Source organism: Silene latifolia, unplaced genomic scaffold (genome assembly GCF_048544455.1).
Source record: "Silene latifolia isolate original U9 population unplaced genomic scaffold, ASM4854445v1 scaffold_73, whole genome shotgun sequence".
Taxonomy (NCBI): domain Eukaryota; kingdom Viridiplantae; phylum Streptophyta; class Magnoliopsida; order Caryophyllales; family Caryophyllaceae; genus Silene; species Silene latifolia.
In genome coordinates this window covers 1,099,201-1,171,289 of record NW_027413640.1, presented here as the reverse complement: position 1 = coordinate 1,171,289, position 72,089 = coordinate 1,099,201, and the positions used below count along the sequence as shown (strand labels likewise).

The following is a 72,089-nucleotide window of genomic DNA, read 5'->3' as shown; positions in this document are numbered from 1 at the left end:
AAATAAGAGGATTTTTAATCCTCATTTTTGGGATTTCGGTCAAACCGAATTAGAAGAAAAAAAAAGGAAGAAAATAATCTCCCCTTATTCCTCTCATACACGGTTTTAAGAGGGAGGAGATTATTATTTTTCCCTCACTTGTTTTCTAACCTAATTCACATTTTTTAGACCTAGCCTCCTCTCATCAAAGAAAACACAAAAACCCTAAATAATTTTACAGAAAATTTGGGGATCGATTCTAGCAAGAAGCAAAGGGCATATCTCATATCGTCTTGGGTGCAACTGATAGGAGAATATCATTGCGATATTGTTCTTAGGCCATATTTGCTAGGACCAAAGGTTATTTCTTAATTCTCTAATTTTATTTATGTAATTTCTTTTATGACTAGTTTCATCTTAATGAATTCGTTATAATCCTTAAAGTTAAGGGGATGCAGACAGATAAATCCCACAGGGCGATGGTGTGTACCGAGGGATGAGGAATTTAAAAAGGTGATCATGACAGAGGCTCATTGCACACCGTATTCAGTGCATCCGGGTGGTGACAAGCTTTATAGAGATTTGAAGAAGACTTTCTGGTGGCCTGGGATGAAAAGGGAGACAGCTGAGTTCGTGGCTATATGTTTGACATGTCAGAGGGTTAAGGGGGAGCAGCGACGACCAAAAGGTAAGATTCAATCTCTTGAGGTACCTGAGTGGAAATGGGAGTCTATCTCCATGGATTTTATAGCGGGTTTACCGAGTAGCCAGCAAGGTAATAACATGATATGGGTGGTAGTGGACCGTTTGACTAAGTCAGCTCACTTTATTCCAATGAAAGATACATGGAGTAAGGTGCAGTTGGCTAATGGCTATAGGAAACATGTGGTGAGGTTACATGGGGTACCAAAGGACATTGTGTCAAATAGGGATGCGAGGTTCATTTCTCGGTTTTGGCAAGAGTTGCAGGAGATGATGGAAACTACCTTAAAGATGAGTACTGCGTTTCATCCTGCAACAGATGGTCAGACAAAGAGAACTATAAAGACGTTGGAAGATATGTTGAGAGCTTGTGTGATGGAGTTTGGTGGTAGTTGGGAAAATAGGTTGGACTTGATCGAGTTTTCTTACAACAACAGCTACAATACGAGTATTCGGATGGCTCCGTTTGAGGCTTTTTATGGGAGAAGGTGTAGAAGTCCGATTTGCTGGGATGATAGGGCTGAGGCAGTGGTTTCAGGACCACAGATGGTTCAGGAGATGATAGAACAGGTGAAAGTGATTCGGCAAAAGATGAAAGCGGCCCAGGATTGACAAAAGAGATATACAGACTTACACCATCGGGACATCGAGTTTCAGGTTGGGGATAAGGTTCTTTTGAAAGTATCACCCATGCGTGGGGTTATGCGGTTTGGTAAGAAAGGGAAGTTAAGCGAAAAGTTCGTTGGACCGTATGAGATTTTGGATCCAGTGGGAGAGGTTGCTTATCGGTTAGCTTTGCCACCAGCTTTGGATCGTGTACATAATAGTGTTCAATGTATCTCAGTTACGGAAGTATGTGAGGGATCCTTCCCATGTGTTATAGGTGGAGAACATTGAGTTGGATGAATCCTTGTCTTATCTTGAGGTGCCTAAACAGATTCTTGATCGCAAGGTTCGCAAAACTAGGTACGGGGAAACAGTGTTGCTTAAGGTTCTATGGTCTAATCACGAGGTTGAGGAAGCTACTTTGGAGGCAGAAGAGGTTATGAAGGAGCAGTATCCGTCTATTTTTTATCAGGTATGTGTGGTTACGGGGACGTAACCATGTTTCTTTTAGGGGGCAGGAGATGATCGCATAAGGTTTTGGTATGGTTTTATGTTGGTTTTAGTACAGTTAGTGGTTGTTTTGAGTCGGTATGAGTTGTGGTTGGGTTTTGTTTTTGAGTTTTTGGTTTTGTTTTTGAGTTTTTGTTGCGTTGTTGTGTCGTAGTGAAGTTGGTAAGTTTGTTTTAGAGTATGGGTTTAAACTTCGGGGACGAAGTTCATTTTTAAGGAAGGAAGACTGTAATACTACGGTTTTATGTGTTGTTGTTTACTCTATTGAGTAAGGCTTACTCTGTCAAGTAAGTGAGTTTTACGTACGAAACAGTGTTCTGTCTGATGGGTACTCGATCGAGTAAGTCACTCGATTGAGTGGGGGCCACTCGATTGAGTAAGTCACTTACTCGATCGAGTAAGTGGGTTTTTACGGGTTATTTGCCGGGTTTTGATAGCAATGTGAGAATGATATAAAAACACCTTTCGTCAGTTTCTTTTCACTTTTACCCTATTCTAAGTTTCACAAAAGATAAAAACAAAGTTATGTTGCTCTTCTCTCTCTCATTGCTATCAAATCCCAAGGCTTGTGTCATCGGAATCCAGAGTTCTTTACGCCGTTGAGACCGTCACATTGTGGGTAAGATCCTAGTACAATTTTTGTATTGTTTCGTTGATTTTGGTTTAAACCCTAATTGGGTAAATTGAAGGTTTGGGTGTATTGTTGGTTTAGATGGTGATTGTATGATTGTATGTTTGATAGGAGATGATTTCGTAGAGGAACGTTTCTGATTCACTGTTGTGACGATCGTGGTAATTGCATTTCCAGGTAGGGTTTCCTACTCAGTTATTGTTTACATGATCATGAGATAGTTGTTGGTTGTTGATTTTTGGCTGTTGATTATTGGCATTTGTCTATATAGTATTTGGATTGGTAATTGTTGGTGTTGTAGTTGGTTGTTGTGTTTGTCTGTGGTTCGCGAGGTGCGCCCTCGGCTGAGTGGAGTCACTTGCGAGAGTGGCTTCACACCCTTGATTCGCACCTTGTGGAACCCGCCACAAGAGGGGATGTGCACATTAAGGAACATGGGTTCGCGCTCGGAATAGATGAGCGGGGCTTAGGTGGGAACGGCTGCGGTCCCCCACTGGCAGTGTGGATTACTGGTTGCGACCGTAATATGGCAGGACTAGACCTTCAGGCTAGTCAGTTGATTGGTGATGTGACAGTATTGGAGGATTGTATGTATTGTTGTTATTGCTTTATCTTATATTGTGTAATCTGATACCATCGTTTCAGTACCAAAAATAAATACCTAAGTACTACCAACAGAAGTCAGTGGTAAGTAGGGTCGATCTTCACATGGAGGCGGTCACTATCTACTTGTCAATTCAGTCTGCCTAAGGTCACCAGATGGGGGTTTGAGTTGTTTAAACTAAACTAAATGAGATTAAAGCAAGAGAAAAGAATAAGAGGGATTTAAGAAAAGAGAGAGAGAACTAGGATTGTCGGGTCATCAATGAATGTTAGATAATTGCAGCTAAGGTCACAGATCCGTCGCTTGTATTAGTCTAAGGGGCAACGAATATCTCCTTCCGGTCTCAATTCGCCCTAAAACACTATTAGATTGGCTTCCGCCCTCACTAAAGCATCCAAATGTTCACTGCAGGTCTCACCCCTTCCAACCTTCCGGTCTATGTCAAGGCTTACCAATTCAATTAGCTAAATGCGTCGACTCAAGCAGCTAATTACAGTTAATTGCAGTGATTAACAACAAAGACATGATTTAAGCAACAGATCTGCAAACCTAATTAGCAACTACCATCAACTCATTGAATCCCCTAAATCCTAGCAGGAGAATTACCTAAACATAATATCTAATAATGCAATGACAAAGGATGTAATAGTAGACATGATAAAAAGATATAAGCAAAAGAAAATTAGATTAAATAGAGAGAGAGTAAAGAAATTACAGAAGTTTAGAATCCGACAATAGAAGAGCAAAAGCACCGTTTAACAGAGAAAAAGGGAAAAGGGAGAAAAGAAGAGAGAGAGTTTTAAACCTAATTAAGTCTCTCCTATTTATAGGGGAGACAATTATTAAACATTACCTAATAAGATAAATAGTTCTCGCAGAATAAAATCTCGAATCATATAGAAATCCACTCGATCGAAGACTTTAGAACTCCTCGATCGAGTAACTCCTAGCAAAAACCTCTCGATCAAGGACTTTAGGTACTCGATCGAACACTATCAAAAAGAGGGCATTCAATCAAAGACAATAACTACTCGATCGAACAAGATAGTACTCGATCGAGTACTTTCCAGCGCACAATTCCTGCTTCGCGTACTGAACTTCAAACGGCTGCCATTTCTTCGTTACTTAGGCAAACAGAGCGTTTCCAGTGGCGTTGGAAAGCTAAGAGGACAGCTTTCATATCCAATTGAAATCACCTGAAAATCAGTTGTAGAACTCGGGATATGGCTCTTCAAATTAGGCACTAATAATTTGAAGTTCTTCCTTTGCTCGCCTAGCTATCTTACTTCTTTGCGCATCACAATTAGTAGTTTCCAAACTCCGACTCAACTCCTCTCCTAAATGCATGCATAGAGACATGTTTTAGGCTTGATTACACTCCTTTCCGGTTCATGCCTGCAAATAATACAAGATAAACCAAAGTAGACTATTCGGGGGACATTTGTAGCTTAATACTACGTAATATGCATAGAAATGCGTGCAAATGAAGTACAAAATGCCTATATAAAATGCACGCATCAAACTTCCCCAAACCAAACCTTTGCTTGTCCCCAAGCAAACTATATGCAAAACTAATGGAACAGAAAGGAAAACTCAGAGCTAGCTACAAATTGTCCACTTAAACCAATTTAATGCTGCAAACTAACACTTATAGCAAAAACTTTCAAATGCAAACGAGTTGTAAGATGTTTATAATAAAGCTGAACCGTCGACCTTGAAAGACCTTTGATGATGGACTCTTACGGGTCACTCTTCTTTCATGAAGCAAAGAGTAAGCATATGAATGTAAGAGAAGAAGAAAATAGTCGCTCACCTAAACTACGACCCACATAAACATGCATGCAACTAATGTGATAGACAATTCTAACTACCGTACATACATTCCAACCAAACAAGGTCTGTCACAGCTGAGGGCTTACAAAAGTATGGTAAAGTGAGGTAATGGGTAAGAAAAGGCAAAACATTTATGGGATTGTGAGGTAATAGTCAAGCTAGCCACCTAACGAAACCATACTAACCAACATCCGATTCTTACTCAATTATAGAATTAAGCACATGCGCCCTTCATTTGGCACAAAAACTCACTAACCAAAACAACTCCTCCTCATAAGATAGTGATAAAGCATAGGAGTGAAACCGTCTCATCAAACAAACTTCTTTTTTCATTTTTCTCTTCTTCTTTTTTTCGGTTTTCATTCTTTTTTTTTCGTTTTTTTTTCTTTTTCAAGTTTTTTTTTTCCATCCTCCTTCCTTTTTTTGAAAAATTACCAACTCCAAATCATCATATACAAGCCAAACTTGGCACAATAAATTATATACCGCAAAAACATACACTAAACTAGCTTGACAAGGCAGACTAAATTTGGGATGTAGTTAAGGGTCAACAGGCAAATTTGGCTAAATGTGGAGTTTAATGGGTAAAAATGAAAGAAAAGGGAATGTAAGCACCTCCCTGCATGTGACACCAACACTAACCCGAATGTATGTAGGCAAAAAGCAATTGAATTTCATATATGTGCAAATTAATGAACATGTTATGCAAGGAGTAACTACTCACAATCCTACATGAAACTGGTCATAAATGACACCAGTTTATACGGCTCTAAAACTTAGAATATATGAGTAGGTTGCCAAAATTTCAGGTCAAGTCTATTCGTTCAGCTAAATTTTAACATAAACTCGTAGATATGCAATAAGACAAGGCTAAAACATATTAATTAGTTTATGCACGGCTTAAGCAAAAAGACAAATAATAGTGCAATTTCATCATTGAAATCCACCGTTCTCAACCTATATGCAAAAACAAACGTGAAATTTAAATTTTTTTGATTTTTTTTGAAATTTTTCTATTTTTATGAGATTTTTGAATTTTATTAAAAATAAACAACAATGCATACAGAAATTATACGTGATAACAGAAATGCAATAAAAACATAAATGCAGACACAGATATGGATGCATAACCTCCCCAAACCGAACCGTACAATGCCCTCATTGTATTCAAAAATAGGGAAAGAAAATACAAATTAAAAAAGAGGGAGCAAAGCTGCGGAAAACTTAGAAGATAATGCGAAGTAGGGACCTCCCCAAACCAGCCAGCAACATGGGAGGTCGCTAAAAGCTCCATAACAGCGTCATAGGAAGCGAATCCAAGCAAACCTATTTGATGGCACTCGATCGAGAAGATAAATTACTCGATCGAGTAAAAAGAGTGCTCGATCGAGAGGTACCTACAGACAAATGTCGACCAAAAACCAAGCCTAAATCCTTCACAGTCTATGGTTTGAAAACCATTTATTACACACACAACAAAACTATAATGTTCAAAAATCAACTAAAAATTAAACTCCGGGTTGCCTCCCAGACAACGCTAGTTTCAGACCGGTCCCAGCTCGACCATCTTTTCTTCAACAGCCAGTCCAATTGCCCAGTCAAAACAGCTCAAAGCACGCAGCAGCCGATCAAATAACTGTGCATGTGCTACACAAAACTGTAAGTAGCACCATAATATAACAATAACATAGGAAATTGAAATGTACAACCGTTTAAGCCTAACGAATTTCCTATGACAGCTCCCAAATTTATCCACAACATAATTCTGCCCTCCAGTTACGGGCGGAATATAAAAGCTCAAATTAACCATAGGTGGAAAATAGGGAGCTCAAGAGCACTTAAAAGCAATCTAAGGTACCGTCTTAGATAAAAACGAATTTCTGATGACAAATATGGTGAAAAATTATCAACTTATTCGTCCAACCGGGAGGGGGTCGAGCATCAAAATAAAAAGCAGGAGTCATATGAGATAGTGTACAATCAATACCAATAATAATGAAATTATCAATAACTACCTCAGGTCGGCCGCTCTTAACGTCGGAATCATTGGCAAAAGAGTATATTACCGCTACCGCGCCAGGAACAGTCATTGACTCAGCTACCTTCTCATTCCCTTCCTCGGTGGGTTCTGTCCCATATATCGCAGCTTCAAGAGCATCCAGCTCCGCTTTCCAAATGGGGGATTCACCATAATCATTGTCTTCATCAAAATCGTCATCCAAAACGAACCAAGATAACATATCATTGCTCTCTATGGCCAAAGTGTTCGATCGAGCAAAGATAGAACTCGATCGAGAGCTTTCCTCCTGAATTGTACTCGATCGAACAAAGAGATCTACTCGATCGAGGTCTTCCTCATACAAACCGTTCGATCGAGTGGTAGGTTCTGCTCGATCGAATTCCTCCTCATAGAATTCACTCGACCGAACATAATGGGTTGTTCGATCGAGTGTTTGATGCTGAACCGTAGTGAGATGCTTGAGAATTGCTTCATTTTCAATAGCCTCTTCAATTTCTGAGTTGTACAACTCTTCATCATCAATAGGCAACTCAGGTCCTTCATAGGGAGGACTGTTATCGGTGTAGGTAGCGTGTACCTTCTCTGAGTGCCTAAAGTTCGACTCAGCAGCTAACCGAGCTATTTGAGACTCCAGGTCATTGAATTAAGCTTCCTTATATATATCATCTTCTTGCAGTTTAAGTGCAAGTGTCTTAATCAAAGACTTTACTTCAGCAATCGCTTCTTTCTGCTTATCAGGAGGAGGAGCTTGTTGTTGCGGTGGCCAAACAAATGGAGGCTTTTGATAGCCTTGTTGTTGAAACGGATGTGGCGGCACATATGCAATGGAATGACTAGCTTGTCTATTCTGCCTAAACGCATAGACTTCGTCGTTCCCCGCCAAGCAAATAACGGCATTATGCCCAGCAGTACCACATATCTCACAGTAAGCCACCTGCTGCGCCATAGGATGGAACATAGGTGGAAGATCAAAAGTACTCAAGCCTTTCCTTTGATGATCTTTTATCTAGAACTGTCTAGGTAGGGCCTGTAGGGCCTATCAAAACAACACTAGAGAAAAAGATGAGAACATCCGCAAGGAATTAATCCCTTGAGGCTAAAGACAGACAAAAATAAACAAGTAAATAAAATAGTTGCCTCCCCGGCAACGGCGCCAAAATTTGATACCGTCGTTTCAGTACCAAAAATAAATACCTAAGTACTACTAACAGAAGTCAGTGGTGAGTAGGGTCAATCTCCACAGGGAGGCGGTCACTATCTACTTGTCAATTCAGTCTGCCGAAGGTCACCAGATGGGGGTTTGAGTTGTTTAAACTAAACTAAATGAGATTAAAGCAAGATAAAAGAATAAGAGGGATTTAACAAAAGAGAGAGAGAACTAGGATTGTCGGGTCATCAATGAATGTCAGATAATTGCAGCTAAGGTCACAGATTCGTCGCTTGTATCAGTCTAAGGGGCAACGAATATCTCCTTCCGGTCTCAATTCGCCCTAAAACACTATTAGCTTAGCTTCCGCCCTCACTAAAGCATCATAATGTTCATTGCAGGTCTCACCCCTTCCAACCTTCTGGTCTAGGTCAAGGCTTACCAATTCAATTAGCTAAATGCGTCGACTCAAGCAGCTAATTACAGTTAATTGCAGTGATTAACAACAAAGACATGATTTAAGCAACAGATCTGCAAACCTAATTAGCAACTACCATCAACTCATTGAATCCCCTAAATCCTAGCAAGAGAATTAGCTAAACATAATATCTAATAATGCAATGACAAAGGATGTAATAGTAGACATGATAAAAAGATATAAGCAAAAGAAAATTAGATTAAATAGAGAGAGAGTAAAGAAATTACAAAAGTTTAAAATCCGGCAATAGAAGAGCAAATGCACCGTTCAACAGAGAAAAAGGGAAAAGGGAGAAAAGAAGAGAGAGAGTTTTAAACCTAATTACGTCTCTCCTATTTATAGGGGAGACAATTATTAAACATAACCTAATAAGATAAATAGTTCTCGCAGAATAAAATCTCGAATCATATAGAAATCCACTCGATCGAGGACTTTAGAACTCCTCGATCGAGTAACTCCTAGCAAAAACCTCTCGATCGACGACTTTAGGTACTCGATCGAACACTATCAAAAAGAGGGCATTCGATCGAAGACAATAACTACTCGATCGAACAAGATAGTACTCGATCGAGTACTTTCCAGCGCACAATTCCTACTTCGCGCACTGAACTTCAAACGGCTGCCATTTCTTCGTTACTTGGGAAAACAGAGCGTTTCCGGTGGCCTTGGAAAGCTAAGAGGACAAGATTTCATCTTCAGTTAAAATCACCGGAAAATCAGTTTTAGAACTTGAGATATGGCTCTTCAAATTAGGCACTAGTAATTTGAAGTTCTTCCTTTGCTCGCCTAGCTATCTCAAGCTCCGACTCAACGCATCTCCTAAATTCATGCATAGGGACATGTTTTAGGCTTGATTACGCTCCTTTCCGGTTCATACCTGCAAATAATACAAGACAAACCAAAGTAGACTATTCGGGGGACATTTGTAGCTTAATACTACGTAATATGCATAGAAATGCGTGCAAATGAAGTACAAAATGTCTATATAAAATGCACGCATCATAATCAGTAACTGACCCCGTTTAATTGTTTTAAAAACTGTGGTGATCCATTCGGGGATGGTGAGCAGTTATTGAGCAGGTATGATATGGATGCGCGAGGGATAGCTGGGCTTGAGTAATAACGAGTCGTTTAGAAGTCTTCCGCTGTGTCATCAAACATTTTATTTACTTTACTTTGTTTTGGATTTGGAACAATTGTATCACTTTACAGTTTTGGGATTTGTAATGTAATCACTTTAAACTTATCTATTAAAGTATATTCTTTTATGGTCAATTTGATATACATTGCCTCGGGTAACCGAGATGGTAGCACTTTCATGCATTAGGTGGTCTTGGTAAGGCACCTTGGTTTATGGGGGTGTTACAAAAATGGTTTAATAAGCATAAACCATTGTCATATTTAATATTTTACAAAGATTTTGTTTTTCAAAGAAACCGTTGTCGAGGTTTCCGTAGAGCATCCCAACTAATACTACCATGGCTTCAATATTATAGACAATGGTCTTTGAACCGTTCTTAATATTTTATTACGGTTATTTGAACCCATTATTTACATTTTATAACGGTTCTGCCTTTTTAACAACCGTGATCACATAATAACAACGGTCGATGTAATAATGATTCCGTGTTTCGTATTACAACGGTATATCACCTTATCTAACCGTTGTTGATCCTATTATTTGGCGTAGTGGAAAAAAAAAACTACCCAATACATCTCTCACAGTACCTTTTTTTGTTCCTTTTTCTAAATTACTCCATTTTTCAAATTTAAAATCCTATTGAATTCATTAAATTCATAATTTCATCGATTTGTATTCGAATTTCATCAAATTTAGTTCATAATTATCAAATTAGGCCGTCATATTCACTAAACTCAAAGTGAATATAATAGTGCCATATGATGAATATCACATTATACAACACACATGTTCATCAAATTAAACTATCATATTCATTTACCTCAAAGTGAATATAATATTATCATATGATGAATACCACACTACATACACATATTCGTCAAATTATATTATCATATTCACTAAAATCAAAATGAATATAATAGTGACATATGATGAATATCACACTCGATAACACATATTCATCACACTAAATTATCATATTCACCAAATTATGAGTGAATATGATTGTGTCATATGAAATATCACATTCGAAACCACCAATTTAATCATGAATAATGAGAGATAAAACATAAAAATTCAATTTAATTTGCACTATTATACAACTTTTAGGGTTTGATGTAATTTCAACAATTACCGATAAGTTAGAATTTAATTAATCCAAAAACAAATCAAGATTACAAAACCAATACGTCGGATGGAAAATTATTATTCGTGATTTTTTTTTTTTTTTGTTGTAAATATGAAAGATGTAGTTTGAAAATAGGAGGAAGAAAGAGTTTATGGAAAGTGGTAACGGCTAAGTAGTGGGGGATTTTATTTTTTAGTTTTCTTTTAATATTGAGAGTAGGAAGTACCATACACTCGGTGTATGATTTAAGAATCCATAGTCACGTGGTCTGCCATCATTTGTTCCTCAAATTTGTTCCTCATATGAATGTCATGTGTTACCCTCTGATTGGTTAGTGACAGTTTTTAATATCTTTTGTTTAAAAATAATATATTTAATATCAGTAGTTTAAAAAGGTTAAGGTAGGTCGTTGATAAACAAAAAAAATTAAAATTGGTTATATTAATAGGTCATTGTAGATACCTCATTTCTGCACCTCCCGCAAACCACCCGGTGATGATTGGACCGCATGTTTGGTACACGGAACGATTTATGACAATTCTTAAGTTTATCGTCAAGTGATAGCTCAAATACTTGTGTCTACCTCTTGGTCGTTATCTACACGCCGTTATGGTCGTTTTGACAGTAATTAGAGTACATTTGGAGTCCGGGTCAAAAACCGTCTTCATTTTTTAATAACCGTTTAAAATGCCGAGTCAGAATATTCTGGAATGTTCCGGATATTTCTATTCCATATTTCAATCTTTTAATCTTTTGGCAAAGTATTTTCCGAAATTATATTTTAAATAATAAGAAAATTGAGATCAACCGCAATTCCATAATAGAAACGCGGAAAATCTTTCTTCCGCAGGAGGAAACCCTTGGGGAAAGGACGCAGCACCTGCTGCGCCTCTTCCAAGAGCCGCAGTGGTTGTTGCGCCTCTTCCCCAACTCCTTTCTGCGTATTTTAAGATCTTTTCGAGATTTACTTCCAAAGTTTAACCGAAACCCAAATTCCTCCGTGTGATTAGTATAAATAGGGACCTTCGTTCCTCATATTTCTCACGCGAGTGTCCGCCCTTCTCTTCTCCCTTTGCATTCTAAGACCGTGCTCTTTGCTTATTGGCGTCTACGTGCTTGAACTTTCGACCACGTAAGCTCAGATCTTTCTGAGTACCAGCTTCGTTTTGCATGACCGACCAATTTGACCAACTCCACTCAATCAACTTAATCAATTTAGTTTAATTTCTCTTACGAGGGCACTTTCGTCGTACATTCGAGTCGAGCAATCACTAATCGTTAACTTAGTTAATCTCGTTTCGTCAAACATATAAGTCTAAGGGTGTAAATCCCACATTTTATTATTGTATTTTATTTTTGTACTAATTATTGTAAGGTTTACGTCGAAAGTATATTTCAAACCGATTTATAAAACCTTTTATTCAAAACCTTTTTAAGGATTAACGGGAGATTGATGTCGAGAAGGAACGCAACAACTGCTGCGCCTCTTCCTAAGGCTGCCGTAGTTCCTGCTTTCCTTCTTCTTCCTTCGTCTTCTGTCAATTCGTCTACATTCATTCTTTTTCTTGTTTATATCTTATTTCATCAGCATGATAATTTTAATATGTAATTCATTAATAATTTATCACTTTTAACTTCCGACTTAAATCCCAAGTAATAAATATTTGCGGGTTTTCGTCATTAAAATCAAATCCGGGTTTTAGAGGTTCGATTCATCAATATCAAATCTCTGGAATTCACTTTTGTATATTTTTTCATCTGTTTATTGTCATCATCATCAGAAGTTTAACATTAAATTAACCTAATTAGTTGGTTTTAATAAATTTAACTCATAAATAATCTTGTAATTAGTTTTTAATTCGTTCTCATTAATTTGAGTCCGTCTTTTACTGTTTTTATGACTCATTCATATGTAAATAATCCATTAAATCACTCCCATCCGAGTCAAATATCAATAATCGATCATTAAAATCACCAACGAACATTAACAATATGCAGTTCCGGCTTCACAGCCAGAACTCACCTCAGGAACATACGCAGTAACCACTGCGCCTCTTCCAAGGGACGCAGCATTGTTGCGCCTATTCCGGGTTGAGTTCTGTCTCTGAACTTCCGTTATTGCTTTGACCTAATCCGCTAGTTTACGTATTAATCGAGTAATAATCGTAATATCACCGCTAATCTGTTTATTTTCTAACCTAATTTATTTTCTTCTATTTTCTCAAATTATCCGTTTTAGATGTATTTTTGAGTAAATTGACTAATCCATTGTAATTATTGTAATTTTATTTATTGTATTTATCTATTTATCGTATTGGATGATTTATTTACTTGTTTTCACATGTAATTAATCTAAACCCTAATTCGACATTAATGAATGCTAATTACGTGTTTATCGACTTAGTTAATCTTCACATGCTAGTTTTAATTTATTGGATGTTGCATTGCATGCATATAATCGATAACATATCAAGTATAGATAATTTCCCTAATCATTAGTAGAGGCCGCTATCGAGGCGGGCGGGATTAGGTGTTCAATCAAAAGAGCTTCCTAATACGTACCCTCACCCCTTACTCCAGATCTCTGTGAACATCCGTGTTCATTGGCATCCACGAGAGTCATTCTAGACATAGAATGCTAAGGGTAACGAGTTCTTAGTGTTCATGTCATTAGTTTGTGTCTTGACATGACACGAGGTATTCGAACGGTTCTAATTTCCCATAAAAATTGGTGGCGACTTCACAAATGCAAACGCTTGTTTTCCCAAGCGACCCCGTGGGCCCGCGTCCACAGTTTGGCGACTCCGCTGGGGAGTAATACACTTACGTGTTGCCAAGGGTGAAACTTGAACAAGGTTAGGGAATAGTTTATATGAGACAGTTGTTTGTTTTCATAAGTCGGTCTTCCTAGATCGTTTTATTCGGCCTTCCTAGGCCAAACCCAACCCATTCGACCAATCGTCCCGTCTAGACGGTCCAAATTCTTATCTGGGCCTAAGGATGGATAGCAATTAACGTCAACCATACCATGATGCTTACTCCTGTTTGTATCAAGGGCTTTCACTACTCGAGGAAATGGACTAGGAATCGGCCTTACTCCTGTTTGGTACGAGCCTCTCCACAGACCCCGGGTTTGATTGCTCGGTATGGCAACCCACCCTTCAAACCAAAACCCTTTAAATACACTCAGCATACCGTTATAATGCATGTATGAATGCTTGTACCATATGTGATCACCATTTCCTAAACAAAACCATGACGAATTTTGTAAAAATCCAAAACCTCTTTTAAAACGTAAATATTTTCGAAAAAAAGGCCTAATTAGCGCAAAAACCAGTCGAAACTCTGTCCGAAAATCGAGTCAAAACTCGGGCCTTTAAGCCCATTTCAAAGCCTCACTTCTAGTCCGCTCCTACAACTACACAATAGTTGACTAGGACCAACATTTCAAAACTTTGCTATTTTTTTTTAAACCTCACTTGACACAAGTGGCACACTCCCACTTCATGAGTCGAGTCTTTTCTTTGAGTAAATGTGCTAGAATGGTCGGTCGTTTTTTGATTCGTCGTCGATCTCTTGTCCAGTTTCCAAGATGCCTGAAACTAGCACCACAAGCGACAGTCAACCCCGGAATGGTAATGATCAAATCCTAGCTGCGCTCGCTCGTCTCCAAACTAGCCAAGACCAAGTGTATGATCGCCTCAACACGATCGAGGGCCGCATTGTTGTTGTAGAAACTAGGCTACCTTCTGCAGAAAATGAAGTGTCTAATGAATTTGTGAATGACTTTGTGAATGACAACCCTCCACCTTATGTGGGACCACAAGAAGCCAACCCTCCCATAGGTCTTACTGAAGCTGAAAAGCAACTCCAATACTTGGAGGAGCAACTAATGTTCCTCAAGGGAGATGATATTTATAGGGAAAACAATCGCAAGTATGAGGCCGTGAGTGCCAAATTGCCAACCAACTTCAACATGACGGATATCCCGAAATTCAAGGGACATGAAAACCCTTTAAACCATATCCGTGCTTTCAAGGACTACATGTCTATCAAAGGCATCAAACCCGAGATGTTCTTAAGGATCTTTCCTTCATCTCTTGATACCATCCCTAAGCAATGGTTCTACTCCCTAGAACACAAGAAGATTGCCACCTGGAATGACGCCGTAATTGAGTTCGCTAAACAATACGTGGATAATGCTGAGATCCAAGTCAACATGCGCACTTTAGAGGTTCTTACCCAAAATGAGAAAGAAGGTTTCACCGACTTCCTAAGTAGGTGGAGGAAGACTATTACCCAACTCGTCGAACGTCCAGATGAAGCTACCCTCGTGCAAAAATTCGTGGACAACTTGAAGCCCATTTATGCAAGTCACTTGAGATACCAAAACATTAAGACCTTCAAGGATTTAACTGTACTAGGGACAAGAATTGAGGATGACATCCGTAAAGGACTCTTGTCCAAAACGGTAGGTCGTGGATATCAAGGCTCAACAAGTCGTTCCTACGGCTCTACTAACAAGACTGATGAGGTTAACCTTCTTGAATCATCAAAGAAGAATAACCCACAAAGGAAATTCACGAACATTGGCGATACGTACTCCAATGCTTTGAAGAGATTGATGAAACAGGGTAAGCTCCAACCCATAAGGCCTACACCTGATCCAGAAAAGAAATCCAAGTTCTGGGATGAAAATTCATACTGCGAATATCATAGAGGTAAGGGACACGATACAGAGAAATGTTACAAGTTAAAGCATGTACTTCAAGACATGATCGAAGACGGTCGCCTACTCATACCGCCTGGAGGTAAGCCTAACAATACTCAGAATCCTCTTGGAGTTCTGATGATTACAAGTGACGAATCTACCTTAGATTGCTCACATCTTATCTCCCCAAAATAGAAGGTAATCAACTGGATATGGACAGATAGCGAGGAACACGTCTACCTCCAAGATCTTCCCTTAATCAAAGAAGCCGAAAGCATCATAGATGAGATCATTGCCACGCTAGGCACCGCAACCAGTTCGAATCAGCAGAAAGGATGGAGGAAATCAATCAAATGGACAAACAACAAAGGAAGACTCTTCAAGCTCACCACTGGAGAAGGAGAGATATTCAAAGGAGAACCAGAAGATAACGAATTCGAGTCAGAGTCGGAGTCGGAGTCAGAGTCGGAGTCTAGAGAAGTCCCTAGAAAGTCTCCTCCTATCGTCACTCCCACTCCCCTTGTTTCTCCTAGCTTAGCATCAAGTAGTAACAGTAGTCTGGGAAATGTCCCGACAGTTATCCCTTTACCGTCACTGACTACTGAACAGCCGGCTTCCTTGTTTCAACTCTTTTCAAATTTTAATATGAATAAATCAGATTCTGCTTACTCTTTGTGTTATTCTGAATGAAAGTCTGTTTACAATGATAATGAGGATGACCCAGACGCAATCGAACTACCTCCCTACATAGCTAAAGAAATACTACAAGAGGGGGAAGGGACACCAGTTATAGAGCACACTGAACCCATCAACGTAGGAAACGAACTAGAACCCCAAGAACTTAGGATAGGGACAACCTTGAGCCCCACTGAAAGGGCCAGTTTTATAGACCTCCTACACGAGTTCAAAGACGTTTTTGCTTGGTCCTACAAAGACATGCCCGGGATCGACAGGGATATTACCGAACACAGAATTCCGATCAAACCAGGTTTCAAACCTGTAAAGCAGAAGCTTCATCGAATGAGGACAGAAAGGGCTCTTAAAATCAAAGAAGAAGTCGATAAGCAATTCAAAGTCGGGTTCATCAAAGTTTTCGAGTACTCAGACTGGGTAGCCAACATAGTACCCGTACCCAAAAAGGATGGGATAATCCGTGTTTGTATTGATTTCAGAGACTTGAACAAAGCGAGTCCCAAAGATGACTTTCCTCTACCACATATCGACATATTGGTAGATAACACAGCAGATCACGCGTTATTGTCCTTCATGGATGGGTATGCGGGGTATAATCAGATCAAGATGGTCATAGAAGACATGCATAAGACAGCCTTCGTCACTCAATGGGGTCTATTGCTACATAGTTATGCCATTCGAGTTAATCAATGCTGGAGTTACATATCAACGCACTGCGACTATGCTACTACATGACATGATGCATAAAGAAGTCGAGGTGTATATAGACGATATGATTGTCAAGTCTAAGGATAGAGAGGGGCACATTAATAACCTTCGAAAGTTCTTCTCAAGGCTACGAAAATACAACATGAGGCACAACCCTCAGAAATGTGCATTTAGGGTAACATCCGGCAAACTTCTGGGATATGTCGTCAGTCAACGAGGAATAGAAATCGACCCTTCCAAAATCAAGGCTCTGATTGAAATGCCACAACCTCAGACAGAGAAGGAAGTTAGAGGATTTTCAGGCAAGGTGCAATACATAAGTCGATTCATATCGAAACTCACCATGATCTGTGAACCTATCTTTAAAAAGCTAAAGAAACAGATCACACCATATGGGATAACGACTGCCAAAAGGCGTTCGACAGAATCAAGGAGATACTAGCCAAACCACCAGTGCTCATGCCTCCTCAACGAGATCAACCTCTTGGTTTATATCTCACAGTGACTGAAACAACCATGGGGGCTATGCTAGCACAAACCGTTGGGAAAGAAGAAAGAGTTATCTACTACCTTAGTAAGAAGTTCTTGGAGTATGAATGCAAATACACACCACTTGAAAAGACATGTCTCGCTCTTGTGTGGGCAACGAAGAAGCTACGCCATTACATGCTTAGCTATTCAGTCAAGGTGTACTCAAAAATGGATCCTGTCAAATACCTCTTCGAAAAACCCGTTCTCAATGGACACTTAGCAAGATGGACCTTGATGCTCTCAGAGTTAGATCACAAATATGTACCTCTGGAAGTTATAAAAGGGCGTGCCGTTGCCGAGTTTTTCGCAGAAAATCCCAGCAATGATGCCCAAACGATAGACACATGGTCGTTTCCAGACGAGGACATACTCCAAACCGATGTAGACTCTTGGGACCTTTATTTTGATAAAGCGTCGAACCTGAGAGGATTTGAAATAGGAGTGTTGCTCATTTCTCCTAAAGGTGAGCATACACCACTCTCTGTCAAACTCGACTTCGAGGTGACAAATAACGCAGTAGAGTATGAAGCTTGCCTCATTGGGCTACAAGCGGCAGTAAGCTTAGGCATCAAGAATCTTCGGGTACATGGAGATTCATCTTTGATCATCAACCATGTTACGGGGTCTTGGAAAATTCGAAGTGAAAGTCTAGCACCCTATTAGGCCAGAATAGACCAAGTCGTCCAATTCTTCGATCAAGTGACTTACCTACACCTACCTCAAGAAGAGAATCAATTTGCAAATGCTCTTGCGAAACTTGTATCTTTGATTAATATGCCAGATGATATGGTAGAAATGCCTCTATGCATCGAACGACGATCAGAACCAGCTTATGTGCATCAAATCACAGATGAAGAAGAAAACCCAGAAGAGCCTTGGTTTCAAGCAATTCTGAACTTCAAGCTAAATGGCACTTATCTACCAGATATGGATAAGAAGGGACAACGCGCTATACGCTTACTAGCCTCCCAATACGTCCTCATGCAAGGAGAATTTTATAAAAGAACACCTCTTGGTGTAGTCTTGCGCTGCCTTGATCATTCACAGGCACATAAAGTAATGGAAGAAGTCCATGATGGAGAGTGTGGCCCTCACATGAGTGGACCAATGATGGCAAAGAAAATAACGCGTTTGGGATATTAATGGACCACAATGGAATCCGATTGCATAAAATATGTCAGACATTGCCACAACTGCCAAATCTTCGGGAATGTGCAACATGTCCCTTCTTCACTACTCTATACTATGACATCTTCTTGGCTATTTTCTGCTTGGGGAATCGATATCATCGGGAAGATCACCCCAGCCGGAACAGGAGGTCACTGTTTCATTTTAGTGGCAATCGACTATTTCACCAAATGGGTAGAAGCAGCATCCTACGCTAGTCTCACAACCAAAAACGTGGCAAGGTTCATACAAACCAATATCATCTATCGATATGGTTGCCCACGTGAGATCATCAGTGATAATGGATCACATTTCCAGGCTGAGACTGAATAACTGCTAGCCAAGTACAAGATCAAACACCACCATTCCTCGCCATATAGACCACAAACTAATGGCGCAATAGAGGCAGCCAACAAAAATGTTGTCACAATCCTCAAGAAAATGATTGACAATTACCGAGATTGGCCAAGTAAGATACCATTTGCCTTATGGGGATACCACACATCCGTTAGGACGCCCACTTGGGCCACCCCTTTCTATTTGACTTACGGCATGGCAGCCGTGCAACCAGTTGAGCTGGAAATCCCATCCTTGCGTATTCTACTTGAAAGTCAAATTCCTGAAGCTGATTGGAAGAGAGATAGATATGAAGAACTCATCCTCTTGGATGAACGAAGGTTGCGTGCATTACACAATGTGCAAACATATCAGGCGCGTATCAAACGAGCCTTCAACAAAAGGGTTAAGCCTAGAAATATCAAAGAATGAGACTTAGTCCTCAAATTGGTTAGAGCTCTTTTACCTGTCGACTCACGAGGAAAGTTCAAACCCAACTGGGTCGGACCATTCTTGGTCAAGTCAATACTCCCGGGGGTGCGGTTAGAATCACAGACCTAGATGGGAATGAATTTGCCAATCCAACTAACCTCGACCAACTGAAACGATATTATTTCTAGAATAGGGACAAAAACACGCCTCGCGTAACACTACGTGTCGCTCATGCAGCACGAAATAAAAAAAAAACAACCTCTGGCCCAGCGAAAGTAAAGCTTTTGTCAATTTTGCTCTTGCATTTTGACGATTCGTCATCCTCATGTCATCAAATAAATTGAATTGTGCTTTAGGAGTAAGTAAAGCTCATGCTCATTTTCTAGTTCATTACAAGATCTTGCTTAGAACAATTATTCTTTTACATTTACTTGAACTACGCGCAAGGGTTTGATTTCATTTTTAAAATGAATACGTAGGCAATCCTTCACAGGATACAACCCATTATTTTAAATGTAAATAGAAGGACATTTATATATGCATTTGGAATTCGACAAGAATAATAAAAGAAAATCACAACGGTTTCATAATTAATTAATCTTTTATGCATTTCCTTCCATAAATAATAAAAGTATGCCACATAATATAAAATAAATAGGTTAGGATTCTAAAAACCCCACCATTTTATTACAAATAATAATAATAATAAATAATACTACGACTTAGGCTATTCTTCCATCTTTCCCTTGCCTTTGTCATTTTTGTCATACTTCTTATCTCGACCACGAGCCGGGCGCTCCTCCGCTATCTCAGGCCTAATCACCAACGGTCTCTCTCGCGGTCTAGCCTTGCCATTTCGATCAACCACCATTTCGACGACAGGAGAAGTCTTCGGTTTCTTCGACGAATGAATAACTCGGAATCCGGCTTCTTCCTCTCCCTCGGTCAAATACTTCTCTTTCTCCTTCGCTACATCACGAATCTTGTAATCAATAGGCTCGCGCTTCCTTAGCTTCTTACGCTCCTCTGGAGTAGTAGCTTTCCTCCACTGCAAGTAGGAATCCGATACCCACAATGAGCTAACCGAAGAGTTTAGGAACCAAATGTTTCATTGAGCCCATTTGAGAGCCCACTCTCTACGACTCTCGGCGGTAAGTGCCACTACAGTCTGAGGAACAGTATCGAGCTTAGGAATCCTCTGTTTTAAGACAATCTGCCTCATCAGTCTCTCCGGGAAGATGCATATCATGAATTCCAAGCCAGGAATGCGCACCGATCGAGTAGGATCCAAAGACGATACTCCAGTAACTGACTTGAGATGCCACCATGGTACAATCCAGATCAGGGGACCATCCTCATTCTTCAACTTGTTCTCTCAATAGTTGCAAACCCGGGTGAAGTCCACCATATAAAGCCTGGTCCTCATTGCAATCGAGCGAGCATGGTACGTAGGAATGTTAACTGGGGGCTTGATCAACCGCAGACGCTCCATGAGCCAAAGCTACGAAAGCAGGAATTAATATCCAACCAAAAAAAATAAGAAAAAAACAAAAACAAAAAATAATAAAAGGTTGTATTTTTTTTTTACCTGCAAAATTATGGGACTTCCTAAATAAGGGAGGTCGCAGTTGGCTTTTCTGTTATCCAATCCCAATAGGATCTCTCCTAAACACAGGCAAGCTGGGCTCCTGCGCAGCTCCATTTGCTCAACCAAGCTCAGATAATGAGGATCACCTCTCATCTCCTCATCAACATGTCCTTGGAGGACATAGCCATGCAATAGGTAAAACCCGAATGCCCTACGCCTTGCCACATAAGAGATAGAAGGGTCAACTCTATTTATAAATTGATCAGCGAAATCAAGCATTCGGACTCCTTTTGAGGTCACAAGACGGTCAACCTCAGCTTTAGTCGGTCCAAGTAAGTCTCTAAACTTGTTTTTGTACCCTTGAGAGCTAGAAGGTATGGCAGGCATATGTTCTGGGTCCCATCCGCCAATTGCAGCAATTGCTTCGGGAAAAAGACAGATATCACCTCTAGGGAAGGCAAACACGTGGAAATTAGGGTCCCAATATTCGAGACAAGCATCCAAGAACGTTTTCACAACTTTCACCAATTTCAAGCTCAAGATCAACCCCAAATTGAAAGCACCCATATCATGTTTCTTCACGTTTGTAAAATCGTTTGTCCATTCTTTAAGACGGATTTCCAAAGCATCCATGATGTATGAATTTTCTATATAATTAGAGAGTTTTTATGTAATAGACGGAAGAAAGACGAAAGAATTGTGTGAATAAAGACTACATCAATGTCTATATTTATACTAAAAGTTGTTTCCTAAAATCTGTCAGAACAGACACACTGGGGAAATGGCGCAGCATTTGCTGCGCCTCTTCAAAGGGTCGCAGCTCATGTTGCGCCTCTTCCTCAGAGAGAATTTCTATGATTTTCCTCATTGGATCTTTCCTAATTCCTTAAACATAATTTCCTATTCGTATAGGTTATTATTTTTTGGTAATTCCGTCAAATTACCATATTTCGAGTTTCCTAATCTTACGACCGGCCAGTACGCCAACCTCCGGTGAGTGAACGCAGAGTAGTCCTCGTCAGGAAGAAGGAGAGTGTCGCCGCCGACGTCTCACAGTCGACCCTCCTCTCAAAGATCGGAAGGCTCCCTAAACATCGTCCGAGGAGGATCGATGGGGACCGTGAAGACATCTCGAGAGCACTGGCGAGTCAAACGCTCGCCCAAGTACCACACAGGACCCATCGATGTCCTCAAACAGCAACCGACTCGAGCTCCTAGGTCGAAGGACCTCAGCCACGAAAGGAGGGATGTCAGCGCAGTACACCCAAGGCCTAGGCACCCACTAAGACAAAGCAAACAAGAGGTCATTCTTATGATCGTTCCTAAAAGAAGTGATGAGTAAGCAAATAAAATAAAGTGATTAAGAGATACTCACGCCACCCAGCTGCAGGGCGTTCACATCCCGTCGACAGACATCGTAAGAAGAGCGTTGGCTCTTCTTACGATACATCACCCAATCCCTCACAACGGGATAAGCTCTCGCTCCCGACTCCGTCCTCTTGGGCGCAAAGCCCGGAAAGTAGGAGTATACCCACGCCTGCAAAACAATATAATCAATGGCGATCTTTCGCGATTCGACAAGGAAGAGAAATGATCTTTCATAATACGAAATGAAGGTTCATACCTCCAGCAGCAATCCAGGGCCAACAGTAGCAGGAGAAGTCCCCTTCTCCACCAGCTCCGGACGAACCATGGCCCTCATATAGCGGGTGAGGACCGCAAAGCCAGGAGTGACCCAGTCCCAACGACCCAGGTCACTCAAGTCAGAAAGAAAAGGAAGAAGCTTCATCGACAGCCTCTCCCCCTTATCTCCAAGGTAGAGTGAAGACAAGAACCACTAGAGCCACAGACGAGCTCTCTGCTCCGCAGTGCAAGGAGGTGGAGCCTCCTCCCTCCCATCGATCACCACCATCGTCGGGATCTTCCCAGAAAAGTAATCCCTGATGTAGGAGCTCGGCACCAACCCGGGAACCGCAGCACCTTTCGCCGCTAGGTTCCAACCGTTCAGACTCCTGGCCTCAGCCGAGTCCACCCTCATGCTCGTCGACGGCCACACCATGGCCTCTCTCCCACGCGGCAAACCAGAAATCATGTCGTAGTCCTCCAACGTGACCCCGACCTCGCCGAAAGGCATATGAAAGGTCGAGGTCGTGTCCCAGAACCGATCAAGAAAGGCTCGAATCAGGCAAAGGTTAGCCCGAATCTTCCTCCCCTTGATCTCCCTCCACGCTCGCACTAAGGCCCCAAAAGCTCCCAGCTCGATGATGGTTTGCTCCTCCGCCGACAGTCTCCCGTAAGCCTGCATCATCGTCGTGTAGCCGTAAAAGGACCTCATGTTCCCGGCCTCCTATTTTCATTCAACGCAAAGCTATATTTAGCTCGAATGGAAGAGAAAAGAAATGACAACTAAATGAGTAAAAGAAAGATGGAGAGAGAATGATTATTCGAGATTTACCAAGCTCTTCACCGTCCTGTAAGACAGGTGACTCTCCACCGCCCAGATGAGATGTTGGCTATCCCATTTCTCAGCTCACTCGGGTGCTCCTCTCAGCTGACGACCACCTCGTCCGACGTTGGCCCGTCTCGGGGCCTCCTCCTCAGCAGCCTCTTCCTCGGCGACCTCCTCGGCCGCCACTGCAGCAAAAGCCTCCTCCAACGCCTCCTCGAACGTAAGAGAATGGTTGAAACCAGTATCCACCTCCATGGGAGCTCTCCCTGACGTAGAGGCCTCATCACCTGCAAAATTAAAGTGAATTAGGTCGCGTCAAGTGACGGCGAGCCTTAGTTAAGGGATTTTCAAGCTTTCAAGCTCCGAAATCGCTCTTTTCTTGCCATCTTTGGCCACTTCTCCTGAAACCCAACAGCTCATGTGGTAATGTGGGTCAAGTCAAGTCTAAGTTCAAGCTAAGTCATGCGTTTGAGTCGAAATTTCGGCAGCATTTCGTTACAACGGTGATTATGCCCTAGAAGAGTGTCCTGAAAAAGCCGTCACAAATCAAAAATTCGAGATGGTAGGAATTTTACCCATCACACAAGGATTCCAAATATCAAGTTTCGTCACAAATGGGCAATCCTAAGGCTATTTTCGAAGCAGTTTACGACTCAGCTGTGAAACCGTCACAATTTCACTCAAATGCTCAATACTCGATGAAAATTCAAAATGAACACGTGGTTATGTTCCTTATACCACCAATTATCCATTTCTAAAGTCAATTTTACAAGGCACGGTCATTTGGAGGAAAAGCCCCAAATTTTCGACAATTTGGGTCGAAAACCCTAAATCTGTCGGCTCAAATTAAGACAAATACGTAAGTTTAATGCAAAAATAAGGCACATACCTCAATTAGTCATGGCAAATGCAAGCTTTTGATCAAATTTTGACAGAAAATGGTTGGAATTTGAGAGAGTTTTGAAGAAATTGTGTTTTGTTATTATGAAATAAAACACGATTCTGTCGAGTTTTTTTTACTCGGACAGAGACAAACCCAGGAAAGGACGCAGCAGGTGTTGCGCCTCTTCCAAGAGTCGCAGCTCTTGCTGCGCCTCTTCCTCAGCTTCCCTCCAATTCAATTTTCAAAAGTTCGTTACAAGTTCGTTATTTGTGGGGCCATCTTTGGTGCGCCTCTTTCTCAACACCATATATCGTATATTTGGTCCATTTGATGTTTATTCTTCATCCGGACCCGTATTTTTTGAGTAGACTGTGAATTGTTGCAGTACCTTATCAAGACTTCGCTTGCGACAACGAGCGAATATTCTCTGACAGGTGTTTTGACACACCTCAATTATTATCCCTCAACGAGAGTTCATGACAGCCGATTGTTCCTCTCGAGACATGGAGATTCAACCTCAAGTTTTGCCGGAGTTCGCTTGAGACCGATGCAAGCAGATTCCACCCAGCAGTTTCTACCGACGTCCTGCTACCCCTTCAATATTGTGTTTTGTTTCCCCTCAAAGGAAAAGAAGTCTCAGGTATGATCTCTTCTTATGGCTGGCGAGCCTCCTTACATAGTCTAATGGAGTTTAAACGACCCTCCACGATAGTCGACAGGCTCTAAAATGTTTCCGGCGACAGGTCCTTGGCTCAGACCCCTTGAGCCGCCTCGCGTCGCCATAGTCGTCAGGTTGTAATCTTCGATTGACCTGATGGCTATACTTTGACTTTTGCCTTGTCCAAGCCTCAGTCAAAGTGGGGGTTCTGTAGATACCTCATTTCTGCACCTCCCGCAAACCACCCGATGATGATTGGGCCGCATGTTTGGTACACGGAACGATTTATGACAATTCCTAAGTTTATCGTCAAGTGATAGCTCAAATACTTGTGTCTACCCCTTGGTCGTCATCTACGCGCCGTTACGGTCGTTTTGACAGTAATTAGAGTACATTTGGAATCCGGGTCAAAAATCGTCTTCATTTTCTAATAGCCGTTTAAAATGCCGAGTCAGAATATTTTGGAATGTTCCGGATATTTCTATTCCATATTTCAATCTTTTAATCTTTTGGCAAAGTATTTTCCGAAATTATATTTTAAATAATAAGGAAATTGAGATCAACCGCAATTTCATAATAGAAACGCGGAAAATCTTTCTTCCACAGGAGGAAACTCTTGGGGAAAGGACGCAGCACCTGCTGCGCCTCTTCTAAGAGCCGCAGTGGTTGCTGCGCCTCTTCCCCAGCTCCTTTCTGCGTATTTTAAGATCTTTTTGATATTTACTTCCAAAGTTTAACCGAAACCCTAATTCCTCCGTGTGATTAGTATAAATAGGGACCTTCGTTCCTCATATTTCTCACGCGAGTGTCCGCCCTTCTCTTCTCCCTTTGCATTCTAAGACCGTCCTCTTTGCTTATTGGCGTCTACGTGCTTGAACTTTCGACCACGTAAGCTCGGATTCTTCTGAGTACCAGCCTCGTTTTGCATGACCGACCAAATTTGACCAACTCCACTCAATCAACTTAATCAATTTAGTTTAATTCCTCTTACGAGGGCACTTTCGTCGTACATTCGAGTCGAGCAACCACTAATCGTTAACTAAGTTAATCTCGTTTCGTCAAACATGTAAGTCTAAGGGTGTAAAACCCATCTTTTATTATTGTATTTTATTTTTGTACTAATTATTGTAAGGTTTACGTCAAAAGTATATTTAAAACCGATTTATAAAACCTTTTATTCAAAAACTTTTTACGGATTAACGGGAGATTGATGTCGAGAAGGAACGCAGCAACTGCTGCGCCTCTTCGAAGGGCCGTAGCATCTGTTGCGCCCCTTCCTGAGGCTACCGCAGTTCCTGCTTTCCTTCTTCTTCCTTCGTCTTCTGTCAATTCATCTACTTTCATTCTTTTTCTTGTTTATTTCTTATTTCATCTGCATGATAATTTTAATATGTAATTCATTAATAATTTATCACTTTTAACTTCCGACTTAAATCCCAAGTAATTAATATTTGCAGGTTTTCGTCATTAAAATCAAATCCGGATTTTAGAGGTTCGATTCATCAATATCAAATCTCTGGAATTCACTTTTGTATATTTTTTTCATCTGTTTATTGTCATCATCATCATAAGTTTAACATTAATTAAACCTAATTAGTTAATTTTAATAAATTTAACTCATAAATAATCTTGTAACTAGTTTTTAATTCGTTCTAATTAATTTGAGTCCGTCTTTTATTGTTTTTATGACCCATTCATATGTAAATAATCCATTAAATCACTTCTATCCGAGTCAAATATCAATAATCGATCATTAAAATCACCAACGAACATTACCAATATGCAGTTCCGGCTTCACAGCCAGAACTCACCTCAGGAACAGACGCAATAACCACTGCGCCTCTTCCAAGGGACGCAGCATTGTTGCGCCTGTTCTGGGTTGAGTTCTGTCTCTGAACTTCCGTTATTGCTTTGACCTAATCCGTTAGTTTACGTAGTAATTGACTAATAATCGTAATATCACCGCTAATCTGTTTATTTTCTAACCTAATTTATTTTCTTCTATTTTCTCAAATTATCCATCTTAGATGTATTTTTGACGTAAATCGACTAATCCATTGTAATTATTGTAATTTTATTTATTGTATTTATTTATTTATCGTATTGGATGATTTATTTACTTGTTTTCACATGTAATTAATCTAAACCCTAATTCGACATTAATGAATGCTAATTACGTGTTTACCAACTTAGTTAATCTTCACATGTTAGGATTAATTTATTGGATGTTGCATTGCATGCATATAATCGACAACATATCAAGTATAGATAATTTCCCTAATCATTAGTAGAGGCCGCTATCGAGGCGGGCGGGATTAGGTGTTCGATCAAAAGAGCTTCCTAATACGTACCCTCACCCCTTACTCCAGATCTATGTGAACATCCGTGTTCATTGGCATCCACGAGAGTCATTCTAGACCTAGAATGGTAAGGGTAACGAGTTCTTAGTGTTCATGTCATTAGTTTGTGTCTTGACATGACACGAGGTATTCAAACGGTTCCAATTTCCCATAAAAATTGGTGGCGACTCCACAAATGCAAACGCTTGTTTTCCCAAGCGACCCCGTGGGCCCGCGTCCACAGTCATAAATAACTATAACTTTTTTAATGATGACATAGGCCGTAAGCAGCTATTGATAACCATATTTATAAAAATGTGAGAAAGGGAATTATAAATATGGTCCGAACTCAATTTATTTTTAGTTGGGTTTGGATTAGAGCTGTTCAAATGCGGGCTTGAGCCGAACATGAGCCGGACCCTGAAGAAAAAAGTTGCCCTTTAAGACTATAGTGGGCGGGTCGGGTCAGAATTATGGGACAGTTATCCTTGCCCTTACCCGCCCTTTAGTCAAAAGTCGGGCGGTCCATGGGCTAATGGGCCGTAACACTAAACTTTAACTGTTAATTATGTATTCGGTATAGAATGACTTCAATTTAAACTACTTTTTTATATCTCATATCTTTGTTTAAAGAATACATATAAGGGTAGAGGTAAAGATTGGATTATATATTATTGCAACTTGTAATACACGGTAATTAGTGGTGTTTTGAATATATGCGCCTATTGGAAAGACAATCAAATTTTAATTAGCATGGAGATATTTGGAAAGACTGCGGTTTTGGGTTCGACTTTATTAAATAAAAATATACTTTTATTTTCTTTCATTAAAAAAAATCATTATTTATAACTTAAATCAATTAATATACACAAATAAATTGAAAATTTATTTTCTTATATTTTTAGTGAGCCGGGCGGGTTGGCCCGTTTGGAAAAGCTCGTGTCCATGTCCGGCCCATTTATTTAATCGGGCCGGGCTTGTCCAGCCCACGACCCATTTTTTAGAAAATTTTGTGTCCAAACCGCTAAAAATAAGGGCCGGATGGGTCGGGTTATCGGGCAATATGACCCATAAACAGCTCTAGTTTGGATCCAGCCAAAAAGCAAAATCCTTGTGATTGGCGACACTATGTAATCTCATTAAGTGTGAGATTATGTTTGGAACATTACAAAAATGCTGATGATTTACAAGTCAGTAAGGGAGTTGTTGTTGTTGTAAATGCTGATTTACGTCGGCCTACGTTTGATGTGTTTTGTAATTGCATATGGTCCGTTGGTTACTCTTGTAATACTATGTGACGCACTAACATAATATAGTGCTCGTACAAATCAAGTGTGATTGATATTTGTGGTTGAAATACTTTTTATAATTGGCAAATCAAAGTAAAGTAAAAATAGTGTAACAAGTGATCATTACTCGGCTTATACTTCCTCTGTCTTGATTGTTAGTATTTGTTTGCAGTGATCACTATCACAAGGTAGAAAAGCTAGTTTAAAAAGAAATTTCCAGCCATTTTACTTGCAATATACTCCATATATCTCAAAATTCCTGCTGACGTTTTTGCAGCGGACTTATAAAAATAAGTGTAAGAGACCGGCTCATTACCAAGTGAAATTGATAATGCACCGATCCACAAGCAAGTAAGATTCCCTCCTGAATTCAATTCTCACACTCAAAATGCTAATAAATCATAAATCTAAAAAATCTAACAGATCTTAAGCTTGGGACATTGGTACATTGATGATTGATCACACATTCACACCCATATACTTGCATTGTTCCGCTTTCGATCACGCTTAATTATTGGCCGTGAAAAGTGAACCGAACTATAACTTATAGTCGTAAACTATCAAGATTAATTCATTCATATGTCTCGTCGTCTTTTTTCTTCATTCTATTACAAAATCAATTTATATAAATTAAATAATGAAAAGTAGAGAGAAGTAAAATAAAATGTACACGAAAACCACTCACTTTTAGTATTATAAAAAAGTAAGGAAAACTATTTTTTGATGGAATGGAATAAAAAGTAAAATAATTATTATGAAGTTAAGGAAGTACTCCGTATTATTTTAGCCATAATATATTGAAATAAGGCTCTATTTTTTTTTTGCTGAACTGGAGCGAACTTAATGGAGTGGAATTGAGTTGATTGAACTAAATTAAAGTAAGAGTTCATTTGTAAATAGATGAGTTGAGCCGAACTGCATAAAGCTGAACTGAATTAAAATGAGCTGAAATTAAACTAAAAAAAATAGGGCATAGGCATTGAGCCTGAGACCCCAGGTTCCACCCTTGTTTTTTTTTACAATAACTATGGAGACTTGGGAGAATCGCATTTGGTCCGTTGATTATAATAGTCATAATATATTAATAATAATGCAGTTACAAATTAGAAACTAAGTGACTAAGTTCGTGACCGATTTGTGGTAGAAAGAATCTTTGAAAATGCCAAATCAAAGTGAAGCATAAAGATGAAACAAACAACTATTACTGGCTTATGCATCCTTTATCGAAATGATTATAAATGATGAGTACTGTAATAGTTTAATTTAATTGATCTCCACTTTATAATTTTGTCGTATACATTTTCACATCATTGCTTTGTTTGATTATAAATAACTAGCATAAAAATCTCACAATATTTTATGAGTTGCAATTAAAATTGGACGGCTGCAAATACATGAACATTTAATTAATTATTACTACATGTTAATAGTTAGGGTTCACAATCAGATGTGACTTATTGATTAATTTTGGAGGCAATAAAAGGAGGTTCTAATCATGTCAGAATTTCTTCACCAAAGTTTACCACAAACCAGCATGGCTTCATTCACCAACTTATTACGTGGTAAGTTACACATTATTCCTCTTCCATTATCTCCTTGGCTTGTCAACAGCTTTTCTAATAATTTGTAACTAATTTGTTGTCAATTCTCATGTTATTACATTCTCCATTTATGGACTGTGTTTTGCACTTTGAATTAGTGCCATTCGTGTGCTTTCCATACATGCATCGTTGCTCAACTTTTTCTATAACCCATTTTTTTTCTTTCATCATTTGGATCTTCGATTATGTCGGGATTTTTCACTTACATTGTATGCATGACATATTTTTATTTGAGGGTTAGTCGTCGGTTTATTGAAACAAAATAACTTAATTGATATTATTTAACAGTTGTAGAGACAGCTTACCACATACATTACTCACGCAACATTTCAAAGTAGTATAAGTGAAACAGCTAATAGTAAATTAGTGATTAATTATCCAATTAGACCTGAGCAACATAACACAGTTAGGTTAGTCATAGTTTATTATCGTCCAGCTAGACGTTGTTCCTGCCAAAAAAAGGACTTAAATGTCGTAATTTTACGTTAGTATGCCTTTAAGTGGAATGTCAATTTTTGTCATGTATAAGGCGTTGACAGTTAATAGTTTTCAAACGCAAGCATTTAAAATTACAATTAATCTCCTTGTGACATGCAATATCCGTCATAAGGGAGAGACGGGTCAAATACATACCATATTATGTTAATATGGATACAAGTGAGTCACTTTGTGTGTTAATATATTAAAAACTGATTTGACAATACACAATAAAGAATAGAAAAAAAAATGGGATTTCCCCATGCAAACACATGCGTGTTGAGTACTGTCGATTTTTACTCGTTACAGTTCTTTTTACACCAAACTTTCCATTTGTCTACCCTTGACTAATGGAGCTCAAATTTAATTCTCTCTTTCTTCTCTCTATTATTGAATCATTAACCCTTTTTAACCTCTATCAAATTTCAATTATGAATAATTATTCAACCAGAGCAACTCTTTAATTAATTAATCCATTATTCATTATTACTAGTTAAATTGACTATTTATTATAATTTTGTATTTTTTACTAATTAGGGTTTATGTTAAAATTAATTAGGGGTTAGTTGGTGTGGGATGGTTTGGGGTACTTGGTTGTTGCCGGCGATATAGACAGCACTGCCAGCGTGAATGAGGACAGAGGTGGTCGACGGAGGCCGTTCGAGGGTGGCTGGTGCAAAAATTATTAAAGTACTACATTAAAAAAAAATATGTGTTTTTTTTTTTTGATAAGGTAAAAAAACTCGATTGATTGAAAATCAGCCTATACCATCCTTGCGGATGAAAACGGTAATCGAAAATCAAAGATTTTCAAATAACCAGGTAGCAAGCACAAATAAAGGGCATCAACAAAACACTCTCAAAAGACAAGAATATCACTTTTCAAACCCAAAAAAAAAGAATTAAAGAATTAACATAAAATAAAATAAAAAACTAAAAAGAAGTCGTCGTAAAATTAAACTAACCATAAAGAGTTTCTGGAAGCAAAGAGATTCTGGGGATAAGAAAAGAATTGCAGATCAATACCCATTTTCACAGCAAACACTTCTCCCTTGTAGATTTAAATAAAAATTCAGAAGGACAAAAGATCCAAACCAATTATCAAATATTCATATACTTATATTCTAATCTCAACATGTGATACAATCAATCAAATTGATGATAAATGCTTGAAATATTGTTTTTTAATTCTTGATTTAAACTTTCTTTAACTAAGAGAAGTGACTAAAAAGAACTCTTTTAGGCTAATATGGAGAGTAAATTAAAGTCTAGTCTTTGAGAAAGTTATAATGAAGAAAAAATAACTGAAATTTTTTAATTAGAAGAACTAAAAAGCGACTACAAATCTACATAATTAAGAAAAAGAGGAAAGATAATTATGAAGAAAAGGGTTGAAGAAAAAAAGATAGACTGCAAAATATTCTACACTACTTTAGTACTTTTAATAAACCAATGTAGTACGCACTACAAAGTACCAAATTGATGTAGTAAAGGGACTCCCAACGGAATACCCAACAGCTCACCGTCCAACGCCACCATCCATGACCCACCACTGCAACACCACCGCCGTATTCCCACCGCCGACTAAGTCATAAGTCGGCCTGCAAATCTCCTCCCTCAACGCCGACAACATTCGTCGAAAATAGATATGTGAATTAGAGGGGAATGGGTGATTGAAATGAGAGAATACATTAGAGAGAAGTTAGAGAGGGACATGAGAGGAGAAATAAAATGGGTAAAAATATCAACTGTATACTACTCCCTCTGTACCAGACTAATGGTAACACTTACTTAATACGGCCGTACCACTCCAATGGTAACATTCTTTATTTGACCTACAACATTACCAAATTATCCTTATATCCATTTGATATTTACATAAAATGTCACTACATACCCCATCTACCAACTCACAATTAAACCCACAATTACATACCCCACCTATTTTCTTCCCTCTTTACCCCTTCTTTTACCCTCTTTTCTTAAAAACCTCATTTTTTACCACGTTACCATTTGTATGGTACGGAGGGAGTATGAATCTATAATGAGTAAAATGTGTACTGTGAAATCAGTACCCTAATAATAATACGAGTATGAGTTAAAACATAAAATTTGCCATGATTAGACTTGTATACCAGAAAGTAGTACGGAGTATTGTACTATATACTCCCTCTCATTCAAACTAAAGGCTATATTTGATTTTTTGTCACTATTTATGGTTGTAGAGAATCTTTGGTATTATTTGTAATGTAATGTGAGATCTTGTTTGATTTATCAAGTTTTTATAATTTTTAATAATGTGTAACTGAAGATATTCACGTTGCAAAACGCGCCTCGACAAGTGTGATAAAGTCAAATGTAACCTTTAATTTGGATGGGAGGAAGTATATAACTTTCAATATTATATGCTATATACAATTACAATTTTTTTTTAGGGAAAAAGTATTACAATTACTACTTCTACTACTACAAAAATATAGTCATCCTCAAATTTAATAATAAATTAAAAAATTGTTTACTTTCTTTATTTTAAAATCATTAATTTTTTGCGTGTTGAACATGCAAAATGCGTCAAAAGTGCAGTGTTTGAGTAACATATCACGGATGAGTATATCACTGAAATAGCCAATCCTCTATCTACTAAAATAAAAGGTGAATTCACAAATTTTTCCTCCAAAAAACATCTTTTTAAATAAGAAAACTATTGATAATTTAATTGTATTCACTAAATAAGGAAATTAATGTACCAAAAAAAATTAAATAAGAAAATTAATAATTATAATGTATTTCATTAAAATTAATCTTTTCATCAAATTATATAATTTTCACAAAACACTAAGCTATAATATTTTAATTAAAGTATAAATAATATAAGACTATAAACTATTAAATCTTTTATTGATATTATTATTTGAGAATGACTTGACTCATATTATTCATATCATACTATATTACTATGTATAAAAAAAACTATAAATGGTTTTGATTACTTTCATAACAAAAACAATTGAGAGAATTTATAAATTGGAATCATTAGCTTTGTGGTATAAAAAATACATTTTTTTTTTAAATATATATATATATATATATATATATATATATATATATATATATATATATATATATATATTTCAGCACATTACTCAATTCCCTTTGATTAATTTTCACTTTTAATTTATTTTTTGCTCGAAACAAAATACAATCAATAACGAGAAAAATGAACAATTAATGAGATACCACTATTATTTTACAGTTCAATTTCTTTTTTCCTCATATCAAAATATAATGAGCTGAAATATGAAAAATTGATGGAGTCATTTTAGGTTACTGGTTTGGAGAATAAATGATTAAGAAAAAAATTATTAGTTAATTAGATAAAAATAAATGTGTTTGGGAGAATTATTAATTATTAAAATAGGTTTAACAATAGATTTTTTTTTTAATTCTTAAGGGGTCGTTTGGTTACCACTTGAAAAACACAGACATTAGAAAATCCCATGATTTTTTTTTTAAAAAAAAATAAGGTTGTTTGGTTGCCATTTTTTGGGGAGAATGTAGGAATTGAACTCCCCGGAACTTTCAATGCCTATATGATGTGGGAAATGACTTACCTACTCCCCCCTTGGTTATTGGAAGTTCCTGTGGAATTTAATTTCTGCATGGACAACCAAACAATTTTGCCAAATTCACCCGAATTAGATGATGGAACTTAATTCCCATGAATTGCAAATTCCTAGAAAGTTGAAGTTTCTTGATCAACCAAACGACTCCTAATATATAGGATCAAGTGTGATTTTATATTAGTTATTCAAGTCATTTTAGGTCAATTTGAGTTATTTTTGACGAAGTCAATTTCGAGTAAGATAGTTAGAGATCGCAAATTCTTATTTCAGACTGGCTATTTTCCGTCTGAAATAAGACAGACCAAATGTAGCCATTTTACGATAAAATGTTACCATCATTTTCAAGGTAAAAAGTTACAATTTTAGTTATAACAAATTGTCATTAAATGGTTACATTATATTAAGAAAATGGTGGCATTTTGTCTGAAAATAAGACTGTCTGAAGTAAGACTTATTGGTTAGAGATTGAGTGAATTACATATTACCAAACTCGAGTTAAATTTGGTTTAGATCAATCAAGTTGAGTTCCGAGTCTTATTCAAGTGGTTTTAGTGGATCAATTTCAAGTATCTAATCAACCTATTCAAATTTGGTTAGATTGGATTGATTTTACCAGATTTTAGCCATAATCACCTAAAAAAAATCCAATTACCGCCTTTAAAAAGAAACCAATCAAACACCAAAAATAACTTGAACCGAAAATAACCTCAAACCCGATAACCCCTCATCGATTTTCAACCTCTTTCACCAAACTTTCTAGTTCTCCGTTGACTCCGTAGTTGTTTTATTTATTTATTATTATTTTTTATAAGGTAAAGAAACCAGGTTGATAATAAACCAACCTCTACCATCCTCGAGGATGAGAACGGTAAACGGAATTCAAAGAATTTCCATTTACCAAGAAGAAACCATTAGAAAAATGGTACAAAGAAGGAGACTCTCATCAAGAAAGTATGACACTCTTTAAAACCCGAAAGAAGTGTTATCCAGAAAGTGCAGTAACAATTAAAGAAGATCAGAAATACCAAACGAGATTAGTAGTGTCGTGAAAGAGAACCACTGCCTAGAAAACTATTTCCGGTACGACCGTGGTGGCGATCAGCAAATGACCGGTAGTTCCCCGAGGATTACACTACTGTTGCCTTCCAGAATCGCCTACTCGAGACTGGATAAGCCTGGAACGAACTTAACCTTTACCCAGAAAATTTGAGAGAAGAAAAGAAGAGAAAGAGAAGAGTAGTGAATTGTTGTGTGTTGTTGTATGCTGAACTGAGGCTCCTTTTATAGGAAAATCAGAGGGCAAAACAGAAGCAAAAACATGCTCATATTAAGCAGCATACAGGTCAAAAAACCAGGAGCATGACTCTCTCCCACTCAACAGTCAGTTTGACTGACTAGTTGTTAAACACAAATGAACTTAGACAGTTCATTTACACAACTCGGCTCTGGTCCAAAAAGATAGGCACAACCCACCGCAGGCGATTGCCAAATCCCAAGTCCCGAATCCGGATTCGGGCCGGGCCGGGCCGGGTACGAGCACGGCGCGCGCGCGCGTGTGCGAGCTGAATTAAGCACCTCGCAAAATCTCTACAAAAGCTTCCCTTTACCCACTAGTGATAGTGTAAGGTAGGAGGAGTTATATAAACACATAAAACTTCCTTTTCCTCACCAATGTGGGACAATTGGAAAAAATAGAAATGGCTCAAGATGCCCCTATTTCCAACAATCCCCCACTAGGGGCGCCGGAGACAAAGAAGAGAAAAAACTAGGTAAAGGAAGGATTGGATACTTAGGTATCAATATCTTTCGATTTGAATTGACACTTTAGTGAAATGAGGAAACAACTTACTTACAGCGAGAGAATATCTTGCGATTTGAATTCCTAGCTGAGCTTCGGTCGATACCCCCCACAACACATATCATACCTTCAGAATTAAGATCGTCCCGCGATTTCAAAGTGCAACGCGCTCTTTTAGATCTATGCGTTTACCTTGGTACTAATAGATGTGTTCACAAGACTTCTCATAGTCTTAGGATCATCACACCTACGTAGGTGGCTCAAGTGCTTCTCAATAGCACTTCTTGCATGAGCCATTAAGGACATATGTCCAACCTTGTGTATGATTCATCAAGTGCGTCTCAAAAGCACCACCATTTAAGGCTATGAATCATATAACGCCATAGGAATAGAAACTTTAGGCCTAGTCACTCTTGACTTAAGGACTTAAGTCCCATTCCCCTCGACGTTTCAACGACTAGTCTCCTAGTCAATCCCTTAGTAAAGGGATCAGCCAGATTGCTTTCGGACTTCACATAGTCCAAAGCGATCACTCCATTATCAAGGAGTTGTCTAACTGCAGCGTGCCTGATTCGAATGTGTCGTTTCTTTGCATTATAGACACTATTCGTAGCAGCACCAATAGCTGCTTGTGAGTCCTAGTCTAAGGAGACCGGAATCTATTGTCCTCCCCACACTGGTACATCTGCTAATAGGTTTTTCAACCAATCAGCCTCTTGTCCTGCCAACTCAAGAGCTATGAACTCCGACTCCATGGTAGAGCGTGCAATACAAGTCTGTTTAGAAGACTTCCACGATATAGCACCTTCACCCATGGTGAAGACATAACCACTAGTAGAACAGATCTCATCGTTACCTGAAACCCAATTTGCATCACAATATCCTTCTAACACAGCAGGAAATTTACTATAATGCAAACATAAGTCAGATGTTCCTTTTAGGTACTTTAGTAAACGACGAAGAGCATTCCAATGTTCACTACTGGGGTTATGTGTATAACGACTCAGTCTACTAACTGCATAAGCAATATTTGGTCGAGTACAGTTCATAAGAAACATTACACTACCTAGGATTTTAGCATACTCTTCTTGGGATACACTCTTACCCAAGTTTTTACATAAATGTATGCTGGCATCGTAGGGTGTCCTAGCAGGCACATCATCAAAGCAGTTAAACTTTTTCAACACTTTTTCCACATAATGAGATTGACTTAAATAAATTCCATTCGAGTTTCGAATAACCTTAACTCCTAGGATTACATCAGTTTCTCCTAAGTCCTTCATCTCAAATTGTGATGACAAAAATTCTTTGGTTTTAATTATTACCTCCAAATTATTACCAAGTATTAACATGTCATCAACATAAAGGCATATAAGCACACAATCAGATTCTATTACTTTTGAATAAATATATGAATCAGAATTGTTTACCATATAGCCATTACTTACCAAAGTGTTGTTAAATTTCTCATACCACTGTTTAGGTGCTTGTTTTAGACCATATGTGATTTATTCAGTTTACACACCTTATTCTCTTGACCCTTTACCACAAACCCTTCAGGTTGCGACATATAAATCTCTTCCCTTAGCTCACCATTCAAAAAGGCAGTTTTGACAACCATCTGATGTATAAAAAGGTTATGAATAGCAGCTAAGGCGACAAGAGTTCTAATAGTCGAAATTTTGGTCACAGGTGAATAAGTATCAAAATAATCAATATCTTTCTTTTGTGTAAACCCTCTAACCACAAGTCTAGCTTTGAACCTTTCTATTGTTCCGTCAGGTCTCATTTTCTTTTTGAAAATCCATTTACTCGTAATGGGTTTACTACCTTTAGGTAAATCAGTCAACTCCCAAGTCTGATTAGACACAATAGAATCTAGTTCACTTTTAATAGCATCTTTCCAAAAGTTAGCATCAATGGATTTCATTGCCTCACTATACTTTTTTGGGTCATCTTCTATTAAAAAAGCTGAAACAAATTCATCACTAGCACAAAGAGTGTATCCATGTTCAAACAGTAAAGTTGAAACAAAATCAGCTCCAAAGTTCTTTGGACATCTAGGTCTCTTAGTCCTTCTAGGTTCAGCAATATGATCAATAGAAGTGCTACTACTAGCATGTGAAGAGACATCATTAGATGTAACAGGTAAACTAGGAGGTGAATCAACATTCTTCTGTAATGGAAAAACATGCTAAAAAACCACAACATCTCTAGCCTCGGATATAGAACGATCACTCAAAGACATGAATCTATAAGCAGAACTATTTTGAGCATAACCTATAAAAACACAATCATAGGTCTTTGGTCCAACGGTAGGTCTCCTAAACTCATGTAAACCTACTTTAGCCAAACATCCCCATACCCTAAGGTAACTCAGGTTTGGAGGATAGGCCTTCCAAATCTCGTAGGGTGTCTTGTCAATTTTCTTATGAGGTACACGATTAAGAATGTGACAAGCAGAAAGTATTGCTTCCCCCCACATATCGTCAGACAGGCCAGAACTTAAAAGCATAGAATTCATCATCTCTTTTAAGGTTCTATTTTTACGTTCAGCTACACCGTTAGACTGAGGTAAGTAAGGTGGACTAGTCTCATCTATTAAACCGTTAGCAGCACAAAAGTCGGCTAGATAACTAGATTTATACTCGCCACCTCTATCAGACCTTACCCTTTTGCTTTTTCTGTCGAGTTGATTTTCGACTTCATTTTTAAAGTTTATAAACGAATGTTATGCTTCATCTTTAGTCTTAAGCAAATATACTCGGGTGTACCTTGAACAGTCGTCTATAAAGGTGACATAATAATTCTTTCCACCTCTGCTTGCAACATTTTTAAAGTCAGCTAGGTCGGTGTGAATCAACTCAAGAAGACTCGTATTCCTAGTTGTAACAGGTTTATTAGGTTTCTTTGTGAATTTAGCCTCAACACAGCTAGCACATTTAGAGAATTCTTGACTCGATAAACTTGGAATTAAACTCATAGTTCTAAGTTTTTTAATATAGTCAACATTCACATGACCTAATCTACCATGCCAAATATCAATAGACTCAGCGATATAAGCAGAAGTAGATGCAATATTATTAAAAACTGAATCAGTGTTCAATACAAAAAGACCCCCAGAAAGATAACCCTTGCCCACAAATTCCCCATTACGCGACATTACAACCTTGTCAGCCTCAAAAACAAGTTTCAAACCAGCTTTGTTCGACGCAATGAGGGTACAAATAAAACATTAATAAGAGCAAGTGTTTTCCCCGAGGTGAGTTTGAGAAAGATCTTGCCTTTGCCTGTGATCATTGCAGATGAAGAATTACCCATGTAGACACATTCCCCATCAGCTACCTCCTCGAACTCAGCAAATAAACCCTTATCAAAGACAGAGATGTCCTGGAAGCGCCGATATCAAGACCCATTCAAAGAACATTACCCACCATATTAGCTTCCACAACCACAGCAGCAATGACATCATCAGTCACAGCAATATTGGCTTCAGCAGTTTTCTTTTCAATGCACTGGTAGGCTTTGTGACCAGTTTTCCCACAGACGTAGCAAACAATGGGATCCTTTGGTTTCTAAATCTTAGCAACTGGTTTGGTATGCTTCCCTGGACCATTCTTCTCAGCAGGACCATGGTTCTTACCCTGACCAACCTTGGCCTTACCCTTACCCTTGAACTTCTCAGTATTAGACGGACCAGACTCAACCAGATTAGCTTTAACAGCAGCAATAGAAGCATTCACAGATTGACTAACAGGTTTGTCTTTAAGGCGATTTGCCTCTTCGGTTCTCATGTGTCCTACTAGTTCTTGGAGAGAAAGGTCTTTTTTCTTATGCTTAAGGTGGTTCCTATAGTCAGACCAGGAAGGAGGGAATTTTTCCAGCAGTACATTAGCCACGAAAACTTCATCTAATTTCATACCCTCGTTAACAACATCAGCACACAAATTCTCATAGACATGCACTTGTTCCATAATAGGTTTCCCGTCAACCATCTAAAATTGCAGCCATTTACCCACAACATATTTCTTTTTGCCCGCGTTATCAGTCCCATATTTAGCCTCTAAGGACTCCCATATTATTTTGGCAGACTTATGAACCATAAACAGGTCAAAAAGGGTGTCAGTCATGTTGTTTAGAAGCTGGCATCTAACAGTCTTATTGTCCTTATCAAATTTCTTAATAGTCTCTTCATTTGACTTAACGACAGAAATAACAGGAGGAGTCTCCTCAATAGACGCAGCAGTCGCTGCTTCCTTAACAAGAGCAGGAGGGTCACTAAACAGCACATAATCAATTTCTAATTGCTCAAAAAACATCAGAAGTTTTTGTGACCAGCGTTTATAGTTATTACCGTCTAGTAGTTCAAGTTTAGTCAAATCAGGAAGGGTTTTTGATAAAACAGATGACATTGTTACAGCAACAGCAAATAGTTTTCAAATTGTTATCCGGAAAGTGCAGTAACAATTAAAGAAGATCAGAAATACCGAACGAGATTAGTAGTGACGTGGAAGAGAACCACTGCCTTGAAAACTATTTCCGGTACGACTGTGGTGGCGATCAGCAAATGACCGGTAGTTCCCCAAGGATTACACTACTGTTGCCTTCCAGAATCGCCCACTCGAGACTGGAGAAGCCTGGAACGAACTTAACCTTTACCCAGAAAATTTGTGAGAAGAAAAGAAGAGAAAGAGAAGAGCAGTGAATTGTTGTGTGTTGTTGTATGCTGAACTAAGGCTCCTTTTATAGGAAAATCATAGGGCAAAACAGAAGCAAAAACGTGCTCCTATTAAGCAGCATACAGGTCGACAAACCAGGAGCATGACTCTCTCCCACTCAACAGTCAGTGTGACTGACTAGTTGTTAAACACAAATGAACTTAGACAGTTCATTTACACAACTCGGCTCTGGCCCAAAAAGATAGGCACAGCCCGCCGCAGCCGATTGCCAAATTCGGATCCGGGCCGGGCTCGGACACGGACATGGCGCGCGCGCGTGTGCGAGCTGAATTAAGCACCTCGCAAAGCCTCTACAAAAGGCTCCCTTTACCCACTAGTGATAGTGTAAGGTAGGAGGAGTTATATAAACACATAAAACTTCCTTTTCCTCACCAATGTGGGACAATTAGAAAAAATAAAAATGGCTCAAGATGCCCCTATTTCCAACAAGAAGAAAAAAAAATTTGGAATGATCATATAGATCGAGAAAATTTGCCTTTGTTCCACCTAATAGTCAACAGATGTGCGGTACTTGCATAGTTGCATTATCTTGTCACAGAATTTCAACAAAATGACACAATTAGCTCAAGCTTCCTTGTACAACTATCATCAAGAGGATAATGACTCTGTGGAGGGGTAATGTACTAATATCTTGACCAGTTTTCCATTCTCAAACTCGACTCCACAAGAGATAAACATAGGAAAACACAAGAAATACTCTGACCAAAATTAACCAACGAGACAGCAAGGGGAACAAAGAAACCCCTATAAAATTCAGATCTGGTTATAAATCCAAAAAGGATTAGAAATTTCAATACACATTCATGATATACATAAATAGTTAATCTAAAGAAATTAACAATGATATGGTCAAATTATGAAGCCTCTAAAAATATTGCTAGTAAATTCTTGATTTAAACCTTGCTTAACTAAGACATACGACTGGAAAAATGCTCCCTAAGCTAAAATAGAGAGCAAATAAAGTCAAATCTTTAAGATGGAGAAAATCAAAGAAATAAGCTGATTTTTTTTCTGAAAAGGGAAGAAGATACTAAAAAAGTACCCCCTCCGATCCAGACAGATGGTAACACTAACCTAAAATGGATGAACCACACCAATGGTAACATAACCATATTTGCCATGAAAAATAATTAAATTACCCTTAAATACACCACTTATTTACAACTTTATCATCCACTCACCAACTACTTATTTAATCCACCTAAACGTATGTGGCCCCAATCAATATTTTCTACTCTACCCCTTACTTTTCCACCTTTTATTAAATAACCACATTTTACTTATATTTACATCTGTCTCGATCAGAGGGAGTCTTAATTAAAGAATAGGGAAGTAAAAGAGTATGGATAGAAAGTCTTCGAACCTCTCTGTTTTTTTTTTTTTTTTTTTTTTTTGGATTCTTTAACTAAAATTTTAGAGAGAGGTCCCTGCTCCGTAGTTGTTTATGATTATGATAAAAACACACAAAAATTCGAAAACCAAAAACTCCCTCCTTTTGCTACCACAGTACCACGAGTCCCCTTGCCTTGACCATCTCCAAATGAAATTTACTCCATATTACAGCCATCCAAGTGATGCAAGCATCATCGGCTTCAACAAGCTGTTAAAAATGAAAATCCCAATTGTTGCGGGGAGGGTTTATCGTAGGATGATGATTACGGTGGGTATAAGAGATGAGGGCATCGGGGTAGACGTGCCAAGTTGGTTATTCGGGTTGAATGTAGGTTGGATCAGTTCGTGATGCTTGTGTTTTGATTGTTTCAGGTGTGTTATTATCGAGTCACTTTGGTGTGTGGGTCAATTGTAGTCTCATTTTACCTCAGTTTTGTCCGGTCTTATGAAATTACATTGAAAAAATGTTTGTAAAACCGCTGCGAACGAGTATTTTCTACACTAATTTACAGCATGGTATAATCATAATTTAGCATGGAGTAAAAATAATTATTAACCATTTAAAATTTTTATGCAGGGTACTTAATAGGAGTTGATGATGGAGGGGAATTTGAATTAGGTTCTTCCTCATTTCACAGGAATTTGATTCATGCTATTAACCTCTGTTTCATCATCATATTTTATCTCTTAGTTTTGCTCTCATTATCTAGTAGTGGACAAAGTCGTCCTTATTGCAGGAAAGACCGCATGAGTATTGCTGTGTCTATCTGTAGTGCCCTTGTAAGTCTCTCATATTTCGTCGTCGGGTTGCTAGTCATTCTACCTTCTGAAGAATATCCAGCATTTGGTTGGCAATTGTATGTTTTTAGAGGGGTTGTTTGGTTATCTTTAGCCATTTCTCTACTCTCACAAAAGTCGAAATGGATGAAGCTTTTCACGTGTACTTGGTGGATGTCGGTCTTTGTACTGATTACAATTATGAACATTGAGTTACTTGCTAAGCAAGAAGAAGTTGAAATCTTAGATTTTGTTAGATGGCCTGTAAGTGCCTTGCTCTTTATCTGTTCTATCAAACTTCTTTGCCAAAAGGAGCCCATTGATTTCTCTGATTTTGATGATTTGTCAAAATCGTTCTTACCTGAAAACCCCAAGACTGCGAAATGTGAGCAAGTGAAACCAAGTTTGTTAAGTAGCTTGACCTTTTCTTGGCTTAATCCATTGATTTCCTTAGGATACTCGAAACCCTTGTCTCTTAATGATATTCCGTGTCTCTTTTCTGAAGATGAAGCAAATTTGGCCTACACCAAGTTCAGTGAGACATGGGATGCCCTCAAAACTGAAGAAAGTTTTGTGAATGAACAAAACATGGTTATTAAGGTTTTGTTAAAAGATAACCTTAAGGACATTATTTCAGTAGGGGTACTTGCATTTCTCAAAACGATCACTGTCGTAGCATCACCCTTACTACTGTATGCATTTGTCAATTACTCAAACGCCTCTGAGCAGAAACTATCCCAAGGTCTCACCTTATTAGGAATCCTGGTTATCGTTAAGGTGGCCGAGTCTTTGACTCAAAGGCAATGGACTTACTATGCAAAACGATCTGGTTTAAGAATACGGTCTGCTCTGATGGTTGCTGTGTACAATAAACTTCTGAAGCTTTCTTGTACTGCAAGAAAGATGCATTCCACTGGCGAGATAGTCAATTACATAATGGTTGATGCGTATCGTACGGGTGAGCTGGCGTGGTGGTTTCATTTGGCTTGGAGTCTTCCATTGCAGCTTCTTATAGCCATAGGTGTTCTAATTGGCGTGGTGGGTCTTGGTGCTGTACCTGCCTTGATACCACTCTTCATTTGTGGTCTTTTGAATACCCCTTTTGCCAAAAGGCTACAAGAATGCCGGGCTAAATCCATGGACGCCCAAGATAAGAGATTGAGATCAACCTCGGAAATCCTTAATAGTATGAAAATCATAAAGTTACAATCTTGGGAAGATCATTTTTTGGAGCTGATTTATTCTCTTAGGGATAGTGAGTTTAAGTGGTTGACAGACACACAGCATAATATTGCCAATTGCACTGCTTTGTATTGGTTTTCCCCAATAGTAATCTCGACATTTGCCTTTTGGGGATGCACTTATCTAAGCAGTGTTCCATTGGATGCTGTGACTTTGTTCACTATCCTTGCGACATTGTCAGTTGTAGCGGAGCCAGTAGTTATGTTGCCTAATGTTTTCTCATACATGATCCAAGTGATGGTCTCATTTAATAGAATCAACAAGGTTTTGATTTCTGATGAGGTAAAAATTGATTTGATTGGGAGGACCGAACTAGTCAATAAAGAGAACAGTGTCGAGATTACTGCAAGTAATTTCAGTTGGGACTCAGAATCAGGTATTTTGACATTGAGCAACATTGATTTAGAGGTGAAGCAGAAGGACAAAGTTGCAGTTTGTGGCCCAGTTGGTTCTGGCAAATCCTCTCTATTATATGCAATACTTGGTGAAATACCAAAAATTTCTGGCAATGTAAGTATCCTAATCTCTTGTTAAATTATGAATTATGTTAGCTGATCCTACATCAATGTCGGGGTGAGCTCCTATTGGTATTTCAGTACTTCTTAAACTGTGTAGTAACTACTCTTGAAATTACTTGAATTTAGGTTGGGGTTTTTGGATCCATAGCCTATGTTTCACAAAGTGCTTGGATACAGAGCGGGACAATTCGCGACAATATATGTTATGGAAAGCCCATGGACAAAGATAGATATGAGAACGCCATTAAAGCATGTGCATTGGATAAAGATATCAAAAATTTCAGCCATGGTGATCGTACAGAAATTGGTCAGAGAGGAATAAACTTGAGCGGAGGCCAGAAGCAGAGAATTCAGCTGGCACGAGCTGTTTATAGTGATGCTGATATTTATCTACTTGATGATCCTTTCAGTGCAGTTGATGCTCATACTGCAGCAACTCTATTTAATGTAAGCATCAGTTTCGTATATTAAATGTAAAAAGATGTCAGTTTATTTGCTAACTTGGTTGCTTGTTGGACTACAGGATTGTGTTCTGGGTGCTTTAGAGAACAAAACTGTTATCCTTGTCACGCATCAAGTAGAGTTTCTGCCACAAGTTGACAAAATTCTGGTAAAATTCTTTTATAAAATCATCTTGCTATGTCACATTTCTCTCCAAATGTGATTACTTAAACCTTAACAGCTAGTTCTGTTTGAGCCTCCTTCATCTTATGAGATTACTCGAAAGGTTTTATGTATGCTTGAGAAGTAGCTAGCCTAAACATCAAAAGGTAGTTTTTAAACAAAAATCCTCATATGAGATGGCCTCATGACCTATATAAGAACCACAATGATGTAGGTATTCTTGACAATAATCGGTGGAATTGATGGTTAAATGGGGTTGTCTTACATCATATTAACATGAGTTATACCAAGTACTTACTACTTGAAGCTCAAGGTCGTTATTTTAGTCTCGCATAAGAATTTGGAAAACCCATCATAATTCACAATATTGGAACAATGTGTTGATTACATCTAAGCTCAAAATTGCTACCTGTGGCCTTGAACTGTAAACCCAAATCGTAAAATTGGAATAGTGTATGTGATGTTTAACTATTTAAGATTATCTAGGTTATGAACAAAGGGCAAGTGACTCAGTCTGGAAGCTATGAGGATCTTCTAGAGGCAGGCAAGACATTTGAGCAGCTAGTGAATGCACATGCGAAAGCAGTAACCCAAATGGATACTTCAAGAGCTGAAGTTGAGGAAAGTGAAGGCCCAACATTGATTCAACAGATTGTGATTTCTGAGTCGTTTCATGGGAGTATGGAAAATTTAGAGAAAGACATGCCAATGCACCTAACACAGGATGAGGAGAAGGAAGTAGGAGATGTCGGAATCAAACCATACTTAGATTACCTCTCTGTGTCGAAGGGCACAGCTGTATTCAGTTGGAGCTTAATCTCACAATGTGCTTTTGTGGCTTTTCAAGCTCTTTCAAGATATTGGCTGGCCTTCGCCATTGGCATCCCTATGATAAGTAGTGGCACCCTAATAGGGGTTTACGCAGGGCTCTCCATCCTTGGTTTGGTGGCTGTACACATTAGGGCATTATTAACAGTCAATCTAGGCCTGAAAGCCTCTAAAGCATTTTTCGAGGGTTTCATGAACTCAATATTCCGAGCTCCTATGCTCTTCTTTGATTCAACTCCAGTTGGGAGAATTCTGACTAGGGTAAGTTGTTTTTGTCCTTATTTACTCAATCTGTCTCACAGTAGGGTCGGGGATCAGTCCCACCATTATGTGAAGGGGAAATGGTGAGGCCTATGGAACCTTGTTGTGAGATAGAGGGCATAATATTTAGGTTTAAGGTACCTCACTTGACAAAGATCATTTAAGGGTTGTACTGTGACTAGGGTTCCGAACCCATCTAAAGAAACAGCCCATGTGGCTTTCTGTGTACCAAAGAAAGTGTTCTGTAGTTAGAATACCTCTTTTTTTTTTTTTTTAGTATTACGGTCTTCCTAGCTGAAAGAGTCACCATCGACATTACGGTTACTAAAAGTGTATGAGCTCACTTTGATTTCTTAGTAAAGTTCTCTTACCATAAATCATTGTAAGAGTACTTCGTACAAGATTGTGCTTCTTAATCCTTTTTGCTGAACACTTCAGGCATCATCAGACTTGTGCATATTGGATTTGGAAATTCCATATGCTCTTTCCCATTTTTTGGCTGGTGGCATTGAGCTAGTAGGAATTGTTGTCGTGATGGCCGTAGTCACCTGGCAGGTCCTCATTGTAGGAGTTTTCAACTTTCTGATAGCACATTACTTTCAGGTAGCTGTTCACAACTTATCACCTTAATTCTTTCTTGAAAGCAAAATCATATCTTAGACTTCACCTGACTTATGCATTTTATAACACAGAAACGATATATAGCGTCTGCAAGGGAGATATTGCGTATAAATGGAACAACAAAAGGTCCAATTATGAACTATGCAGCAGAAACATCACAGGGAGTCATTACAATCAGGGCCTTTCGAAAGATGGACCAGTTCTTTTACAAATACTTGACTGTTGTTGACACTGATGCAAAGCTCTTCTTTTACTCAAATACAGCCATGGAATGGTTGTTGCTAAGAATTGAGGCACTTGAAAATATTACACTTTTTGCATTTGCTTTTCTACTGATTCTACTTCCCAATGGCTATGTTCCCCCAGGTAAAAATAAACTCCCTCTGTTTTTTTTGTCATTGACCCTTAATATCTCTCAAGACAGATGAAAGACAATTACTTAATTGAAAGTCGAAAGCTTACCTTGCTAGATGCTCAATATATTAAAACAGAGTGATTAGTTTCTATGCTTCCTTATTGTATTTAGTAACTGCAAGAATCATTAAACCGTGGCTTTTTTCGATATTCATTTGTTTCTACTGATGTTATGTAGGATACGTTGGTCTCTCGCTTTCTTATGCTTTGTCGTTGAAGGCTACTCATGTGTTCATGGTTCAATGGTACTGTAACATTATGAATTACATCATCTCTGTTGAACGGATTAAACAGTTCATGCACATCGAACCAGAGTGTCAAGCTACTTTCGACGGGATGATACCTTTATCAAATTGGCCGTCAAGAGGCAAGATAGAATTACAAGATCTCATGGTACTACGACTATAAACTACCTATAAACTTAATCAAGAATGTTGGTTAAAAATGAAAACCAGGCCAAAGTTTTAGCCTGTCGGATTCTCTTCTGCAATTCATTTTTTTTACAATTACAGGTGAAGTACCAGCCTGGTGCACCTCTAGTTCTCAAAGGAATCACTTGCACTTTCAATGAGGGCACAAAAGTTGGAGTAGTCGGCAGGACGGGAAGCGGGAAGACAACACTGATAAGTGCTTTGTTCCGGTTAGTAGAGCCATATAGTGGAACAATTTGCATTGATGACATTGATATCTGCTCCATTGGGCTCAAAAATTTACGGTCTAAGCTAAGCGTCATTCCCCAAGAGCCGACTCTTTTTCAAGGGACCATTAGATCAAACTTAGATCCCCTTGGTCTCTACTCAGATGCTGATATATGGGAGGTAACCCTAACAACTCTTTGTCATTTGTTAAGCACATTACAAACACTTTAAAAAATGTTGAAAATCTTTGTAACTACCATAATGGATGGTTTAACAACAATGCATGAGAAGTGTAAAACCACTTTACGAGAGATTTTATGTAACTCGTGGTTAAAGAAAAGATTGTCTTACAAATTTTTCTCTCTTGGCAGGCATTGGAGAAGTGTCAGCTTAAACTCACAATTAGTAACCTACCAAATCAGCTGGATTCGTCAGGTTAGTTGAAAGGACTGCCATTTTATTTCATTACTTTCTGTTTTTATTGAAGTTGTCTTCAACTCATATCTATGCAGTTTCAACTTTCACATGATTCATGTTAGTGGACCCTAAATCATTTTGGGACTAAGGCTTCGTTGTTGCGGTTGCTGCTGTTGTTGATTATGATGCATTTACATACAGTTTCTTCTTTTAGACAAATGTTAACTTGGTACAAACTGAATGTTTTGGCATCCTTGGTAGTTGGCGATGAAGGTGCAAATTGGAGCATGGGGCAACGCCAGTTATTCTGTCTTGGAAGAGTCCTCTTGAAGAGAAACAAAATTCTGATCTTAGACGAAGCAACAGCTTCTATAGATTCTGCAACAGATGCAATACTTCAGAAAATCATTAGAGTTGAATTTGCCGAATGCACAGTTATAACAGTTGCTCACAGGATTCCAACTGTTATCGATAGTGACATGGTTATGGTCCTTTCTTATGGTATGCTTCACCTTTATCGGTGTCTTTGTCCTCTTAATGCTAGAGTATGGTGTTGGGATTAAGGCTCTGTTGTTGTTGTTGTTGTTGTTGTAATTCCAAATTGCGCAGGTGAGCTTATTGAATATGATGAACCCACCAAGTTGATGCATTGCAACTCGTCGTTTTCTAAGCTAGTTACTGAATACTGGTCCAGCTACAATGGAGGTGCTTCATCAATGAGACGCTCAGCTACATTTTAAGGACGAATGAGTCGTGTTTTAGTGCTTGATGGGATTGTATGCAAGTTAAAACGTGGTTAGGGAACTAGTCCGTGCAACCATCTGCAATGGAAGGGGAAGGCAAGGCTATTATAAGATAAGTTAGAACAAGGTTTGCTGTATCTAGATTTTTTTTTTTTTTTTTTTTAAATTTGTTTGTTTTTTTCGCAATGAATGTTCGCTGTTAGTAATTAGTATGGAGTTCATGTTTGTGATTTGTAAATTATATATCTTTGTATAAATTATTCTCTATCTTCCTTATTCAAGAATGTTGCGTTTTAATATGTCATACGGTGCCTCCCCATTGGGTTTTTAATAAGCATTTTGAGAACTTGAGCACTGGATAGGAGCCACATCCGGTCTTTAGGTTCGATGCTTGACCCGCTCATGGATATAACAAATTATTCATCCCAAGTCCATCTTGACTTGACTGATCAACCCTTTATGACCCATGACCCGATACTAACTCAGCCCTTTGGCCAGACGATGATTCCAAATAAAATGAAATTAAAAATTTTCCTAAATCATTTAGATTTAAATAAAATAAATGTTAGTTTAATAGATAAGTGACATAAAATTATCATTTAGATTTTAAAAAAAAAAATGTTAAAAACTTGACAAGATAACAACTCAAACCATACAAAACTCAAAATATAACTCGATGATAAACCTATTATGGACAGCAGCGGATTATTATAGATAGTGGAGGATTTAGGTGGACTAGTAAAAACACGGAAATTTTAGTTAAAATTTTCGAATTGTTTTCAAATTTATGTTATGTCATTAGTTAGTTATTCATCTACCTACTGGTTACGACAAAAGCCGAACGTGGTCTCCATTAACCCGCCAATAAGTGGTCCAACAATACGCTTAGCTCACTATATACGTCATTTGTTGAAGTCAAAATATCCTACACATGTAAAGAGCAGCTACCAGTACCACCCAAGTGATGCAAACAAAGAGTATAGGAGTACAAGTTTCCACCTCCCTCTTCCCATTTTAAGGTAACTTCCAATTCCATCTCCTTAAACATTACTTATTTACTTATATTCTAGTGAACTTAAGAAGGTAGCAAGAATGAGAGATCCCAAAACCCCTACACATGTAGTATGCATCCCATACCCAGCACAAGGCCACATTACTCCAATGCTATCACTTGCTAAACTCCTCCATTCTCACTTCCATTTCCACATAACATTCGTCAACACCCACCACAATCATCATCGTCTTCTTCATTCCCGCGGACCCAATGCTCTTGACGGTCTTCCTTCCTTCCGGTTTGCCTCTATCCCCGATGGCCTTCCTCCTTCCGACCCCAATAAGACACAAGATATCCCTTCCCTTAGTGCCTCCACTAATAAGCATTGTTATAAACCCTTCAAGGAGCTTATTCAAAAGATTAATGAGACTTCTTCCAGTGTCAGCTTCATACTGTCGGATTGCTCGATGAGCTTTACTTCACAAGTGTCTACTGATATGGGGATTCCTTTGGTGTTTTTTTGGACTGGAAGTGCTGCTTCTTTCTTGGGTTACGGTCATTATCAACGTTTGATTCATCATGGCCTTGTACCCCTTAAAGGTACGCTTTTTCGTGTTCTAAAATTAAATACAATTGTTACCGACCGAATTAATCAGCACATTGTTTGTGTTATTTGAAGATACTGGCGATCTAACAAATGGATACCTAGAAAGAGTTATAGATGGGATACCAGCCATGGAAGGTATACGTTTAAAAGATCTACCAAGCTTTGTTAGGACGACAAACAAAGACGACACGCTGCTCAATATGTTAATGCACAGAGTCGACAAAGTTTGCAATTCAGGTGCTCCTATAATTTTCCACACATTGGATGCACTCGAGCACGACATTGTGCAGGCTATTTCCGAAATGGCTCACTCGACTGTCTGCTCAGTTGGTCCGCTCCAACTTCTAGAAGCTCCTTTCAACCAAGCAGAGGCAAGTTCTATAGGGTCCAACTTATGGAAAGAAGATTCCGAGTGTCTCGAATGGCTGGATATGAAAGATCCCAAATCGGTTCTGTACGTAAATTTTGGTAGCATTACTGTTATGAATCAGGAAAATATTGTCGAAATGGCTTGGGGACTAGCAGATAGTGGACAAAGCTTTGTTTGGATAATTAGACCTGATCTCTTCATTGGTGAAGATGCTATTTTGCCACAAGAATTTGTTCAAGTTATAGAAGAAAGAGGATTTCTTGCTAGTTGGTGTGACCAGAAAGCTGTTCTGAGTCACCCGTCTATAAGCGGGTTTCTGACACATTGTGGGTGGAACTCAGTACTTGATAGCGTAAGTAATGGAGTGCCAGTGATTTGCTGGCCTTTCTTTGCGGATCAGCCAACCAATTGCTGGCTGTGTTGCCAAAAATGGGGCGTTGGGGTCGAGATTGATGCCGATGTTAAGAGGGATCAAGTGGCGGAGTTAGTGAATGAAGTGATGGGAGGAGATAAGGGTAAAGGTATGAAGGAAAGGGCAATTCAGTTGAAGAAAATGGCAACAGAGGCAACATCGTACCCTTATGGACCCTCGTTTATGAAGTTGGAACAAGTGGTTAGACATGTTCATTCATTCAAAATCAACTTAAGTTTGGACTCAACAAAATGTCCACTTTCTGACAGGGCGTTACATTACTAAAAATAAGAATTCCAAACTTAAAGTGGTTTAAATATTTATTTCTTATTCAATTTTCTTCTAATTTTAAATGTTCAATATACGCTAAATATTTCGACTACTAAAATAGCAAATGTAATAGAGAAAATTATTTGTTGATTGATTTACACAAATAACAAGTTAGGAGGCATTTGGTTAGAGGAAAGGAATGAGAAAAGGTAAGAAAGAATGGTTAGCTTTGGAATGTGGGTGTAGGGTGGGATGAGCAGGTTCGGTGGGTGGTGCTAGCCATTGAAGGTGGAAACGACCGGTAGTAGGTTCGCCGGCGCTGGTGTTGGCCCGTCAGTGATGTGGGCAGTGGGTGGTGATGGTGGGTAGGTTGGGAGTGATAGAATGGATGGGGAAAGGAAATAATGGTAAAGCCTTGCAGGGTGGGGGGGAACGAATGTAAGAGGGATTAGGGGGAAAGGAGAGGAGTAGGAGAATGATTGATGATGACATAAACAACCACTAACAAAGGAAATGAGGGTGTTTCTTTCCCTTTCTGTGTCCCTTCCCCTTTCGTAACACACCCGCCCCAATGACTTTAGACGATGAAAAGCTGAAGTTATTTAAGCGATGGTATTCATGAATCGTGCCTCAACTCATTTCACATTGATTCGAGGTGGTTTGATAGCCGGTGGCTTCAACTTACCTCCCTCATTCGAAAGGATGAGATAGTCTGGCCATACCCTAGAGGATCAACCTAGTTTTCTTACCTAAAAAAACTCATTTCACAGTGAAACAAATAATTGAAAAAAAAAATTGTCCGACAAAATAGTGCTTAGCATATTTCCAACAGCCATTAACACACATCAGAGCATCAGTTACCTTAGTAAGCCGCGAACCAGGTCTCTGTATGTGTGCCACTAACTTACCATCTACAAAGGGTGCTTCTCTACGAATGGTACTAAACCACTAGTTTGGATTACCAGAAAAAATAAGTATATACATATTACAACATCAAACTTGTGCGTTTCCACAACAGCCTAGTGCACTAAAGGCTTCCGTTGGGGGTGGAGTATAAGGGCTCAATGTGGCCAGTCTAACACCTGCGTTGAAAACACAAAAGTTGTCTTCTGATCTATGCCGGGATTATGTTCACACGATAAACAAATTATCAACTTCTCACTCATGAACGCTAGTCAACCTGGCTCAAAATGAGCTAGGGAATTTTCACTGTCAATTGAATCCCAAGAAATTTCTAATACCTTGCTCATTGAATGATGCCCAAATCCAGCCAAGAAGATTCTAAATGCCTATTTATATAAGAGGTTGTAAGCTGGTAGATCTTGTATTCTATGAACATCATCCAGAGACAACTCTCTTTCCAGCTGTGTACGCGTTGCTTGAAGTACCTCCTGGACAAAAGAGCAGCTTACAGAATATCAGAGACGGAGGAATGATTGAACAAAGGGTAGAACTAACATAGGGGTCATTTGGCATGTTAGTTTGGTTGTGCTGTGCTCTAAGACATCTCCAATATGGCCAGGTTTGGATAGGTCAATGCCTATTGATGTTTTTATTGTTGAGTCCATTCATGAGTTAGGTTAATAAGGCCTAAATTCAGTCAACTCGGGTCATGCCTATTGATGTTTTTATTGTTTACTACTCCGTAGGCGAGAACTTAGGTCACCTTTTTTTTTTTTTTTTTTTTTTATTACACAATTGGGCTTGAGTACTTTTTGGATCAAGTCAATTCGGTTTGTGTCTACTTTGAGTTGTTCAGTTCGTGCCTACTTCAGGTTCAGGTCTGTCTAAATCTAATCAATTTATTCATGTCGGTAAGTTTTGCCATTTCTAACAGAGGGCCGGGTTTTTATTAGCAAAAACCAAGTAAGGAGTAGGACTTGAGTACATTGAACTGCATATAAGAAGCATGCATAGCCAGCCACTGAGCATCCATCATCTCAAATGCGATGCAAAATAGAACATCGAACGACTCTTCATCTTCTGCAATCAGTCATACCAAATCAAATTAATGTTGGGAGGAAAGAACAGCGGAACTTAGATTGTTGAACTGAAGTTATGATATTTGGAGGTAACTCACCCCCAAGCATTTTGACAAAATTTACGCCTGGTCTACATTTGGGCTTATCTGCAATCAGTTATACCAAGTCAGTCAGTAACATGTTTTATATTACGTCCAAGTGACAAGAAGTATATTTTCTAGTTTGTATAACGAAAAAAGTTACGTTACTACTCCCTCTGATCCATTGAGTTGTAGTATACATATTCCTTTTTGTGCAGTTTGATTTGATAGTATACATTTCATATATAGCAAGTTTCACACACACACACACACACAAACTCACTCCCATTATTCTTGTAATTAAATCAGATAATATACTGGCAAATGTGCCTATAGTCACTTTTAAATTGATTTTCGAGGGTATATATTGCTTCAATATATTGCCTCAAAGGTAAACACGTAAAGTTCAGGTGCTCATCTTGAATTTCTGCAAAATTCAGGACCCTGTTTTTTAGTTAACCCCTCCAAATTTCTCAATATAAACAAAGACTACTGCCTCACAATAAGATTCGTTTTACAATACTCTTTGTGCAAGATAAAATGAATACTGACCGCAGTTTTCCTGCCATAACGTGCACTAATTGTTACTAAATAAAACGCAATGGCAAAGACACACTGACAAGTCAAGGTGGCCAAATGACTTCCAACGGCATCGCAGAATGTCGAAAGCTCTGTCAAATAAAGCCTACCACACTTGAAAATTCAGTGCCAAAGAAAATCAACACACATAAAAAGAAATCTGCATTCACAAGCAGACCTGAAAATAGGTCCAACATCTGAATGAGCATAAATGTTATATTGATCCCAGCAACAGCAAATGGGTATTCCCACGTTGCTCGATCGCCATCTTCCTTGAACAGTAACCTATGAAAAGAAATCTGCATTCACAAGCAGACACGTACGACATAAAGTGTGTGAAGAAAGAAATCAAAACCATAACCTGAAGCAATCTAATCAATTGTAATCAACAATTGCAGTCAATATAAAACGATGTTGAGGAGCAGAAAGCCTACTGGATATGTTCGTCCAAAAAAGAGCAGTGTTTCCAGTGAAATGAAACCGCATCCCCTGTTGACAATAGTTGCAAGGTCGATAAGGAGTAACATCGTTTACATTATAATTAAGACGAAAATATTTATTCAACTATGGAAACTATTTGGTCTCTTTCTCTAAAAAATAAAAGGGGCTACAATAATAGTCCGACAATATTTTACTTCAATCAAATTATTTACCCCAATGGATAAAACTTCGATTCCGACTGGTCCAGAACATAGTATACGATTGGGTTTGGGATATAATGGACTAAATTAAAAATAGTTCAAAAAAATTTTGCTCTTCTTTTTCATGAAGTAGTGGATGATCATTCGTTTTTCGTTTTTATCTGTTATTGAGAATAACATGTGACGTAACGATAATAACCAAATAAAATTGATTAGCAATTATAAATTCTTTAGTGAAGCAGCTAGATTTAAAGCCAAAAAACCTTCAAATACAGAAAATTAGTACTCCGTAATAAAGATGGAAGTTATCTCTTTCACCTACTTTATCAATCCATCAAACAAATTCCTAAATATGAAAAAGTGCAGCCATCAGTGGGATGACGTGGTCTACGGTTACTACAAATCACAAGTCTTCTAGACTAATTAGGTAGAGAGATAAATGTACCTGAAGTCTGTCGATGGATTCGGACCCTGCCAGCCCATATCTTTCCATTGCTCCGAGATCATACCATTGAGACGAACACTTGGAAATGCAGTATCCCACAATGCTCTCAGAGCTTCCTGCATCAAAAGGAGCAAAGTGGTTGGCATTGGAAGCATCAATTAAGACTGCGGACAACACGCTGGCGTATTTTCAATTCTAGCAACTATTGGGATTTTTGTACCAGAAGACAAGAACGGAAAAGGCATGAAAAATAACAATATACATGATATTCTCTACTTCTATTAGATTGTGTCCCTCACTTGCTCAACCATTAGAATTTTTCACAAAATCGCTGAGTCCCACATTACGAGGCACATCCATGTCAGACCCTTCGACCAAGTCCGGGTAACATAGAATAGAATGTGTGGATCACTAAGAGAAGATTCCCCAAAAATGTATGTGAATAGAGATGTGTCAGAGCTTTCACATTTTCCATGAGTAGTAAAATAGATGTCAGACAATCATGGTATAAAAATGTGGTATCAGTGGTTGTTGATGTAACAATTATAATATACTGGTATCAAGCTGTCATGAATGTAGTGTAACGGGTAACTATTAATGCAACCAGAATTACCATAAGTTTACCAAATACATCAAATTTTCATCATGTCTTTAAGATTTGAAAATCGAGTTCATTTTCATGATTGAAGTCTATCTTTTGTGTTATCACTTCTCTTTAACAAGTCCCTTAAGAGTTATAACCTCTTTTTCCTCAAAAAAGACACAAGTCCCTGATACTTTTGTCGAAAAATAGCCGTTTGTATGGATTTAGTCACGGTAATAATGTACTACTCCCTGCCATCCATTCTAAACTATCCATTGCACTATTCATGGTCTACGAGACGATACTTTGATAACATTTTTTGCCATTTAATACCATGGAATTAATATGAGGAATAAAGCAAACCATGCAAAATTTAAGAGTACAGAACTATACTTTCAGAATCAGGAATCAAAACTAATCAAATAAAGGGATAGTGCTTTCAAAAATGCTCCAAGCACAATTTTTATGAATATTGAAGAAGCAACAGACAAATGCAGGATTGGTCCACATTCAGAAAAGGTTTATGTAGAGGATGCTTTTATTCAAACATTATGGTCTAATTTTCTAACTATTATTTTTTTTACATCAAATTTGGAAAGGACTACGAAACTTATTATGATCCATTGAGCCTAGGTCAGGACTCATGAGAGCGAATAATCAATCAGCCTAAAGGATGGTTTTTCCCAAACCTAATCGGCAATAGAAGAAGTAACTCCATGCCATTCAAGTGATAACTACGTCTTCTTTCATTAATGTGCACTTTCAAAAGTATAACGTAGTGGTTGGATATCTTCCAAGATTTAAACCATATGAAACAGACAACACCATCTAAAAAATACATATAGACCACACATAGAAAGTTACAAACACACTTCAAAAAGAGGACCATACTTGGTGATCCGGCCGATTTTCGTCGAACGGTACTTGCAGTCGATCTTGGAGCCTTTGAAGCCTTAGCTCCTGCCAAAAGCCAAAACAAATTACACAAAGCTACTTTGACTTGAATGGATTTATTACTTTATTATGAAGTTTTTAAGAACAAAATGAAAAATAGCATCAACAACACAGGTTGCCATCGAGCACGTCTTCTGTAAGATTTGAAAAGGCCAAAAATATACAAAATAGTCTTTAGCATACCCCTTTTTCAGGGATATAAATACAGAGTAATATTAATGGTTGTTAAATGATGTTATATTTAATCTTAGTAGCACAAGTGTTTTTGTTGTAACAAAACCAATGAGTTGTTGACATAATTAACAATGCTTCTTATATGTGGTTTAGTTTAATGGGTCAATTGCCAAATGTCTACTACACATCTCCTCCAAAAGATGCAATGTGTGCTCCGAAGAGGAGAAAGATGCAAATAGGTTTCAATAAGATACAAGGAAAACCACATGAATCAACTTGCCATGAGCATGCTGGTCATATTCCGTAAATACCTAGTGTTGATAGTCCTACCACTTTAAAACACCAATAGCACCTTCAAAGTGTATCCAGTATTTATTCATGAATGATTTAAATTAAAAATGAAGACCTCAATATATAAACAGTTCCTTTTACCTGAATGGGACTTAACTGGTAATCAAGAAATCTTTCACTTCCGTGACGCCTAAGACCTGTTCGATGAAGAATTCCGCCAAACCATGTTCGGGATCCAACCATAGCACTAGCTCAAACCACTATACATAGACATCAATAAAAACTTCTGTGTAAGAAGAAATTCATGCATTATACAAGGGTTAAATCTTAGTAACCATTAATCATAAAATTTAATACAAGTATTGTAGACTCTGTTTCCTCCATAGTTAATACATCACATGAGAAACGAAATAAGAATTTCAATAAAGTGCAGTATGTAGCATCTTAAATTCACGACTTGATAGCTTAGTAACCTGGACAGAAATAAGGATGATATATGAGATGGTGATCTTTCAGCTCACAGCTCATAAGACATGTACCCTTCTTCACTTCCCATCCCAAGCTATGTGTCTCATAACAAACACTATGTTTGAAAAGAGAGAAATTGAGAAGGAAATGGGAGCGTTTTGAAATCTGTTGTATGGATAATCCATTGAAAGGGTGAAGAAAGAAAGAAAATGTTGGGATAAGGCGGCATAAGGCAAATCAGACTTGTAAAAACTAAAAATTGATGTTACTTCTAATGTCCAACTAGGCTGAAAATGTTTGAATAAGGCCACATCAAGACATATGGATTCTACTCTTAAATATACTACTCTTTCATCAAGCAGATTGAGTTACCTAAGAAGCAAATCAGACTTATAAAAGCTGAACATTGACGTTACTGTTAATGTCCAAACTATCTTATCTTATATATTTTTTTTTTTTTTTTGACAATAATAAACCATTATATTAAAGGACAAACTAGTACACATAGTTAGCCTGTTGCCAGGCTTACAGACCAGTAAGGATAAATTACAAACAAAGAACGGATTTCCCGGATGGAATTCCGCACACTAATTGGGACTGGCAAAGAGGTTGCCAGAACTGCAGATAGTTTACAACAAGTGACCTGAAAACAAACAGAGCACAGGCCCACCGAATGGGCATATCGCATAGCTTTTAACAGAACTCTAGTCGATGCATCCAAAAATGAACTTGCCCGTAAAATACTTGAGTCGGAGAAATCCAAATCGGAACAGCGGATGCAGCAGGTTAAACAACATGTTCTTTGGACATTATTTCATACTTTCAGAGGTACGCTTTACAAATTTACGATCACTTTATGGATTAGATGCACCCGCTGCTGTTCTGGGTCAATCAACACTTCCACGAAAAGTGTTTTCGATCTCTGTTTCACCATATATATATATATACATACATATATATATATATACATACATATATATATATACATACATATATATATATAAAACTGGGTTGAAGCGCTGTGGATGCGACACGTGTCAACCCAGCATTAAATACAAGTATTAATTACAGCTGAACATTAAATATAAACATAATAAATGCTACATAAATCTTCGCAAAGTACTAATAAATGTATTATAAAATTACATATAACAATTACGGTGATTTAATTTTAGATTTATATAAAAAAATTGATAAAAATTCTAAAATATAAATCATTACCTTTATTGCGAAAAATGCTTTAAATTGAGTATACTTTTCATTATATTTATTTTGATATGTATAGATGATTAAAGTGAGTGTCTTACAATGCGTTACATTTACTTAAAGAAAAACATTTTGAGAAAGTTAGAATACATAAACCATTAAATCCATCAAGAAAAATATATTTAAAGTCATTGTATTTATTAAAAACAAAATTTAAAGATAACTACTAAGAGATAAGTTTTTTATGATGTGATAATGAAAAAATTATATTGGACAAATTAAATACATTTGAGATTTAAGAGGTTTTAAATAATGTGATAAGGAGTGGAGATTTGTACTTGAATGATGGCTTTTTGGACTTTTTCGAGTAGGTTAAGATGATTTTTCAGGTGACTTCATACCTATCGTAGAAAAAAGTTAATATTTTGGTATTGATTACTAATTATTGATTATGTTGATACCGATTATGAAAAAAGGTCCTTATATTGGTTTGTTTATCATTTAACCCTATTTTATATGTAGTTATTTAAAAAAAAAGGTACAAATTTCTTATAAATATGTTGTTTGACACATAGTATATGCAACACAACCAAAACATTCGAATAAGTTGAGCTTTGACCCTATATGTTTAATACATAAATATCACACGTTATACATTAAAAATTGAAAAATGCATCAAATTATATTCACATCGTTTTGAACCAATATTAATTGATTTGGATCATAACGTATTGTGAAATGATCTAACTTAAAAACTTAATGTTAATTGTTGCATTATTCGAATACATTTATTTTAATTAATATGATATTTTATAAGTCACAAAATTATTTATATAATAACGTTTATCATGAATAGAATTATCACTTACTCCCTCCATTATTCATTATATATCGTTTTAGGAAAAAGCACAACTATTAAGAAAATGGATTAAGTGTGATGATGACATTAATTAAGCATTTAAATAGAGCTTTGGAATGAGCAAAATGGTTGAAATTTTACAACTCATAGTGAACTTCTTTATCGTAAACCAATGAAAAAAAAGGTTTGCATGGGATATAATTAAGAACCCATGATTAATTTACAATTCTAATAAGAGAGAGAGTTCATAGGAAATGTAAAACGACATATAAAGAGTAAAATTTTTAATCACCTAAAACGACATATAAAGAATAATAGAGGGAGTATTAGCTATAATTAAAACTGTATGTATTTTATTTTAAAACATTGAAGTTAAACCTAAGAAAATAATAGTTAAGAAAGTTAATTTATTTTTATTTATAAGTAAAGATATTAAAGTTCATATATGAATTATATTATTTTTTTTCAATTATAATAATAAAGTTTTCAAACAGGTCGCGCGGGATACTACCTAGTACTACAGTAACAAACCAAAATTATCATAGAAGATAAATCCTTTCGGTTCTCTCAATAAGACACCCATCATCAGACCCTCTTTAAGCAACGTTACTGAAATAGTATCTAACTACATTATAGATGACTAGTATAGATCCCGCGCGAATGCGCGGTTTTTCGATAGGAATATTAAAGAAAATAACAATTACGGAATATACAACTAATATTTAACTCAATTTGAAATTTAATTGTAAAATTTATTGTTATTAATGTTTTGTATTAATCGGTGGAAAGGGGAAAGTTCAGTGTAATCCAATTATAGACGATATAATATAATGAAAGCCTAATTACAAATATAATATAATAAAAGCCCAATTACAGATATGATATAATGAAAGCCCAATTATAGCCAAATTCATTTAGGCGGGAAAATCTTGAAGATCTCTTATTCTTTTAGTATAAGGGCGATTAGAGGGTATTTAAGTATGAAGAACCAGGGTTACCTACCTAATTCGCTGGCCTAGGGTGCGAATTGCGAATTAATGAATTGCGAATTAATACGCGCGTATTAATTCGCAATTCGTTTTCGAATTAATTCGCACTAATTCACGAATTATATATTAAAATTAGTGAATTCCTAAAGTTCGATTCGTGTATTAAAAACTAAAAATTCAATATGAATTTGCCTATTTTAGGGAGTCTTTTAGTCTTTACCCTTTAAAATTCTAGGCATTTCCTTTGGGAATATTGAGTAAGGACTAATAGTCATAAACAGCTACCCAAATTTTACAATAAGACGGTCTTACGACGGTCTCACACTGTGAGACGATCTATTTTCAAAAGCAAATATATTATAAAATACTAAAACAAAAAAATTAATTGTAAGAAAATATCCTGATTCAGAATGTAATTAAGAACTCTTATAAGCGTATTAGTAATTACGAATTCGCGAATAACTTTTTTTTTTTGTAATACTTTGCGTATTGGATTCCCTATTTTGAGCGAATTGCGAATTCGAATTATGCGTATTATGAATTCGATAACCCTGTGAAGAACTAGGAACAATCTTTGTTACGAGATATTTTCAAAAATTCAAATTCCAGTTTCAAACAATGTTATAAGCACAAAATTACTATCCCTCCCGTGAAAAAAAAAAAAAAAAAAAAAAAAAAAAAAAAAAAGAACTAACATAATAAGTGGAACTAGTTTCTAAGAATAATTGAGGGCTCACTTGGAATGAAGGTAACTATTATCGAAGTATAGAGCATAAAACAGAAAAAAAAAAAAAGAAAAAGAAAAAAAGAAAAAAAAAGAAATAGGAGATTCAAAAGCAGAGAAATCAATGCTTAACAGTGGATTTTACAGCTCTAAGAGACGATACTCACTGTAACATGAGATAGTTGAGATATTAAGCTAAAAGATCGTTGCACCCATTCAAAGTCATCACCATGTTTCTTTTTCTGTCAATAAATCTCATCCCCGACTACCTGCAATTGAAGTACGACAGCTACCATCAGTTTCAGAACCAACACATCACAAACATTATAACTTGTTTTCTTCTTAGAAAACTTTTGAGGGTAAGGACTTTCAGTATAGGTTTTACCACAAGCTAAAGCCTAGAAACAACCACTCCGTATATGACATAATGACCTTTCAGATTGGATCCACCAAATAAAAGACGACGACCTGACAACTTCTTACAACACTAGAAGACGAGACATGAGATCTCAGCAGCACAAAATGTGATATCAGATTGACGGCAAAGCAGTAATATCTCAAACTATAGGAACTCGTCATTTTTCACCAATGCCAAAATCTAAGAACTTGCTCAACGATGGAAGAACCTCCCATTTTTTTAAAATGGACCTACTGATTTGTTCTCGACGAAGAACTAGTTCTTATTATTGCAAACCCATTGCACAAAACAATTGAAGAACTTGGGATGTTTAGTTGTCTTTATTCAAGAACCTAAGAAATAAGAACAATCATTGTTGACGCTCTAAGAGTAGTGCTACGGAGTACAACAATAACATTGGAAAATACTCCATCCATCCCGGTCATTTGTTTACCTATTCCATTTTTAAGTATCTTAGACAATTGTTTACCTTTCTATTTTGGGTATGCTTTTGATGAACAATTTGATCCTCTACACTTAATTTGGTCCATTTGTTATCAAATAATTGGTTCTCTCCTCTTTCCTTGTCTTTGTGGCAAAACCAAAGGTAAGGTAAACAAATGATCGGGACAGAGGGAGTATCAACTAATTAGAGGCAAAATTCATTTTAATCTCCAAGCTGCAATAATAACAATAATCAAAAAGAAAAGGAAAATTAATTTAAATTAAATCAATGGAATAACCAATAATCTAAAACAAGAAAAATGTGAATATAAAAAAGAAAAAGCATAAGCTTGAATCATACATTCATACGAAAACAATGAAAAAGCCAATTTGCAGAGGGGTGGTAACCATTTTAACAACTGAAACGCTAATTTAAAGAACAAAACCGAGGTATGGCTAACTTTGCAAAGGTAAATGGATCGATGTCGCCATAATTACATTTTTCACCTAAAAACATAAATGCTAGAAATCTAATATTTTCCTGAATGATGTCTTCCAATGTATGAAGATATCAAAATAAATCAAAAAAAAGGCGCAACAAAGTCAAAGTAATGCATTTTACAATAAATTTGATCAACATTGCATTATACAGTACAAGTTTCTAACAATTAAATAAATAAAACAAATATGACATTATTAGGACATACCCACAAATTAAAAGTAACCAAAATATTCAAAAAGAGAATCTTGAATTACTTTTACCTGGTAAAAATTAGGAGGTGGGTATGGCGGTGATGGTGGAAAGAGAGGGGTAAAATGGGAATAAAATGGTGATTTTGTGAGGTTTGTATTAACAAAAATGGGCATTTTGAGGAGAAAGGTGAAGGAGAAGGAATTGGGTAAAATGGGAGGGAAAATGTTTGGTTCAGGTTTTGGGTTATTAGTGCCTGTGTAGCATCAAAACGGACACGGACACAGATACGGATACGAACACAACACGGACATGTGATACTGCATCCCATGAAATTTAGGACACGGGACGCGTTATATAAATTTAATAAAATATGAGTATATTTTATAATTATAAACATTCGATTTTATTTTTATAAAAGTATTTGATATTAAATTTAAATAAGTAAAGGTAAAACTTATCCATAATTATAACTCATTTCAATTTTCATCAAAACTCATCTTCTAATCAAGCTATTTCAACCGCTCATTTTCCGTATAAAGAACATCATTCACCCCAAATGATGTCCAAATGTTATGAACACGCGTCGGACACTGCCCAAATACCATGAACACGTGTCGGACACGTGCCCAAATAAATGTTGAAAGTTAGAGACACGGCTTTATAGGCGTCCGACACGTTTTGGCGTGTGTCCGAGGAGTGTCGGTGTCCGACACGGTGTCGGACACCGGACGACTGATTCAGAGAAGTGTCCGTGCTACCTAGATTAGTGCAACGGTTGGTAAATTATCTACGACACTTTTTTTACACTAATGAGAGACCGTCTCTCCAAAAATTTTGTGCTTTTCTTAATGGCATTTTGGGTACAACAACCGGTTTGATGTTACCGCCTCCGTCCCAATTAATAGTTATCTATTGTTTTTTGCACAAAGATTTAAGGAAATAAAGATAGGTGACTTTGAACCCTACAAAGAACACCACTCACACATGGAAGAGGGCTACAAAAATCCGAATTTCGAAATATCGTTGGCGTTTTGTAGCGAATCATCGACGCTTTTCATAAATAAATAAATAAAACTCTTGTGTACCCTCGTGTTTTTTCAATTTCTATTTTTATACCCCTCATTTTCCCCTCCTTTTTCGAATGTATCTTTTATACCCTTGAAGTTAACAAATGACTATAACCATAACCTAAATTGAGTTAGACGTTAAATTCTCCGTTAATAGGCTTATGTGGATGACGATTTGGCTATTTAGCTCTTTTATATTGACATTATTTTTCTGCTTCTTTGTACGTACTTCTTTACTGTCTCCTTCCTTTATCTTCCTCGTATTTGCTACTTCTTATTCTTATTTCTTTTCATGTTTCCTTCATTTTCCCAAATTTCACCTAATCATTTCGCCACGTCTTTTGCAATTTTGATGCTTCTTCCTTCCTTTTTTTATTTTCTTTATTTTCTCAATTTTAGGTTCTTAATTAGCTCCTTTATATAATCCCCCCCCCCCCCCCCTCATACCCCCATTTTTTTCCAGTTGTACTATACAAGTCACCGTCCACCCTCTACCATGAGAAATTACCCAATTAATGGGCTTTCTTTTGCGAACAAAATTTTCAGTTTATGAAGGTAAAGATAATTTTATAATTATGTGTTTCAATTTCAGAAATCATAATATCATAAATATGATGTTTATATAGGTTTGTTCACAAAAAGAAATTTACAGTCAAACACATTGCAATTCACTATAAAATTTTCTAAGATAATCTATGAAATTGCCCAGAGTGAATTGATGGGGGATTAAGAGAGATGGACATATGAAATTAAAAATATGAAGGGGCAATTGTGATGAACGTAGAAAAGATGCATGAACAATGTGAAAGGATTTATGAGTGATTTAATTAAGAAAGCTTTATAATTTATGTCATTATCTACCAACAAGTCAACCTATTTGTCCATGTCAGCACATTAACGGAGTATTTGACGTCAGACACACCTTAGGTCACGGTTTAGAATCATTAGTTAATTTCAGGGGTATACGAGATACATTCCCGAAAAGAAGAAGTATAAAATAGAAATTGAAAAAAAACGAGGGTACACAAAAGAAAAACCCTAGAAACAACGATATATACCTTTGGCTTTCTCTTTCCTCTCCCTCTTACACTACAACCACCATCACCTCTCGACACCCGCACCACTGCACCACCACTTACCTTTCCCTCTTACTCTCTCTTTCCCCCTTACAACCACCACCACCAGCGCACCACTAGCCACCACCGCACCCACCACACTGTCCACCAGGAACAAGTAAGTTGGCATCAACCTATTTATTTTGTATTATTTGACTTGTATTAGGTCAGGATTTAAATGGTTTGGGATTGATTGTTTGACTTGGTTGTTGATTTGAATCAAGTTTTTGCGTTGTTATTTTTAATTTATGACCTCATTTTGCGATGTTTTTGCTTGGTTGTTAATTGTAACGATTTTTGCTTCGAAATGAAATGGGGCATTCAATTCCATTGTCCACCGGGGTGGGGGCTTTGAAATTAATCGTCCACATTAGGGGGACGTTGAACTTCGTCCAATCAGGGCTTAGACGTTGAAGTTCATTGTCCAAGCCATGGTTGGACGTTGAAATTCAATGTTTGACCATGGTCTGGACGATGAATTGCTTTGTGTGGCCATGGTTGGACGATTAATTAGATTTTTGACCATGTTTTGGGTGTTTGACCATATCCATATCCACTCTTTAAAAACCCAAACTTGGGTTACTGTTCCAAGGACAGTACTTTTGTGTTATTCTGCCCATTTTACCCTCTCTTTCATTCTTCTTCTGTCCATTTTACCCCCTTCGATTCTTGCCCTGCTCTATTCCTCGTATGCCCTCTTTTTCTGTTTCCCTTTCTTTGTTTTATTTTCTTCTCTCCTGGCCAAAACAATCCCCATAATTCCTTTTTTTTTTCGAGGAAGCAACTCACCTATTAGATCGGCAACAATAGCGTTAACTATTGATGTGGATTGTTGATTTGTGAGTTAAGGACAACAACGACGATCACGAATTGAATCCGTCTGATACAAACATGTAACAGGTAAATTGCCTTGTTCATTCTTGTGATTTTCTTCCTTATATTAACTGAATTGTTGATTGTGAGTTAAGGACAACAATGGCGATCATGAATTGAATTCCTTGGGTTATTGATTGTGAGTTAAATTAAATAATCTAGGGTTTAGTTTTTGGGTTTAAATTGATTGCATGCAATAATTTGAAGGTTTTTTTTATCTAAATTGATTGCATGCAATAATTTGGGGCAATTTTAATTTCTGGGTTATTTTGGTACTTTGCTTTTAACTTCTTTGCTATGTGTTAAGATAGATAGAATAGTAGAGCATATTCATCTTAGTCGTCAATATGCAACGGTATTGGACTAAGCCCAGTACAATAATAATAATCCGACTCCTAATAGTATATACTCGCTTATTTTCGGTTGTTATGTTTATTTAGGTTGATCGGGTATCTTGAAAGGTTGATTAGAGTGTATTGAGATTAGGGTTCATCTACCTTCCATCAAAATCCACCGTGTAAGAAAAAAAAATAGTTTAGGAGATTTTACTAATCTTAGGGCAGTCTATGAGAAACTTCTAAATTATTAGGTGAAATATACCGACTAGCATTGTGAAAGCCATTTTTTTTCCATGATAGTTATTTGGTCCGGTTTTCCATCATTGTAGTTTACAACTCATGTCACACTTTACTCTTTGATTTAAAACACTGCTAAAACTCTGTTTAAGGCATAAACCTATTAGCCGCCAGATTCTCTGCAGTAGGAAGGGAGCAAATGTCGAAGGTGGCCTTAGACCATTTGGATTCCTAACCCTCGGCTCAGATGACCTAGAAGAGTACATGGCTGCGTTCTTCAGGATTTTCAAGGCCACAGACAAATATGTCGTGTTAATGTGCAGTGATTAAAGCAGGCCAGCTGTCATAAATGTTTACCCTCTACATATATCGACTTTCTTAAGCCTATACCAGAAAAAAGACAGGCTGAACATTCAAGGTTTCAGATAGCAACTTTTGTTAAATTTTTCTCAAATTTTTTTAGGTTGAAAAATGACTGTAATTGAAAGAAGAAGAAGAGATCAACCAAATGATCAATTTCCAATTGATATGAGAGTTTTGGCAGTTGAGGATGATCCTATTTGTCTTAAACTTCTTGAGACTCTCTTGAGATAGGAATAGCTCTAACTGCCTAGACAAGGATTCTGATGAAATGCATCAGCAGGGGCTAACTCTGGTCAGGATGTGAAGTTCTGCAGGAAGCGAAAAGACCATGGTAGTTTGGGTGGTTCATTTTGAGGGTGTTTTTTTACTCTTAGATTATGATATGGTAGCTTTAATTGTTAATTTGCAGGTTTTAAAATAGCATTTCTTAATAAAGTTTTGAACTCTAACAAGGAATCTGTATTTTTTGTAAGATGGAATTTACTGAGTTTATCATGAAGTTCCTAGCTGTTTGTTTGTCTTGTGATAGTAGCTGCTTCCTACATTGTCGCTCTGATCTTGATAATCTCCTTGCATTTTCTTCTTAGTGTTTGCAGAGTGTTTGAGGAAGGAGTAATAAGAAATGATTAGTTCAGGGACGCATGATTAAGAGGTGGAAACATGTGGTTGTCATATTTTCTGGAGATTCGCATGTCACTGCATCAAAGAGGAGTTTAGAGATGGAGGGGAGAAAGAGGAAGTGACAGATATTATATGTGGTGCAGAGAAATTAGTTAATGATTAAAAATCTAAAGACTACTTTTATTGCGCCTTAAGGTATCATTCTTTTTATATTGTTTTCTATTCTCTTGCTTTGTTTGTTTATCTTACGTTGCCATTTGCAGGCGGCAATTTATGTTGAGGTTTGTAGCTGACTAAATAATTTTGGAACTAAGGCCTTGTTTTTATTTGAAATACTTCTATATCGCCTAACTTATTGGCAGAAATTGTCTTTTTAGTGCAATATCATTTTGATGTGAGATGTGGTGCTATTACGAGAGTCGTATATTGGATGCACATCAGAGTTTAATATTAACATAATAAGATATGCCTTGGAAACAGCCACAAAGTATTTCATTTATTTTACACCTTTCACATTTAAAATTGGTAAAATTTTAAGAAAATGATAGGAGTGAACTTCAAAAGGCTTGACAAAGACAATCGCATTGATTTTTTTGAATATGTTGAAGGGCTATGTGATTGATCAAGTAGATATTCTGTGCTTCTGCTCCTCCCTTGCTAATTGCTATCTTGTCTCTATTTTGTAATGAGGGAATCGTCTGTTCGTATTGAGCTATGTGCTTTGCATAGGTTAGATGCATAGATGATTTCTGTCAAATTTCCTCCAAGAAAGTAATAATTAATGGCCTAAGTATTTGACTTTTCCCAAATTTCTTCTCTGCTGTAGTAGTATACGTAATTGCTCCATTTCTATAGTCTAATTAGATAGAATAAAGAGTATGACCGTTTTATTTTCCTAGGATGGAGGTTGGTGACTCTCTTAGGAAAACATGTGTGGAATCTGCATATTTGTAACGAGAGTTCGATGAACACATACAAACAATGCCATTTGCCTAAATGAGAAAGGTTGATCATGCTTCATGAATCATTGAGAAAACATGGAAAGTAATACATAGTATAAATTAGATATATACTAGAGTAAGTAGTCGAGCAATTTTCAAAAATAGGGGGGGAGAAGGCAGGATGAGAAGGAGGGGAAGGGGAGGGTGAAGGAGGAGGCAGGAGGAAGAGAAAGGTGGTAAAGAGGTGCTAAAGATGTACTCCATGTGTCTCAATCATTTGTTTATCTTTGAGTAAAATTCCCCTCACAAAGAGTACAAAAAAGGTAATCAAATGAATGAGACGGAGGGAATAACTTTTAGCGTCTTTTTTAAGATAAAAGAACGTAGTATGTAGCTCCTTCCCCAGTATAACCGTAAAAGTAAAAATGTAGAGGCAACAATTTACCATCTGACTGTTTAACATCTTTATAATTTGATTCAAACTATTATTTTCTATTTTTTTTTTCACATAACGTTTTGAGCTAAGATCACGTAAGATGCGTTTTGTTTTATTGAGATTGGGAACAATAACTTTTATTACAAATATGAGGTAGATGTATACTGTATAAGGATGTTCTTGAAAAATCACGAAATTGAATGGTATTATATGTTTTTTACCGCTGATATCCTCCTGCATATTTTTCGACTTTTCCTCATGTGTTTGTCAACTATTCTCTTATGATTGTGTGTTTTTTCTTCTAAGTTGAGGTTATATTTTCCGGCTTCCTTTAAATGCAGACAACATCAGCTCCAGCCAGGTCCTTGCATCGCCGATGCAGATGTTGAATACGCCTCCGCTAACATCAATGATGCCTTCCGCACGGTTTTATTTGTGAACTTTTTCCATGGCGTGTCTTTGTGGCATGAGACCAAAACTTACTAAGCGTGTTATGTATTCGTTCTGAGCATTTGTGTAGTTGTTTCGTGTTGTAATCTCGGTCTTTAAGTCTGTTTGCAAAAAAATTTGAAAAACCCACGCCTTTGTGGCTGTAATTCTACTTTTTATTAAAATTAGTCGTTCACTTGTGCATCGTTATTTTGCATTAGTCATGACATTTTCAAGCATTTACGCAAGTTTTGTAATAAATACTACGTTCATTCTACCATCTATAAATACATAATGGACAAAGTACCATTCTATTGATATATTACCGCCTTACTTTCACTTGGAATTCCCCCAAATTGGGACACCGCGCCCGGTAGGGCGCGGTGCAACAACTAGTGTGTGTGTGTGTGTATATATATATATATATATATATATATATATATATATATATATATATATATATATATATATATATATATATATATATTAGACTTGGGATCCGGTGAGAACCACCTACATAGTGAGAACCATGAGAACTCCAACTTACGGATTTTTTTTCTAAAAAATAACGACATATTTGGATTCGGCATAAAATTTTAAAGCTAGATAACATATTTCTTGATCCAAAAAGTATAAATTATTGACAGAAATCGAGACGAGAAACATTTTATTAATTTTCATGCACCTACTACTCATTTTCAGGTATCTAACAATTTTCATACACCTAGAACTCATTTTCGTGCACCTAGAGCCTATTATTTTCATGCACCTAGTTGTTGGAATATGTGTCCTCCGACAATAATGCGATCACAACTGTCGATCATGATGATCACATGTTTAAATCTCTTTTTAAGAATACATGTGGGATGTAATATTTTACAGTCAACTGGTCCACACATATCTGTAATGATTGGCTGACTAGAGTTTGACATTACTGTCGTGCGACGATGGTGATCAGTTGATCCCCTTAGGTCATACCTATAAGAAAATACTCTTAATTGATTATTTAATTAATCGTATGCCGATACGAGTTAATTAAAATTGCTTAAAATTGACGGGTGATTTGTGAGTAAGATTAACGTGTCTTATTATAATTCGATTAAATTAGATACGGTCTAAGTAATCGAATTGTTTTATTACTTGGATAAAATTATTGTTTACGAAACAATTAAAATTAAAATTGAAATTGAATGAATAATTTATTATAAATACAAGACGTTGTGATTTATATTGATAAACCGTTTTGGTACAAGTAATTACGAATTACTAGTCGATTTTGTATATGACATATTTTATGAGTATGTTGATTTTTAATATGTTAAAAATACATTAAAATTTCACATGTCAAGTTTACATGTCACATATGTCACAATTGACAAATGACAAAATAAAATGGACTACCCATTTTATTTATATGTGCCGAAAATGGAGGGAGTTTAACGAATATATATTGTGTTTTTATTTAAGTGGGAAACATGATGATTAAAGCCTAATGACTAGCCATGCATGCCTAGTCTTGTCTTGAGAAGAACACAAGACCATGCATTGGTCTCTCCTTCCCTCCTCCAACCGGTTTTTCCAAGAGAAATTGAAGAGTTAAGAACGATTAACACCTAAGAGGGGGAGGGGGTGAATTAGGTGTACCTTTTAAAATTTTTATCCTTAACTTGGTTAATTAATTAACTTAAGCTAAGAATATTGAAGTACAAGACTTGAGAAACTTAATTGAATGTAAGTTCACAAGAAGGTACAACAGTTCTATGTCACAGTATAGGTGGCTATGACGCAGAACTTGATTAGGTACATGCGAGAAATAGCAAAGTGGAAGAACGTAAAAGTAAATGAACAAACAAACGACATTTTAAAAAATTGGTTCAGCCTCTACTCCGAGGCCTACGTCCAACCGTTATTTTATTGCTTGTTTAGAAATTTACTCAAACTTACTAAACCCCTTACAATGAAAATAACTCGCCAACCTACTCCGGTTGCACTCAAACTTAAAGTTACTCCGCTTCAAGAGTTTATGGGTTCTATCTCAAGGTGTTACAGAATCTTGAATCTCAAGAGTTCACTAAATGAACATGGAGATCACAATGAAAATCTAACACGAGAATCATGGAACAAACTCATTATGTCACAGTACAGCGAATTGATACTTGGAGGTTTTACAGCTTTTTCGAAAATAATTTGAAGACTTTAAAATCAGAAAAACGTTTTGCAAACACTTGA

General features: G+C 37.4%; 3 protein-coding genes across 7 annotated transcripts; 2 read left to right on the top strand and 1 right to left on the bottom strand.

Annotated features, from left to right (window-relative positions):
• Positions 1-29,915: 29,915 nt before the first annotated feature.
• LOC141640159 (ABC transporter C family member 8-like) lies at positions 29,916-49,581 on the top strand. 2 transcript variants are annotated; one of them, XM_074449045.1, is made up of 12 exons: positions 29,916-30,126; positions 42,772-44,723; positions 44,858-45,178; positions 45,255-45,341; positions 45,842-46,444; positions 46,883-47,047; positions 47,137-47,431; positions 47,658-47,872; positions 47,992-48,297; positions 48,489-48,552; positions 48,796-49,035; positions 49,144-49,581. In XM_074449045.1, the coding sequence occupies exons 1-12, from the start codon at positions 30,060-30,062 to the stop codon at positions 49,272-49,274; spliced, it is 4,446 nt and encodes a 1,481-aa protein (XP_074305146.1). In that variant the 5' UTR covers positions 29,916-30,059; the 3' UTR covers positions 49,275-49,581. The 2 variants fall into 2 exon arrangements, with proteins under 2 accessions (XP_074305146.1, XP_074305147.1); XM_074449046.1 differs by lacking the exon at positions 29,916-30,126 and adding an exon at positions 42,230-42,566.
• Positions 49,582-50,223: 642 nt separating this feature from the next.
• LOC141640164 (7-deoxyloganetin glucosyltransferase-like) lies at positions 50,224-52,832 on the top strand. Its single transcript, XM_074449048.1, has 2 exons — positions 50,224-50,871; positions 50,951-52,832. The coding sequence occupies exons 1-2, from the start codon at positions 50,370-50,372 to the stop codon at positions 51,943-51,945; spliced, it is 1,497 nt and encodes a 498-aa protein (XP_074305149.1). The 5' UTR covers positions 50,224-50,369; the 3' UTR covers positions 51,946-52,832.
• A 33-nt stretch (positions 52,833-52,865) lies between these two features.
• On the bottom strand, positions 52,866-63,651 carry LOC141640165 (uncharacterized). Of its 4 annotated transcripts, none has more exons than XM_074449051.1 (11): positions 63,509-63,651; positions 62,793-62,981; positions 62,073-62,174; positions 57,801-57,919; positions 57,132-57,200; positions 55,658-55,773; positions 55,006-55,060; positions 54,750-54,870; positions 54,011-54,058; positions 53,819-53,913; positions 52,866-53,321 (listed from the first exon to the last, which is right to left on the bottom strand). In XM_074449051.1, the coding sequence occupies exons 4-11, from the start codon at positions 57,900-57,902 to the stop codon at positions 53,220-53,222; spliced, it is 708 nt and encodes a 235-aa protein (XP_074305152.1). In that variant the 5' UTR covers positions 57,903-57,919; positions 62,073-62,174; positions 62,793-62,981; positions 63,509-63,651; the 3' UTR covers positions 52,866-53,219. The 4 variants fall into 4 exon arrangements, with proteins under 4 accessions (XP_074305152.1, XP_074305151.1, XP_074305150.1 ...); XM_074449050.1 differs by lacking the exon at positions 62,793-62,981 and having other exon boundaries at positions 52,866-53,012; positions 53,172-53,321; XM_074449049.1 differs by lacking the exon at positions 62,793-62,981.
• Positions 63,652-72,089: the final 8,438 nt, after the last annotated feature.

What these genes read in the sequence shown, in the direction of transcription:
- LOC141640159 (XM_074449045.1), top strand. Translation starts at nt 30,060, where the DNA reads ATGTCAGAATTTCTTCACCAAAGTTTACCACAAACCAGCATGGCTTCA. An exon ending in ATTCACCAACTTATTACGTG is followed by an intron (nt 30,127 to 42,771) that starts GTAAGTTACACA and finishes ATTTTTATGCAG; the next exon opens with GGTACTTAATAGGAGTTGAT. An exon ending in CAGATGCTGATATATGGGAG is followed by an intron (nt 48,298 to 48,488) that starts GTAACCCTAACA and finishes CTCTCTTGGCAG; the next exon opens with GCATTGGAGAAGTGTCAGCT.
- LOC141640164 (XM_074449048.1), top strand. Translation starts at nt 50,370, where the DNA reads ATGAGAGATCCCAAAACCCCTACACATGTAGTATGCATCCCATACCCA. An exon ending in TGGCCTTGTACCCCTTAAAG is followed by an intron (nt 50,872 to 50,950) that starts GTACGCTTTTTC and finishes TGTTATTTGAAG; the next exon opens with ATACTGGCGATCTAACAAAT.
- LOC141640165 (XM_074449051.1), bottom strand. Translation starts at nt 57,902, where the DNA reads ATGGTTGGATCCCGAACATGGTTTGGCGGAATTCTTCATCGAACAGGT. An exon ending in ACCAGTTAAGTCCCATTCAG is followed by an intron (nt 57,201 to 57,800) that starts GTAAAAGGAACT and finishes GGCTTTTGGCAG; the next exon opens with GAGCTAAGGCTTCAAAGGCT. An exon ending in TTTTGTCAAAATGCTTGGGG is followed by an intron (nt 53,914 to 54,010) that starts GTGAGTTACCTC and finishes GACTGATTGCAG; the next exon opens with AAGATGAAGAGTCGTTCGAT.